General features: G+C 41.9%; 6 protein-coding genes and 1 long non-coding RNA gene across 12 annotated transcripts; 4 read left to right on the top strand and 3 right to left on the bottom strand.

Moving 5' to 3' along the window:
• Positions 1-25815: 25815 nt before the first annotated feature.
• LOC129601419 (uncharacterized) lies at positions 25816-29528 on the top strand. The gene is made up of 3 exons (XM_055500215.1): positions 25816-26221; positions 26542-26859; positions 29012-29528. Exons 1-3 carry the CDS (start codon positions 26016-26018, stop codon positions 29181-29183), a joined length of 696 nt encoding a protein of 231 aa, XP_055356190.1. The 5' UTR covers positions 25816-26015; the 3' UTR covers positions 29184-29528.
• An 11154-nt stretch (positions 29529-40682) lies between these two features.
• LOC129601420 (uncharacterized) lies at positions 40683-42965 on the bottom strand. Of its 2 annotated transcripts, XR_008692223.1 has the most exons (3): positions 42476-42965; positions 41261-41965; positions 40683-41022 (listed from the first exon to the last, which is right to left on the bottom strand). XR_008692223.1 is itself a non-coding variant. In XM_055500216.1 (2 exons), exons 1-2 carry the CDS (start codon positions 42786-42788, stop codon positions 41547-41549), a joined length of 732 nt encoding a protein of 243 aa, XP_055356191.1. In that variant the 5' UTR covers positions 42789-42965; the 3' UTR covers positions 41189-41546. The 2 variants fall into 2 exon arrangements, 1 of the variants encoding a protein (XP_055356191.1); XM_055500216.1 differs by lacking the exon at positions 40683-41022 and having other exon boundaries at positions 41189-41965.
• Positions 42966-44363: 1398 nt separating this feature from the next.
• Positions 44364-47933, top strand: LOC129601416 (uncharacterized). Of its 3 annotated transcripts, XM_055500210.1 has the most exons (3): positions 44364-44768; positions 46061-46292; positions 46440-47933. In XM_055500210.1, exons 1-3 carry the CDS (start codon positions 44597-44599, stop codon positions 46867-46869), a joined length of 834 nt encoding a protein of 277 aa, XP_055356185.1. In that variant the 5' UTR covers positions 44364-44596; the 3' UTR covers positions 46870-47933. The 3 variants fall into 3 exon arrangements, 1 of the variants encoding a protein (XP_055356185.1); XR_008692221.1 differs by having other exon boundaries at positions 44364-44715; positions 46061-47933; XR_008692220.1 differs by having other exon boundaries at positions 44364-44818; positions 46061-47933.
• A 146-nt stretch (positions 47934-48079) lies between these two features.
• Positions 48080-50280, bottom strand: LOC129601417 (uncharacterized). Of its 3 annotated transcripts, none has more exons than XM_055500213.1 (3): positions 49206-49578; positions 48772-49085; positions 48080-48610 (listed from the first exon to the last, which is right to left on the bottom strand). In XM_055500213.1, the coding sequence occupies exons 1-3, from the start codon at positions 49545-49547 to the stop codon at positions 48082-48084; spliced, it is 1185 nt and encodes a 394-aa protein (XP_055356188.1). In that variant the 5' UTR covers positions 49548-49578; the 3' UTR covers positions 48080-48081. The 3 variants fall into 3 exon arrangements, 2 of the variants coding, with proteins under 2 accessions (XP_055356188.1, XP_055356187.1); XR_008692222.1 differs by lacking the exons at positions 48772-49085; positions 49206-49578 and adding exons at positions 49667-49790; positions 50168-50280 and having other exon boundaries at positions 48601-48610; XM_055500212.1 differs by having other exon boundaries at positions 48772-49578.
• A 2442-nt stretch (positions 50281-52722) lies between these two features.
• LOC129601418 (uncharacterized) lies at positions 52723-57473 on the top strand. Its single transcript, XM_055500214.1, has 5 exons — positions 52723-53423; positions 54748-55123; positions 55757-55813; positions 56626-56901; positions 57056-57473. The coding sequence occupies exons 1-5, from the start codon at positions 53049-53051 to the stop codon at positions 57208-57210; spliced, it is 1239 nt and encodes a 412-aa protein (XP_055356189.1). The 5' UTR covers positions 52723-53048; the 3' UTR covers positions 57211-57473.
• A 915-nt stretch (positions 57474-58388) lies between these two features.
• LOC129601414 (uncharacterized) lies at positions 58389-59259 on the top strand. The gene is made up of 2 exons (XM_055500209.1): positions 58389-58677; positions 58790-59259. Exons 1-2 carry the CDS (start codon positions 58467-58469, stop codon positions 59032-59034), a joined length of 456 nt encoding a protein of 151 aa, XP_055356184.1. The 5' UTR covers positions 58389-58466; the 3' UTR covers positions 59035-59259.
• Positions 59260-60432: 1173 nt separating this feature from the next.
• On the bottom strand, positions 60433-63079 carry LOC129601415 (uncharacterized). The gene is made up of 2 exons (XR_008692219.1): positions 62982-63079; positions 60433-62801 (listed from the first exon to the last, which is right to left on the bottom strand). It is a non-coding gene; the product is annotated as an uncharacterized LOC129601415 (long non-coding RNA).
• Between the last annotated feature and the right edge of the window lie 7044 nt (positions 63080-70123).

Raw genomic sequence — 70123 nt, 5'->3', positions numbered from 1 at the left:
TTGAAGAGAGCTGAGCAAAGTTTACAGGTTGAATGACAATTTGAAAGGCGCCTGACAAATTGACAGACAGGTGACAAATTGACAAGGAAAATAAATAACTTTGTTTTTGTTCTAAATGATAAGCTGATTAAATTTGACGATCTTTTGTTTAATCCGTCAGCAGTTGCTGCCCTGATATTCAAAAAATCGAGTGGCGGCAACAGTCTTTTGAAACCTCCGGATGTTTCGCGACAGATGTCAGAAATCCTTTTTTAGCATAAAGGAACCTACTGGTTTTTGTTTCAAAACACTAAATACTTCAAAGGAATCTACGAACGTAATCCTTGAAGAGAGCTGAGCAAAGTTTACAGGTTGAATGACAATTTGAAAGGCGCCTGACAAATTGACAGACAGGTGACAAACTGACAAGGGAAATAAATAATTCTGTTTTGTTCTAAATGATAAGCTGATTAAATTTGACGATCTTTTGTTTAATCCGTCAGCAGTTGCTGCCCTGATATTCCAAAAATCGAGTGGCGGCAACAGTCTTTTGAAACCTCCGGATGTTTCGCGACAGATGTCAGAAATCCTTTTAGCATAAAGGAACCTACTGGTTTTGTTTCAAAACAATAAATACGTCAAAGGAATCTACGAACGTAATCCTTGAAGAGAGCTGAGCAAAGTTTACAGGTTGAATGACAATTTGAAAGGCGCCTGACAAATTGACAGACAGGTGACAAATTGACAAGGAAAATAAATAATTTTGTTTTTGTTCTAAATGATAAGCTGATTAAATTTGACGATTTTTGCTTAATCCGTCAGCAGTTGCTGCCCTGATATTCAAAAAAATCGAGTGGCGACAACAGCCTTTTGAAACCTCCGGATGTTTCGCGACAGATTTCAGAAATCCTTTTCAGCATAAAGGAACCTACTGGTTTTTGTTTCAAAACACTAAATACGTCAAAGGAATCTACGAACGTAATCCTTGAAGAGAGCTGAGCAAAGTTTACAGGTTGAATGACAATTTGAAAGGCGCCTGACAAATTGACAGACAGGTGACAAATTGACAAGGAAAATAAATAATTCTGTTTTTGTTCTAAATGATAAGCTGATTAAATTTGACGATTTTTGCTTAATCCGTCAGCAGTTGCTGCCCTGATATTCCAAAAAATCGAGTGGCGACAACAGCCTTTTGAAACCTCCGGATGTTTCGCGACAGATTTCAGAAATCCTTTTCAGCATAAAGGAACCTACTGGTTTTTGTTTCAAAACACTAAATACGTCAAAGGAATCTACGAACGTAATCCTTGAAGAGAGCTGAGCAAAGTTTACAGGTTGAATGACAATTTGAAAGGCGCCTGACAAATTGACAGACAGGTGACAAATTGACAAGGAAAATAAATAACTTTGTTTTTGTTCTAAATGATAAGCTGATTAAATTTGACGATCTTTTGTTTAATCCGTCAGCAGTTGCTGCCCTGATATTCCAAAAAAATCGAGTGGCGGCAACAGTCTTTTAAAACCTCCGGATGTTTCGCGACAGATGTCAGAAATCCTTTTAGCATAAAGGAACCTACTGGTTTTGTTTCAAAACACTAAATACGTCAAAGGAATCTACGAACGTAATCCTTGAAGAGAGCTGAGCAAAGTTTACAGGTTGAATGACAATTTGAAAGGCGCCTGACAAATTGACAGACAGGTGACAAATTGACAAGGAAAATAAATAATTTTGTTTTTGTTCTAAATGATAAGCTGATTAAATTTGACGATCTTTTGTTTAATCCGTCAGCAGTTGCTGCCCTGATATTCCAAAAAAATCGAGTGGCGGCAACAGTCTTTTGAAACCTCCGGATGTTTCGCGACAGATGTCAGAAATCCTTTTAGCATAAAGGAACCTACTGGTTTTGTTTCAAAACACTAAATACGTCAAAGGAATCTACGAACGTAATCCTTGAAGAGAGCTGAGCAAGGTTTACAGGTTGAATGACAATTTGAAAGGCGCCTGACAAATTGACAGACAGGTGACAAATTGACAAGGAAAATAAATAATTTTGTTTTTGTTCTAAATGATAAGCTGATTAAATTTGACGATCTTTTGTTTAATCCGTCAGCAGTTGCTGCCCTGATATTCCAAAAAAATCGAGTGGCGGCAACAGTCTTTTGAAACCTCCGGATGTTTCGCGACAGATGTCAGAAATCCTTTTAGCATAAAGGAACCTACTGGTTTTGTTTCAAAACACTAAATACGTCAAAGGAATCTACGAACGTAATCCTTGAAGAGAGCTGAGCAAAGTTTACAGGTTGAATGACAATTTGAAAGGCGCCTGACAAATTGACAGACAGGTGACAAACTGACAAGGGAAATAAATAATTCTGTTTTTGTTCTAAATGATAAGCTGATTAAATTTGACGATCTTTTGTTTAATCCGTCAGCAGTTGCTGCCCTGATATTCCAAAAAATCGAGTGGCGGCAACAGTCTTTTTGAAACCTCCGGATGTTTCGCGACAGATGTCAGAAATCCTTTTAGCATAAAGGAACCTACTGGTTTTGTTTCAAAACACTAAATACGTCAAAGGAATCTACGAACGTAATCCTTGAAGAGAGCTGAGCAAAGTTTACAGGTTGAATGACAATTTGAAAGGCGCCTGACAAATTGACAGACAGGTGACAAACTGACAAGGAAAATAAATAATTCTGTTTTTGTTCTAAATGATAAGCTGATTAAATTTGACGATCTTATGTTTAATCCGTCAGCAGTTGCTGCCCTGATATTCCAAAAAATCGAGTGGCGGCAACAGTCTTTTTGAAACCTCCGGATGTTTCGCGACAGATGTCAGAAATCCTTTTTAGCATAAAGGAACCTACTGGTTTTTGTTTCAAAACACTAAATACGTCAAAGGAATCTACGAACGTAATCCTTGAAGAGAGCTGAGCAAAGTTTACAGGTTGAATGACAATTTGAAAGGCGCCTGACAAATTGACAGACAGGTGACAAATTGACAAGGAAAATAAATAACTTTGTTTTTGTTCTAAATGATAAGCTGATTAAATTTGACGATCTTATGTTTAATCCGTCAGCAGTTGCTGCCCTGATATTCCAAAAAATCGAGTGGCGGCAACAGTCTTTTTGAAACCTCCGGATGTTTCGCGACAGATGTCAGAAATCCTTTTTAGCATAAAGGAACCTACTGGTTTTTGTTTCAAAACACTAAATACGTCAAAGGAATCTACGAACGTAATCCTTGAAGAGAGCTGAGCAAAGTTTACAGGTTGAATGACAATTTGAAAGGCGCCTGACAAATTGACAGACAGGTGACAAATTGACAAGGAAAATAAATAATTTTGTTTTTGTTCTAAATGATAAGCTGATTAAATTTGACGATCTTTTGTTTAATCCGTCAGCAGTTGCTGCCCTGATATTCCAAAAAATCGAGTGGCGACAACAGTCTTTTTGAAACCTCCGGATGTTTCGCGACAGATTTCAGAAATCCTTTTAGCATAAAGGAACCTACTGGTTTTGTTTCAAAACACTAAATACGTCAAAGGAATCTACAAACGTAATCCTTGAAGAGAGCTGAGCAAAGTTTACAGGTTGAATGACAATTTGAAAGGCGCCTGACAAATTGACAGACAGGTGACAAACTGACAAGGAAAATAAATAATTCTGTTTTTGTTCTAAATGATAAGCTGATTAAATTTGACGATCTTTTGTTTAATCCGTCAGCAGTTGCTGCCCTGATATTCCAAAAAATCGAGTGGCGGCAACAGTCTTTTTGAAACCTCCGGATGTTTCGCGACAGATGTCAGAAATCCTTTTTAGCATAAAGGAACCTACTGGTTTTTGTTTCAAAACACTAAATAAGTCAAAGGAATCTACGAACGTAATCCTTGAAGAGAGCTGAGCAAAGTTTACAGGTTGAATGACAATTTGAAAGGCGCCTGACAAATTGACAGACAGGTGACAAATTGACAAGGAAAATAAATAACTTTGTTTTTGTTCAAAATGATAAGCTGATTAAATTTGACGATCTTTTGTTTAATCCGTCAGCAGTTGCTGCCCTGATATTCCAAAAAATCGAGTGGCGGCAACAGTCTTTTTAAAACCTCCGGATGTTTCGCGACAGATGTCAGAAATCCTTTTTAGCATAAAGGAACCTACTGGTTTTTGTTTCAAAACACTAAATACGTCAGAGGAATCTACGAACGTAATCCTTGAAGAGAGCTGAGCAAAGTTTACAGGTTGAATGACAATTTGAAAGGCGCCTGACAAATTGACAGACAGGTGACAAACTGACAAGAAAAATAAATAATTCTGTTTTTGTTCTAAATGATAAGCTGATTAAATTTGACGATCTTTTGTTTAATCCGTCAGCAGTTGCTGCCCTGATATTCCAAAAAATCGAGTGGCGGCAACAGTCTTTTTGAAACCTCCGGATGTTTCGCGACAGATGTCAGAAATCCTTTTTAGCATAAAGGAACCTACTGGTTTTTGTTTCAAAACACTAAATACGTCAGAGGAATCTACGAACGTAATCCTTGAAGAGAGCTGAGCAAAGTTTACAGGTTGAATGAAAATTTGAAAGGCGCCTGACAAATTGACAGACAGGTGACAAACTGACAAGGAAAACAAATAATTCTGTTTTTGTTCTAAATGATAAGCTGATTAAATTTGACGATCTTTTGTTTAATCCGTCAGCAGTTGCTGCCCTGATATTCCAAAACTGGTTTTTGTTTCAAAATTCAAAACACTAAATACGTCAAAGGAATCTACAAACGTAATCCTTGAAGAGAGCTGAGCAAGTTTACAGGTTGAATGACAATTTGAAAGGCGCCTGACAAATTGACAGACAGGTGACAAACTGACAAGGAAAATAAATAATTCTGTTTTTGTTCTAAATGATAACCTGATTAAATTTGACGATCTTTTGTTTAATCCGTCAGCAGTTGCTGCCCTGATATTCCAAAAAATCGAGTGGCGGCAACAGTCTTTTTGAAACCTCCGGATGTTTCGCGACAGATGTCAGAAATTCTTTTAGCATAAAGGAACCTACTGGTTTTGTTTCAAAACACTAAATACGTCAAAGGAATCTACGAACGTAATCCTTGAAGAGAGCTGAGCAAAGTTTACAGGTTGAATGACAATTTGAAAGGCGCCTGACAAATTGACAGACAGGTGACAAATTGACAAGGAAAACAAATAATTCTGTTTTTGTTCTAAATGATAAGCTGATTAAATTTGACGATTTTTGTTTAATCCGTCAGCAGTTGCTGCCCTGATATTCCAAAAAATCGAGTGGCGACAACAGCCTTTTGAAACCTCCGGATGTTTCGCGACAGATTTCAGAAATCCTTTTAGCATAAAGGAACCTACTGGTTTTGTTTCAAAACACTAAATACGTCAAAGGAATCTACGAACGTAATCCTTGAAGAGAGCTGAGCAAAGTTTACAGGTTGAATGACAATTTGAAAGGCGCCTGACAAATTGACAGACAGGTGACAAATTGACAAGGAAAATAAATAATTTTGTTTTTGTTCTAAATGATAAGCTGATTAAATTTGACGATCTTTTGTTTAATCCGTCAGCAGTTGCTGCCCTGATATTCCAAAAAATCGAGTGGCGGCAACAGTCTTTTTGAAACCTCCGGATGTTTCGCGACAGATGTCAGAAATCCTTTTTAGCATAAAGGAACCTACTGGTTTTCGTTTCAAAACAATAAATACGTCAAAGGAATCTACGAACGTAATCCTTGAAGAGAGCTGAGCAAAGTTTACAGGTTGAATGACAATTTGAAAGGCGCCTGACAAATTGACAGACAGGTGACAAATTGACAAGGAAAATAAATAATTTTGTTTTTGTTCTAAATGATAAGCTGATTAAATTTGACGATCTTTTGTTTAATCCGTCAGCAGTTGCTGCCCTGATATTCCAAAAAATCGAGTGGCGGCAACAGTCTTTTTGAAACCTCCGGATGTTTCGCGACAGATGTCAGAAATCCTTTTTAGCATAAAGGAACCTACTGGTTTTGTTTCAAAACACTAAATACGTCAAAGGAATCTACGAACGTAATCCTTGAAGAGAGCTGAGCAAAGTTTACAGGTTGAATGACAATTTGAAAGGCGCCTGACAAATTGACAGACAGGTGACAAATTGACAAGGAAAATAAATAATTCTGTTTTGTTCTAAATGATAAGCTGATTAAATTTGACGATTTTTGCTTAATCCGTCAGCAGTTGCTGCCCTGATATTCCAAAAAATCGAGTGGCGACAACAGCCTTTTGAAACCTCCGGATGTTTCGCGACAGATGTCAGAAATCTTTTTAGCATAAAGGAACCTACTGGTTTTGTTTCAAAACACTAAATACGTCAAAGGAATCTACGAACGTAATCCTTGAAGAGAGCTGAGCAAAGTTTACAGGTTGAACGACAATTTGAAAGGCGCCTGACAAATTGACAGACAGGTGACAAACTGACAAGGAAAATAAATAATTCTGTTTTTGTTCTAAATGATAAGCTGATTAAATTTGACGATCTTTTGTTTAATCCGTCAGCAGTAGCTGCCCTGATATTCCAAAAATCGAGTGGCGACAACAGCCTTTTGAAACCTCCGGATGTTTCGCGACAGATTTCAGAAATCCTTTTTAGCATAAAGGAACCTACTGGTTTTTGTTTCAAAACAATAAATACGTCAAAGGAATCTACGAACGTAATCCTTGAAGAGAGCTGAGCAAAGTTTACAGGTTGAATGACAATTTGAAAGGCGCCTGACAAATTGACAGACAGGTGACAAATTGACAAGGAAAATAAATAACTTTGTTTTTGTTCTAAATGATAAGCTGGTTAAATTTGACGATCTTTTCTTTAATCCGTCAGCAGTTGCTGCCTGATATTCCAAAAAATCGAGTGGCGACAACAGTCTTTTTGAAACATCCGGATGTTTCGCGAAAGATTTCAAAATCCTTTTTGGCTTAAGAGCTAACTGATTTTCTTTAATCCTTTTTAGCTTAAGAGCCTACGGAATTTAAAATATACGTCAAAGGAATCTAGGAACGTAATCCTTGAAGAGAGCTGAGCAAAGTTTACAGGTTGAATGACAATTTGAAAGGCGCCTGACAAATTGACAGACAGGTGACAAATTGACAAGGAAAATAAATAACTTTGTTTTTGTTCTAAATGATAAGCTGATTAAATTTGACGATCTTTTGTTTAATCCGTCAGCAGTTGCTGCCTGATATTCCAAAAAATCGAGTGGCGACAACATTCTTTTTGAAACATCCGGATGTTTCGCGACAGATTTCAAAATCTTTTTGGCTTAAGAGCTTACTGATTTTCTTAAATCCTTTTTAGCTTAAGAGCTTACGGAATCTAATAACTACGTCAAAGGAATCTAGGGACGTAATCTTTGAAGGGAGCTGAGCAAAGTTTACAGGTAGAATGACAATTTGAAAGGCGCCTGACAAATTGACAGACAGGTGACAAATTGACAAGGAAAATAAATAACTTTGTTTTTGTTCTAAATGATAAGCTGGTTAAATTTGACGATCTTATGTTTAATCCGTCAGCAGTTGCTGCCTGATATTCCAAAAAATCGAGTGGCGACGACAGCCCTTTTTGAAACCTCCGGATGTTTTGCGACAGATTTCAGAAATCCTTTTTAGCATAAAGGAACCTACTGGTTTTTATTTCAAAACACTAAATACGTCAAAGGAATCTACGAACGTAATCTGTGAAGAGAGCTGAGCGAAGTTTATAGGTTGAACGACAATTTGAAAGGCGCTTGACAAATTGACAGACGGGTGACAAATTGACAAGGAAAATAAATAATTTTGTTTTTGTTCTAAATGATAAGCTAACTATATTTGACGAGTTTTAATTTATTCCGTCAGCAGTTTCTTCAATGATATTCCTAAAAATCGAGTGGCAACAACAGTCTTTTTGAAACATCCGGATGTTTCGCGACAGATTTCAAAATCCTTTCTGGCTTAAGAGCTTACTGATTTTCTTAAATCCTTTTTAGCTTAAGAGCTTACGGAATCTAATAACTACGTCAAAGGAATCTAGGGACGTAATCTTTGAGGAGAGCTGAGCAAAGTTTACAGGTTGAAAGACAATTTGAAAGGCGCCTGACAAATTGACAGACAGGTGACAAAATGACAAGGAAAATAAGTAACTTTGTTTTTGTTCTAACTGATAAGCTGGTTAAATTTGACGATCTTATGTTTAATCCGTCAGCAGTTGCTGCCTGATATTCCAAAAAATCGAGTGGCGACGACAGCCCTTTTTGAAACCTCCGGATGTTTCGCGACAGATTTCAGAAATCCTTTTAGCATAAAGGAATCTACTGGTTTTGTTTCAAAACACTAAATACGTCAAAGGAATCTACGAACGTAATCTGTGAGGAGAGCTGAGCAAAGTTTACAGGTTGAAAGACAATTTGAAAGGCGCCTGACAAATTGACAGACAGGTGACAAATTGACAAGGAAAATAAATAATTTTGTTTTTGTTCTAAATGATAAGCTAATCATATTTGACGAGTTTTTATTTAATCCGTCAGCAGTTTCTTCAATGATATTCCTAAAAATCGAGTGGCAACAACAGTCTTTTTGAAACATCCGGATGTTTCGCGACAGATTTCAAAATCCTTTCTGGCTTAAGAGCTTACTGATTTTCTTAAATCCTTTTTAGCTTAAGAGCTTACGGAATCTAATAAATACGTCAAAGGAATCTAGGAACGTAATCTTTGAGAGAGCTGAGCAAAGTTTACAGGTTGAATGACAATTTGAAAGGCGCCTGACAAATTGACAGACAGGTGACAAATGACAAGGAAAATAAATAATTTTGTTTTTGTTCTAAATGATAAGCTGGTTAAATTTGACGATCTTTTGTTTAATCCGTCAGCAGTTGCTGCCTGATATTCCAAAAAATCGAGTGGCGACGACAGTCTTTTGAAACCTCCGGATGTTTCGCGACAGATTTCAGAAATCCCTTTAGCATAAAGGAATCTATTGGTTTTGTTTCAAAACACTAAATACGTCAAAGGAATCTACGAACGTAATCTTTGAAGAGAGCTGAGCAAAGTTTACAGGTTGAATGACAATTTAAAAGGCGCTTGACAAATTGACAGACGGGTGACAAATTGACAAGGAAAATAAATAATTTTGTTTTTGTTCTAAATGATAAGCTAATTAAATTTGACGATCTTTTGTTTAATCCGTCAGCAGTTGCTGCCCTGATATTCCAAAAAATCGAGTGGCGACAACAGTCTTTTTGAAACATCCGGATGTTTCGCGACATATTTCAAAATCCTTTTTGGCTTAAGAGCTTACTGATTCTCTTTAATCCTTTTTAGCTTAAGAGCTTATGGAATCCAATAAATACATCAAAGGAATCTAGGAACGTAATCTTTGAAGAGAGCTGAGCAGAGTTTACAGGTTGAATGACAATTTGAAAGGCGCCTGACAAATTGACAGACAGGTGACAAATTGACAAGGAAAATAAATAACTTTGTTTTTGTTCTAAATGATAAGCTGGTTAAATTTGACGATCTTTTCTTTAATCCGTCAGCAGTTGCTGCCTGATATTCCAAAAAATCGAGTGGCGACAACAGCCTTTTTGAAACATCCGGATGTTTCGCGACAGATTTCAAAATCCTTTTTGGCTTAAGAGCTTACTGATTTTCTTTAATCCTTTTTAGCTTAAGAGCTTACGGAATCTAATAAATACGTCAAAGGAATCTAGGAACGTAATCTTTGAAGAGAGCTGAGCAAAGTTTACAGGTTGAATGACAACTTGAAAGGCGCTTGGCAAATTGACAGACGGGTGACAAATTGACAAAGAAAATAAATAATTTTGTTTTTGTTCTAAATGATAAGCTAGTTAAATTTGACGATCTTTTCTTTAATCCGTCAGCAGTTGCTGCCTGATATTCCAAAAAATCGAGTGGCGACAACATTCTTTTTGAAACCTCCGGATGTTTTGCGACAGATTTCAGAAATCCTTTTTAGCATAAAGGAACCTACTGGTATTTGTTTCAAAACACTAAATACGTCAAAGGAATCTACGAACGTAATCTGTGAAGAGAGCTGAGCGAAGTTTACAGGTTGAATGACAATTTAAAAGGCGCTTGACAAATTGACAGACAGGTGACAAATTGACAAGGAAAATAAATAATTTTGTTTCTGTTCTAAATGATAAGCTAATTATATTCGACGAGTTTTAATTTATTCCGTCAGCAGTTTCTTCAATGATATTCCTAAAAATCGAGTGGCAACAACAGTCTTTTTGAAACATCCGGATGTTTCGCGACAGATTTCAAAATCCTTTTTGGCTTAAGAGCTTACTGATTTTCTTTAATCCTTTTTAGCTTAAGAGCTTACGGAATCTAATAAATACGTCAAAGGAATCTAGGAACGTAATCTTTGAAGAGAGCTGAGCAAAGTTTACAGGTTGAATGACAATTTGAAAGGCGCCTGACAAATTGACAGACAGGTGACAAATTGACAAGGAAAATAAATAATTTTGTTTTTGTTCTAAATGATAAGCTAATTAAATTTGACGATCTTTTGTTTAATCCGTCAGCAGTTGCTGCCTGATATTCCAAAAAATCGAGTGGCGACAATATTCTTTGAAACATCCGGATGTTTCGCGACAGATTTCAAAATCCTTTTGGCTTAAGAGCTTGCTGATTTTCTTTAACCCTTTTTAGCTTAAGAGCTTACGGAATCTAATAAATACGTCAAAGGAATCTAGGAACGTAATCTTTGAAGAGAGCTGAGCAAAGTTTACAGGTTGAATGACAATTTGAAAGGCGCCTGACAAATTGACAGACAGGTGACAAATTGACAAGGAAAATAAATAACTTTGTTTTTGTTCTAAATGATAAGCTGGTTAAATTTGACGATCTTTTCTTTAATCCGTCAGCAGTTGCTGCCTGATATTCCAAAAAATCGAGTGGCGACAACATTCTTTTTGAAACATCCGGATGTTTCGCGACAGATTACAAAATCTTTTTTGGCTTAAGAGCTTACTGATTTTCTTTAATCCTTTTTAGCTTAAGAGCTTACGGAATCTAATAAATACGTCAAAGGAATCTAGGAACGTAATCTTTGAAGAGAGCTGAGCAAAGTTTACAGGTTGAATGACAATTTGAAAGGCGCTTGACAAATTGACAGACGGGTGACAAATTGACAAGAAAAATAAATAATTTTGTTTTTGTTCTAAATGATAAGCTAATTAAATTTGACGATCTTTTCTTTAATCCGTCAGCAGTTGCTGCCTGATATTCCAAAAAATCGAGTGGCGACAACATTCTTTTGAAACCTCCGGATGTTTCGCGACAGATTTCAGAAATCCTTTTTAGCATAAAAGAACCTACTGGTTTTTGTTTCAAAACACTGAATACGTCAAAGGAATCTACGAACGTAATCTGTGAAGAGAGCTGAGCGAAGTTTATAGGTTGAATGACAATTTGAAAGGCGCTTGACAAATTGACAGACAGGTGACAAATTGACAAGAAAAATAAATTATTTTGTTTCTGTTCTAAATGATAAGCTAATCATATTTGACGATTTTTATTTAATCCGTCAGCAGTTTCTGCCTGATATTCCCAAAAATCGAGTGGCAACAACAGTCTTTTGAAACATCCGGATATTTCGCGACAGATTTCAAAATCCTTTTGGCCTAAGAGCTTACTGATGTTCTTTAATCCTTTTTAGCTTAAGAGCTTACTGAATCTAATAAATACGTCAAAAGAAGCTAGGAACGTAATCTTTGAAGGGAGCTGAGCAAAGTTTACAGGTAGAATGACAATTTGAAAGGCGCCTGACAAATTGACAGACAGGTGACAAATTGACAAGGAAAATAAATAACTTTGTTTTTGTTCTAAATGATAAGCTGGTTAAATTTGACGATCTTATGTTTAATCCGTCAGCAGTTGCTGCCTGATATTCCAAAAAATCGAGTGGCGACGACAGCCCTTTTTTGAAACCTCCGGATGTTTTGCGACAGATTTCAGAAATCCTTTTTAGGCTTAAGAGCTTACTGATTTTCTTTAATCCTTTTTAGTTTAAGAGCTTACGGAATCTAATAAATACGTCAAAGGAATCTAGGAACGTAATCTTTGAAGAGAGCTGAGCAAAGTTTACAGGTTGAATGACAACTTGAAAGGCGCTTGGCAAATTGACAGACGGGTGACAAATTGACAAAGAAAATAAATAATTTTGTTTTTGTTCTAAATGATAAGCTAGTTAAATTTGACGATCTTTTCTTTAATCCGTCAGCAGTTGCTGCCTGATATTCCAAAAAATCGAGTGGCGACAACAGTCTTTTTGAAACCTCCGGATGTTTTGCGACAGATTTCAGAAATCCTTTTTAGCATAAAGGAACCTACTGGTTTTTATTTCAAAACACTAAATACGTCAAAGGAATCTACGAACGTAATCTGTGAAGAGAGCTGAGCGAAGTTTATAGGTTGAATGACAATTTGAAAGGCGCTTGACAAATTGACAGACGGGTGACAAATTGACAAGGAAAATAAATAATTTTGTTTTTGTTCTAAATGATAAGCTAATCATATTTGACGAGTTTTTATTTAATCCGTCAGCAGTTTCTTCAATGATATTCCCAAAAATCGAGTGGCAACAACAGTCTTTTTGAAACATCCGGATGTTTCGCGACAGATTTCAAAATCCTTTTTGGCTTAAGAGCTTACTGATTTTCTTTAATCCTTTTAGCTTAAGAACTTACGGAATCTAATAAATACGTCAAAAGAATCTAGGAACGTAATCTTTGAAGAGAGCTGAGCAAAGTTTACAGGTTGAATGACAATTTGAAAGGCGCCTGACAAATTGACAGACAGGTGACAAAATGACAAGGAAAATAAGTAACTTTGTTTTTGTTCTAAATGATAAGCTGGTTAAATTTGACGATCTTATGTTTAATCCGTCAGCAGTTGCTGCCTGATATTCCAAAAAATCGAGTGGCGACGACAGCCCTTTTTGAAACCTCCGGATGTTTTGCGACAGATTTCAGAAATCCTTTTTAGCATAAAGGAACCTACTGGTTTTTGTTTCAAAACACTAAATACGTCAAAGGAATCTACGAACGTAATCTGTGAAGAAAGCTGAGCGAAGTTTATAGGTTGAATGACAATTTAAAAGGCGCTTGACAAATTGACAGACAGGTGACAAATTGACAAGGAAAATAAATAATTTTGTTTCTGTTCTAAATGATAAGCTAATCATATTTGACGATCTTTTGTTTAATCTGTCAGCAGTTTCTTCAATGATGTTCCCAATAATCGAGTGGCAACAACAGTCTTTTGAAACATCCGGATGTTTCGCGACAGATTTCAAAATCCTTTTGGCCTAAGAGCTTACTGATGTTCTTTAATCCTTTTAGCTTAAGAGCTTACCGGAATCTAATAAATACGTCAAAAGGAAGCTAGGAACGTAATCTTTGAAGGGAGCTGAGCAAAGTTTACAGGTAGAATGACAATTTGAAAGGCGCCTGACAAATTGACAGACAGGTGACAAATTGACAAGGAAAATAAATAATTTTGTTTTTGTTCTAAATGATAAGCTAGTTAAATTTGACGATCTTTTCTTTAATCCGTCAGCAGTTGCTGCCCTGATATTCCAAAAAATCGAGTGGCGACAACATTCTTTTTGAAACATCCGGATGTTTCGCGACATATTTCAAAATCCTTTTTGGCTTAAGAGCTTACTGATTCTCTTTAATCCTTTTTAGCTTAAGAGCTTACGGAATCCAATAAATACATCAAAGGAATCTAGGAACGTAATCTTTGAAGAGAGCTGAGCAGAGTTTACAGGTTGAATGACAATTTGAAAGGCGCCTGACAAATTGACAGACGGGTGACAAATTGACAAGAAAAATAAATAATTTTGTTTTTGTTCTAAATGATAAGCTAGTTAAATTTGACGATCTTTTCTTTAATCCGTCAGCAGTTGCTGCCTGATATTCCAAAAAATCGAGTGGCGACAACATTCTTTTTGAAACATCCGGATGTTTCGCGACAGATTACAAAATCTTTTTTGGCTTAAGAGCTTACTGATTTTCTTTAATCCTTTTTAGTTTAAGAGCTTACGGAATCTAATAAATACGTCAAAGGAATCTAGGAACGTAATCTTTGAAGAGAGCTGAGCAAAGTTTACAGGTTGAATGACAATTTGAAAGGCGCTTGACAAATTGACAGACGGGTGACAAATTGACAAAGAAAATAAATAATTTTGTTTTTGTTCTAAATGATAAGCTAGTTAAATTTGACGATCTTTTCTTTAATCCGTCAGCAGTTGCTGCCTGATATTCCAAAAAATCGAGTGGCGACAACATTCTTTTTGAAACCTCCGGATGTTTTGCGACAGATTTCAGAAATCCTTTTTAGCATAAAGGAACCTACTGGTTTTTGTTTCAAAACACTAAATACGTCAAAGGAATCTACGAACGTAATCTGTGAAGAAAGCTGAGCGAAGTTTATAGGTTGAATGACAATTTAAAAGGCGCTTGCCAAATTGACAGACAGGTGACAAATTGACAAGGAAAATAAATAATTTTGTTTCTGTTCTAAATGATAAGCTAATCATATTTGACGAGTTTTTATTTAATCCGTCAGCAGTTTCTTCAATGATATTCCCAAAAATCGAGTGGCAACAACAGTCTTTTTGAAACATCCGGATGTTTCGCGACAGATTTCAAAATCCTTTTGGCCTAAGAGCTTACTGATGTTCTTTAATCCTTTTAGCTTAAGAGCTTACTGAATCTAATAACTACGTCAAAGGAGTCTAGGAACGTAATCTTTGAAGGGAGCTGAGCAAAGTTTACAGGTAGAATGACAATTTGAAAGGCGCCTGACAAATTGACAGACAGGTGACAAATTGACAAGGAAAATAAATAACTTTGTTTTTGTTCTAAATGATAAGCTGGTTAAGTTTGACGATCTTATGTTTAATCCGTCAGCAGTTGCTGCCTGATATTCCAAAAAATCGAGTGGCGACGACAGCCCTTTTTTGAAACCTCCGGATGTTTTGCGACAGATTTCAGAAATCCTTTTTAGGCTTAAGAGCTTACTGATTTTCTTTAATCCTTTTTAGTTTAAGAGCTTACGGAATCTAATAAATACGTCAAAGGAATCTAGGAACGTAATCTTTGAAGAGAGCTGAGCAAAGTTTACAGGTTGAATGACAACTTGAAAGGCGCTTGGCAAATTGACAGACGGGTGACAAATTGACAAAGAAAATAAATAATTTTGTTTTTGTTCTAAATGATAAGCTAGTTAAATTTGACGATCTTTTCTTTATTCCGTCAGCAGTTGCTGCCTGATATTCCAAAAAATCGAGTGGCGACAACATTCTTTTTGAAACCTCCGGATGTTTTGCGACAGATTTCAGAAATCCTTTTTAGCATAAAGGAACCTACTGGTTTTTGTTTCAAAACACTAAATACGTCAAAGGAATCTACGAACGTAATCTGTGAAGAAAGCTGAGCGAAGTTTATAGGTTGAATGACAATTTAAAAGGCGCTTGACAAATTGACAGACAGGTGACAAATTGACAAGGAAAATAAATAATTTTGTTTCTGTTCTAAATGATAAGCTAATCATATTTGACGAGTTTTTATTTAATCCGTCAGCAGTTTCTTCAATGATATTCCCAGAAATCGAGTGGCAACAACAGTCTTTTTGAAACATCCGGATATTTCGCGACAGATTTCAAAATCCTTTTTGGCCTAAGAGCTTACTGATGTTCTTTAATCCTTTTTAGCTTAAGAGCTTACTGAATCTAATAAATACGTCAAAAGAAGCTAGGAACGTAATCTTTGAAGGGAGCTGAGCAAAGTTTACAGGTAGAATGACAATTTGAAAGGCGCCTGACAAATTGACAGACAGGTGACAAAATGACAAGGAAAATAAATAACTTTGTTTTTGTTCTAAATGATAAGCTGGTTAAATTTGACGATCTTATGTTTAATCCGTCAGCAGTTGCTGCCTGATATTCCAAAAAATCGAGTGGCGACGACAGCCCTTTTTTGAAACCTCCGGATGTTTTGCGACAGATTTCAGAAATCCTTTTTAGCATAAAGGAACCTACTGGTTTTTGTTTCAAAACACTAAATACGTCAAAGGAATCTACGAACGTAATCTGTGAAGAAAGCTGAGCGAAGTTTATAGGTTGAATGACAATTTAAAAGGCGCTTGACAAATTGACAGACAGGTGACAAATTGACAAGGAAAATAAATAATTTTGTTTCTGTTCTAAATGATAAGCTAATCATATTTGACGAGTTTTTATTTAATCCGTCAGCAGTTTCTTCAATGATATTCCCAAAAATCGAGTGGCAACAACAGTCTTTTTGAAACATCCGGATATTTCGCGACAGATTTCAAAATCTTTTTTGGCTTAAGAGCTTACTGATTTTCTTTAATCCTTTCTAGCTTAAAAGCTTACGGAATCCAATAAATACGTCAAAGGAATCTGGGAACGTAATCTTTAAAGAGAGCTGAGCGGAGTTTACAGGTTGAATCAGGAAAGCGCCTGACCAATTGACAGACAGGTGACAAATTGACAAGAAAAATAAATTATTTTGTTTTTCTTCTAAATGATAAGCTAAACATATTTGACGAGTTTTTATTTATTCCGTCAGCAGTTTCTTTAATGATATTCCAAAAAATCGAGTGGCAACAACAGTCTTTTTGAAACATCCGGATGTTTCGCGACAGATTTCACAATCCTTTTTGGCTTAAGAGCTTACAGATTTTCTTTAATCCTTTTTAGCTTAAGAGCTTACGGAATCTAATACATACGTCAAAGGAATCTAGAAACGTAATTCTTGAAGAGAGCTGAACAAAGTTTACAGGTTGAATGACAATTTGAAAAGCGCCTGACAAATTGACAGACAGGTGACAAATTGACAAGGAAAATAAATAATTTTGTTTTTGTTCTAAATGATAAGCTAATTAAATTTGACGATCTTTTCTTAAATCCGTCAGCAGTTGCTGCCCTGATATTCCAAAAAATTGAGTGGCGACAACAGCCTTTTTGAAACCTTCGGATGTTTCGCGACAGATTTCAGAAATCCTTTTTGGCTTAAGAGCTTACTGATTTTCTTTCATCCTTTTTAGCTTAAGAGCTAACGGAATCTAATAAATACGTCAAAGGAATCTACGAACGTAATCTGTGAAGAGAGCTGAGCGAAGTTTATAAGTTGAATGACAATTTGAAAGGCGCTTGACAAATTGACAGACGGGTGACAAATTGACAAGAAAAATAAATTATTTTGTTTTTGTTCTAAATGATAAGCTAATCATATTTGACGAGTTTAAATTTAATCCGTCAGCAGTTTCTTCAATGATATTCCTAAAAATCGAGTGGCAACAACAGTCTTTTTGAAACATCAGGATGTTTTGCGACAGAATTCAAAATCCTTTTTGGCTTAGGAGCTTGCTGATATTCTTTAATCCTTTTTAGCTTAAGAGCTTACGGAATCTAATAAATACGTCAAAGAAATCTAGGAACGTAATTCTTGAAGAGAGCTGAACAAAGTTTACAGGTTGAATGACAATTTGAAAGGCGCCTGACAAATTGACAGACAGGTGACAAATTGACAAGGAAAAAAAATAATTTTGTTTCTGTTCTAAATGATAAGCTAATCATATTTGACGAGTTTTTATTTAATCCGTCAGCAGTTTCTTCAATGATATTCCCAAGAATCGAGTGCCAACAACAGTCTTTTTGAAACATCCGGATGTTTCGCGACAGATTTTACAATCCTTTTTGGCTTAAGAGCTTACAGATTTTCTTTAATCCTTTTTAGCTTAAGAGCTTACGGAATCTAATACATACGTCAAAGGAATCTAGAAACGTAATTCTTGAAGAGAGCTGAACAAAGTTTACAGGTTGAATGACAATTTGAAAGGCGCCTGACAAATTGACAGACAGGTGACAAATTGACAAGGAAAATAAATAATTTTGTTTTGTTCTAAATGATAAGCTAATCATATTTGACGAGTTTTTATTTAATCCGTCAGCAGTTTCTTCAATGATATTCCCAAAAATCGAGTGCCAACAACAGTCTTTTGAAACATCCGGATGTTTCGCGACAGATTTCACAATCCTTTTGGCTTAAGAGCTTACAGATTTTCTTTAATCCTTTTAGCTTAAGAGCTTACGGAATCTAATACATACGTCAAAGGAATCTAGAAACGTAATTCTTGGAGAGAGCTGAACAAAGTTTACAGGTTGAATGACAATTTGAAAGGCGCCTGACAAATTGACAGACAGGTGACAAATTGACAAGGAAAATAAATAATTTTGTTTTTGTTCTAAATGATAAGCTAATCATATTTGACGAGTTTTTATTTAATCCGTCAGCAGTTTCTTCAATGATATTCCCAAAAATCGAGTGCCAACAACAGTCTTTTTGAAACATCCGGATGTTTCGCGACAGATTTTACAATCCTTTTTGGCTTAAGAGCTTACAGATTTTCTTTAATCCTTTTTAGCTTAAGAGCTTACGGAATCTAATACATACGTCAAAGGAATCTAGAAACGTAATTCTTGAAGAGAGCTGAACAAAGTTTACAGGTTGAATGACAATTTGAAAGGCGCCTGACAAATTGACAGACAGGTGACAAATTGACAAGGAAAATAAATAATTTTGTTTTTGTTCTAAATGATAAGCTAATCATATTTGACGAGTTTTTATTTAATCCGTCAGCAGTTTCTTCAATGATATTCCCAAAAATCGAGTGCCAACAACAGTCTTTTTGAAACATCCGGATGTTTCGCGACAGATTTCACAATCCTTTTTGGCTTAAGAGCTTACAGATTTTCTTTAATCCTTTTTAGCTTAAGAGCTTACGGAATCTAATACATACGTCAAAGGAATCTAGAAACGTAATTCTTGAAGAGAGCTGAACAAAGTTTACAGGTTGAATGACAATTTGAAAGGCGCCTGACAAATTGACAGACAGGTGACAAATTGACAAGGAAAATAAATAATTTTGTTTTTGTTCTAAATGATGAGCTAACTATATCTGACGACATTTTGTTTAATCCGTCAGCAGTTTCTTCCCTGATATTCCCAAAAATCGAATAGCAACAACAATATTTTTGAAACATCCGGATGTTTCGCTCCAGATTTCGAAATCTTCTTTGGCCCTAAAGAACAAGCTGGTGTTCATTTCAAATCATTAGAGGGGTCAGGGAAATCTAGAAACGTAATCTTTGAAGAGAGCTGAGTGAAATATTTAGTATCATCCGCGTATTCTCATTTACTAGTAGAACCCTGTATAACAATGGTGGCTTTTTAACGTTGCATGGAATACAGGACGTGAGGTGACGGGATACGGATTCAATTATTCCAGGCCAGTAATAACGATTTCGTAAATTGTAGTATGTCTTTTCTTGACCAAAATGGCCGGAAAAGTCATGCGCGTTCTTAAATACTTCGGCGTGCATAGTCTTCGGTACTACCAGTAGAAAAGTCATTTTGTCGTTGCGGTAGGCGATTCGGTAGAGAAGATCCGAGATGAGGGTAAATCGCACACGGCGATAACGATATGTTTGAGTGTGGGTAGGTCCTTTGAGGATGTTGATTATTTTTTGGCAGAATGGGTCATTGATTTGCTCTTTCTTGAGATTAGTCGTGGTAATGTTGAATAGTGGCGTTGAGAATTGTTGACATTTAGGAGTAACTTGACAGTTAAAAGGATATCTAGAGAGGCAGTCCGCAACTACATTTTCTTTTCCGGGTATGTAGCCGATCGTAAAATTGTACTGGCGTAGCCGCAGAATTCATCTGGCATGTCGTCCGGTAGGGTTTTTGGCGTTTAACGGGCCTTTCAAAGCATTGTGGTCTGTGACGATCTCGAACGGTCGGTTAGGGTCGCCGGTGTAGGGGCGAAATTTGTCCAAGGCCCACACAACGGCCAGGAGCTCTTGTTCTGTTGCACTGTAATTTTTTTTGGACAAGGATTGACTCGCATGGGCGACAACGCATTTCGATCCGCCGGGTTCAATCTGATGGAGTACGGCGCCCATTCCCAGTCCGGAAGCGTCCGTTTCGACTACATGAGGTAAGTCGCGGTCGAGGTGAGCTAGTAACGGGTTGGACGTGAGGCAGGTCTTCGGTTCCTGGAAAATTTTCTCGTGCTCGGAGGTCCATAAGTACGGCATTTCTTTGCATGTCAGGACGTGCAGAGGAGCGGAACGTGTTGCAAGGTCACGGATGAATTCGCCATAGTAACCGCCAGTTCCAGTCTGCTTGGACAGCAGTGCAGCACACCAGGACAGCGACCCGCATGATGGAGAAGGCCGACGTAATTACCTCAGCTCGTTTGTTGGCTGCATCTTCATCGGAATCGCGGGCATGGCTTGCTGCATTACCAGTCTCAATTTTTGGTAACTTATTGGAAGATGCCCATTTACGCATAGCCGTGGCTCGACGATTGGGAGCCCTAGTATGCCAGCAACACGTATGTCGCTGCGGAGTCACAGTAGACAGTCTCGGTCATCATGGGCTTGTATGTAAGCTGGCCAAAGGAAGACACGGTACTCATGCCGTGCTGAACGCCGCGACAAAACGGGCCCTAAATTCCGCCAGAGTGCCGTCGACGCTTGAACCACCGGGACTGGATAGAGGAGATGGCAAACGGCCGGACGGCGTAACCGCTTTTCCTTGGCGCAATGGGAAACCGCTGGTTTGAGACGTTACTGTTGCCGGCACGTTTGCCCAAACCTACATTGGCCAGACATCACGTGTTCCAGGAAGTGCAGCGGAAAAAAGAGAGAATCGGAAGCTTGAGAAATACGATGGACTGGCGGATCGATACATAGTGCAACCCTTGGCATTTGAAACTACGGGAACTTTCGGACCGCGCACAAAGAAATTTTTCAAGGCATTGTCCAGAAAGATTTGCGAATGTAGTCGTAACCCTCGGTCGGGAGAGTTTTTGCGTCAGAGAATCAGTATTGAGATACAACGTGGAAGTGCAGTGTCTGTCCTCGGAACATTTAGTGACATGAGAGACAGCGAAGATGTTTTTTTAGCTTTTAGATTGGCTGATCGGGAATGATTTGTACCCGATGTTGTTTTTCTTGGCAGCTTTGCTGTGGTCTTGTTTATATGATTAAAACATATTGGTAAGTACACTGATTCCATTAGTAATTTGTCGCACTCTAATAAATTTGAAATTGCCTACAATGGTTAATCAATTTGTAACAACCGGCTTACAACTGCAAATCAAATTAATAAAGTTTAAAAAACGTAAATTTTATTAATTAAAATCTTGAAAAACATCGGACAGACAGGAGATAAGTTCAAAGATTGCTCCATTACTTTCAGTCTGCTCTCCGAGAAGATGTCTGGACGGTCTTCACTATTACAGACACAGCTCAACTGCCACCGCAACGGGAGTTATCGCACAGTACATTATACACTGTCTTGCATTCGTGTCAGCCGGTTCACACCCACTCAGACGGAATGAGCTAAAAATGGCTGCAGATCCGAGCAATCTGTCGCGGATCGCTAATTTTCCCTACTCTAGACTGCCGCATACGGAGTCTGAGAGGGCCGGCACGCTGTGGAGCGTTAATGTTATGAGCTCAGCAGTACAGAATGGTCGTCCGGCGAAACTGTTTCCTCCACCGTAAAAAAAGCGGACGCCCTACCTTTCCGTAATCTCTTCCATTATTCGATCCGCCAGTTAATCAGAGCAACCTGCGATCCATTTACGAGTATGATCCACAAAACTAGCCGGTTGCCAGGGACAGACGTTCCAGTGAGTGTGCTCCGCTGATTAAACTAACCGTTAGGGAAGTGAACTGGACCCTTTAATTTATGCCGTTATGGGTTACTGGGAAAGAGGGACAACAGTGGAGCAGTCAAGCGGACAACGGCGAGACTGGCTACTGGCAGTTGTGGACTACAATCTGCAGAGTGCAGAGCGTATGCCGGGAAAGTGCGTATATTATGGCTATGGGAGAAATATGTATTCGTAACGCTAACGAAAATCGGCAAGTGTACAAATGAATTCTCTCGCCCTTCACCAGCTGGCCAGCGATCGCGATGGCTTACCGCACTACCGTTTATACATATCTCCGAGCTTCCCGAGAACAGCATTATTCTGAGCAGTGAGTGCTTTGCGTACCGGCAGTTTGCCGAGCTTTTATTGTTCATTTTATCTGGATATATGTATCTTGACACCAAACGCTGGATTACGTCGCGCACCGGAATAATACCCTCACAAAATAGTGAGGACAATATTAATAAAATAGTGAGGGTATAGTGAGGATAATAATAGTTGTTTATGTGCATCAGCGATACTGAATGTCCGTTGTTCAAAAACGGAGAGAGATGCTTTCTTATTGTATCTGTACTTAACTACGTCTGTATGTATAGCACGAAGGGATGGCAATTAAATCGTTGTTCAACCAGTACGGCGACACCTTCCGCTTCCGTCCGGCTGCTGTCCTGGATTTCATCCGCGGATGCCGTAATATGTCCTGTATACGACCTCGGCCAACGTGCCGGGCGGCGACACGGCGTTCTGTACAGATAAGGCGTGAAGTGAAGGCATTGACACCGTGCGAACGGCGATTCCTCAGTTGCCCTCCCGGCTGGCCAGGTGGACGGCGTTATACTGTATAACGGCATCCACCTTGGTGGACGGCGTGCCTCTGACAACTGCCGGGCTGCACGACGCATAAGTAGAAGCTGCATCTCCAACCGGAAGTATTTGGTTACCATGTGAAGGTCATTGAACAACGGAGACCTCCGAAACGCAGACGCTAACCACTGCTAAACAACTCCCATAACTCCTGCTTTGTAAACACTGACATGTAACGCGTAGTCGTAAGAATGTCTAGAGGTCCAAGACCGAGCCAACTGCCGCGACTGCCGTACGTAAATCTGCGTGAATCCGGCGATCTCAGAAGCACCCTCGACGACCTAGGCGACCTCCGACGATCCCTGGACGACACCAGGGGCGCCGGAAACCTGTCACCCACCGGAGGTGGCTACGATCACCTGCGCCCGGAGGAACGTGACCACCGGTGTCAACATGGTGTGCTGGTCGGTCTTCGTCAAGTTCTTCAAGACATTTCCACAAACAACCTGGCGGCATGAGCAACGGCCCGCGTTAATTAAGGCACACGCTGTGACCTTTACCTCTTTTTTTCATCTGTCTGTGTGCGACAGGATATTGCATTGGGCTGTCCATTAAAATTGGGTATGTTTCCCGTGAGAAGCTATACAGATAGTTAGTTTCCGTGTCGGAGACCATAGCAGTGACTACGTGTACAAACTATTCAAATTAAAGCAGCGAACGATAGCACTCATTTCTAGAACAGAGGCTAGAGTGCGATCATTACTGTAGATGTTGATATACAGTAAAACCTCTAAAATACGTTAACCTCCGTATGGAGGTTTACGTATTTTACAAACCGTCACTTTTTCATTCTTCATGCCCAGTATCGCCTGGTTGATGGATTCTACTGACGCTTCTGCTACCATCTAGCGTGAAGATAGGTAAGTATAAATGCACCTTCTTATAATTTATATTCCTCGTGTTTGCAGAGGAATTCCTGAGTTCCAACAGTTCTAGTCTTGTTGCTGATCTACTTCGTAGCTAGTTATGCCATCCCCATATTCCCAACAGTTTGAGATAGAGTGCTAAACCGATAGTGTCGTAGTTGGTATCGCGCCATAGCATTTCTGAGAAAGACAGAAAGACCGACGCTGTCTGGCCGCGTTGTAAAACAGGGGCTTCTCGAATATAGCAGCGGCTGTAGTTTGTTCGATGTGGGCTGGACTGCCACCGTGCCGGCATCGGCGTATCGATCCACTTTCCTTGATTAGTGGTTAAATCTGGATGCAATGCTACAATGTAATCGGCTAAACTTTGGTGCGAAATTATACTGTAGATGGGAGAGAAAGATTTCTCTTACTTCTGCCCATAATGGTAGAAGGTAAAATGTGCCAACATGAAACGATAGAGAAGTCGTGCGCGCGCGAGTAGTGCACCAAGCGAAGGATTGTGCAGTGTGCACAATCTTGGGAAGCGAGTGAGAGGTTGTGAACACAGTTGTCTGGACGACGACAACCGGAAGTCGTCATGCACGCGGCAGCCATGACTATTGCCGGTGCCACGCTGTGGATGTACCTAAAGGTCGCATGCACCTTGCGGCTGTACATTGTCAGATTTATGGCTCTGTTAATATTTGCAATATGATAATGCCGCAACGAAAACATTTTTGCAGTAGAAGTTTGACATCTGAATGTGTAGTATTTGAAATAATAAAGATGTATGGGGAAGAACGCGATCCGGAGGTCTTTCTGCAAAAGATCAGAATTTTCTGAATTTACATGCGGTAACGGGGCCCTGGTTAATATAAACGTGTTGCAACAATTCTAGAAAGTTTCGGTAACTTTCACGATGACAAGAAAACATGAGAACAAATCCCTTACATTGTCAAGCGTTCTGGCCAAAGCCGTAACGTGCTCATCCATGCACACACACACACAGTTAAACAAGCCGTAATGCAACGCATCACATGCACCAACACGTTTAGCAATAAAGCTCATAAACATAATCGCCTACCAAATGACCGCTGTGCGCATGCCGGCGTAACAACAGCGAAGTATTATCACAATACATGATTACTTACTTTACTAATACTCGTATTAATAATTTTTTATTTGTTCTTCATTATTTATTATTGTCCAACTTGGTTGGGTCGGCTGGCGCCGGTACGGTGCCGTACAACGGTTGCATCGGCTGCTGTATTAATGTTTACGCCTGTGGGACCTTGAACGCCGCTGGTGCTATTTGCCTAAACAGCACCAGCAGTCTCGTTTGCCGATAAAAACAGTCACCACACGGAATGCTAACGACGCGCCTATTGCCACAGAGAACAACTGCGGCGAGCTGCGTCGGACAAGGAAATAATTACGTTTTAACCACACACAAAAAATGCCTAATTGAACTTTTGGTGTAATCGAACCATGCGAAACAGTTAGCGACATTTAGATCATGGTGCTTGAATTTGCAGCACCTATAACACATACTGCACGAAATATCAGTACGAAGACGGCTCAAGTCATAAATTCCCATTATTGTGAATAATCCAGCAGTTTAGTTAATTCATTTATGCACTGTATCGTCTGTCATGTTTAATTTCGTGGCACGCGTGAAAAATGTTTGGTCAAGTGACGGGCGACTTCGGCGTGAAGGCTGACTTTGTGGCACACTTGTTGAATGCCGACGTTTTCTTCTGAATAACCATTTTCCCGTAAAACTTCCTTGGTCACCTGTGTATTTTTGTTCAGGAATGTTCATGACCAAATTCTATGTGTTAGGAAACGAAACGCAGCAGAAAGATTACAGCATGATTACTTTCAACATGCAGTAAGTCCAGTCAACAGTCTCGTTAATTTCCATCGTGTCAGCAGAAAGTACGAGTATAACTCGAGCATATCGCAGACAGGGTCTGCATCGAGGCGAGAATCGACGAGAAACTGCATATACATTATGCAGAGTGATCATTGCACCGCAACGGATAAAAATTGCGAATAGGTTCTCAATTTTTCCAGCACAACGAGTGCATCAATGTCAACCAAATTCCTCGTCCTAGTCGAAAAGCCACAAAACCGGTCCCTTTGACCCTACCGCCGAATAAATCGAGCATATCCTGACTGTTAACATAGCACAGCATCGTACTGTATCGTGGCATACTACAGTAATGCTGCGTTAGACGATCGATAACTGGTTGGGAATGAATTATGTTCAAGAATGATTAGTTCTTTTCCGGTTGTGCCAAGCATTTTTATCGCCTGGCTGTAGCCAAGCCTGCCACCATACACGGTTCAGACCTGCGTACCTACAGAGCAGAAGGAAAGAGTCTGGTGAGCATGCGTTCACCGTGACACCCGTAATTCAACCGCACACTTTCAACAACCTAACCATTCTTATGCCAGCCAGGATATTATGGTATACTCATAAAGGCGTAAACTCTAGATCGTGAAATGTTTAGACAAATAACGTTGTTGGCCTGGGCGTTGTGTGCCCGCATCGTCTGTAGTCTGGACTGCGAGGAACTAGCCGCCCATTGTCAAGAGTACGAAAAGCAGGAGCATCTAACCGTGGATCGCTTAATGAGTTTGAGCATCCCGTGGCCGCTGACCGCAGAGATCCTGCGAGAATACCAGCCTGTGGGCGAAGCCTTTTGCCGGTTGGTTAACATTACTTTTTTTATCGGCCGTATTTTCTGTTACTTATGTTAATCTAGCTGTCCGTGGCCTGTGGTGGTAGTACGGCTGGATTTAAGATTGTGTCTTGGCTTCGATTCTTTAGTTGGGTAACTTTCATCTCATGATATCCAGTCAAACACAAGGATACAATTTTCAAAATAACCAAATAACAGTTTCCACTAGCCTGGTTACTGGTGAGTTCGGCTGCTGTTGTTCGGCAATAATAATAGTAATAATAATAATAATAATTCAATGGCAATGTTTCCTCAGCTTCCTGATAGGACACGCGCGTGCTTTGCAGATACTCCAACAACACCGGATACTGCGTCCGTGACCTGCTGGCCAGCTGCCCGGAATTCCTCCCTGACAATCCCAGTGGATGGTACGACTCCGAGAAGAAAATCGCCATGGCCCGTCTCTGCGCGACCACCATCGCGCCGGTCCGGTACTTTCGCGCGGTCAGTCACTGCCGCCAGCACGACCCCAAGTTGCAGCAGTCCTTCCGCCGGGCCGCGGAAGCGGCGGCTAGGGACGAGGTGGACGACGTCCCGGTAAACAGTTATCCAGACGACATCCCGGTCAACAGCCATCCGGTGTGCGGTCGCGTGGAATACTGCCAGTAGGTTGCGCCGGCCAACCGTAACCAATATCCGAATATAAATACATACGTATACCGATTCGGCTGTTGGTAGTCTTTTTAAATGCTGGTCAGACTGGAGAAATTGCACGATCATACGTTGGCACTTTGCATATACAATACGACTAGAAAAATGCACGTTGGCGTGCATTGGAAGACCGGAGCGTAGCAGCTCTTCGCTTGGGCGAGTGATAACTAATTAATGTTTAATGTTCTTTAACGTCCGCACACAATCTGGGTCAAAACCCAATTCGAGGCAGCAGACTCGTCATAAGCAGACAGAAGTAAAGCACAAATAGCCACAACAGAAAGAACAGGAAAAGAAAAGTTCACTTCTACATTTGGATTAAAGACACATGGTCAGCATGGTAAAACTTTTTTAGTGATGGTACGCACTTCCAGTCGACATCATTTAAAGCTGTCGCAAATCTACCGAGGCTTTGATAAGCTTCAGCTGGAATCCGCAGATCGTTCCAAATCCTTGCCATCCGATATGTGAATGATCTGTCCGAGGGTGGCAGTTTGTGACCGCAAAATGTTGATCCAGTGGCTATAATCCGGCAGGGGTGTTTAGCCATCCTCCTTTGGTGACGCGTTCCACCTGCAACACCAGAACGCACAGCAGTATCTTTACAAAACAATTTGTGGCCATAAGGAATTAGGTTGTAGACAAATTTATAGGTCAGCCGTAGGCTACGCTTCAGATTCCGCCGTACAATCGGTTCCCATGATAGTTCTTTCAGTCTGTCAATGTAGTGGTTGCTGCCGCTTTTAAGCTGTAGTGATTTAACAAACCTCTTTTGCACGCTTTCTACATCATCGATTAAACTTTTTTGAGTAGAAAACGTTACGGACGCACAGTAATCAGACACGGAGAGAACAAGACTGGTATATAAAACACAACGTGCCGACACATCTCGAGCACGAAATAATGTATTTAGATACCTCAACCGCTTCAGCATTCTGCTAGACACGTTCTCACATTGCAACTTCCATTTATGACTGCGTTCAAGATAAATGCCCAAATACTTCGTTGAATCAACTATCGGTATGCTCTCTCCATTTACCTGATACGACTGCGGTGACTTCGAACGAGACAAAAACTTAACACATACCGATTTCTTTGCATTAAAAGTCAAACGATGGATGCCAGCCCATTCGGTAACGGCATCCAGATCCTTCTGAAACGCTATCTCATCTAGGTCAGATTCAATAATTTTGTACGCCATCACGTCATCCGCAAATATCAGAATTTCACTGCCATGAATACACACAGCAGGAAGGTCATTGAGCAAACTGATAAACGCTACAGGACCAAGGCGCGATCCCTGTGGAACTCCACTGGTTGCCGGTAGGAAAGCTGACTTATGGTTATTCACAACAACAGACTGAAATCTATTACACAGGTAGCTGCCAATCAGTTCTACAATATCGGACGAAACTTTAAGCTTAGATAGTTTTTCTAACAAAGTTGAGTGGTCAACTTTGTCGAAAGCCTTGCTACAGTCCAGAAAAACGACATCGACACGCTTACCGCGAGCTACTGCATCAGCTAAGTTCTGACAAAATAAAATTAAAAGCAGCTCAGTTGAATGCTTCGGGCGGTAAGCAAACTGTCTTTCGGTAAAACCACCAATTTGAGATTCCAGAATTTTGCAGATGCATTTCTCAAACAATTTCGACAAAGGATGTAGCATCGCAACGGGCCGCCAGTTTGCAGGATTAGTCTGATCAGTAGCCTGTTTTGCAATCGGGGTTATAAAATACTTTTTCCAGACACTGGGGAATACACTATTTTTCAAACAGTCGTTAAACAAAATTTTAAGCAAAATAATTAATTTTTAACGGCCTACCAGTAGCGCCCTTAACATTAAAATTATCCTCAATTTTAACATAGCAACATAACCAGCCAGCAATATTTTTGAAATGACCTTTCGTAACGGACACAGAGACAATTTTGCATTGGCGCTGAATTAGAGGACCTTCGCTACGCTCCGGTCGAGTTATACGTTACTGAAAACTGGGTTCTAAGCAAACTGGAGAACTCGAATAAAACTAACTAGCGTTAAGTTAAATAGTTAAAAATAACTGCACAGGTCTAATTTATGCTGATATTCCCGCGTTTCTACTGCAGCGTTAACGCGGCGGGAATCGAAGATGTGAGCGGTCCAGCCGGCGCCAAAATGGCGGCATACTGTGGCGCGGAGGCCGTGGAGACCATCCGGGAATCGGCGCGGCAGATTTATGCCGCTCACTGCCAGAACGACACCGACAGTCATAACGTCAGAGTTTTAGCTCAGCGATAGCGTCAACTCTTAATTAGCTTGCATTCCTTGCCTGTCTCCAGAAATTCTGTTATTCAGTGAATAGTCGACGATATGCACACGTGTGTATCTATAGAACTAGAAACTGGAAGCGGGAAATTGAGCGAAATGATTCAACGCTGGCGAATAGTACCGATACAAGTGCGCACTAATATAAATTCTTTTGAAGTTCCAATCTGAACATTTGCCTGATTTTCCCACCCGGACTTTGTACACAGTCAGTTGACGTCTTGTAATACATCGTATTAATGTCTTGTAATTGGTGTCTCAGATTCAAGTGTAAATGGCGTTTAGCTTGTGCAACGGGTCAATAAAATACTTATACAATACATCTTGTATTACATATACTTTATTTGCAGTATGTACGGAGACGAGCATCGCTAACAGAAATACATTCAAATGAGCACGAGAAGGGACCGTACATAACACACTCATGGCATTCCCACGCATTATTTCCAAACTTAATATTGTTATTATTGCACGCATTCGTATTCACGTGCTGTCTTGTATTGTAATTCGTAAAATAGTGCGGAATGTTGTTTATGGGTTGCCAACCCATAAACAACATTCCGCACAGTGTGCCGGCACTTCTACAGATAGCTGTACCTCTCAGCAACGCGTTAGAATCATACACAGTAAGGAAATATGCGCTGCATTGAACCAGTACGTTTAAAATACAATTCCAGTTTTTACCACATTTAAATTTTTCACCCTTGTGATTGCGGAACCACACCGGCGAACTGTACAAAAAGCAGTGGAGCAGTCAAGCGGAGAATCGTTGCCGCTGTGAACGGCAAGTAGCAGATGAATGTTGAACGGACCGCCCAGCAGCTAATAGACGACACCCTATCCATCCATTAACTGACTACTGGTGTGCCGGTGTTGGTCTATACACTCTACACTTACCGGAGCCTCTCATGCCGCCGTCGTACATCAGGGCACCGACACGGCGACCAAGTGCACCCGCCGGAACGCTGTCGTCCTCTTTCAGGGCTGGGCTGCATTTCCCCGTCGGTCCGTGCGTCTACCGCGGTAGACCTACTGATTGACGGGACAACGCAGTACAGCGCGGGATAATTCCAGCTATACACTAATCATCCGCCATCATGGTAAAACGCCTTGTTTCCAGTAGGGTAGACCGGCTCATTCGGGATGTACATATGGTTGGCATACGTATGTGATATGTCCGTTCTGTGAAAAAACAGTTGTGCGAATATGGAGTTAAAACAGAGTACGAGTAGATACACGTGTACGCATTAATAAAGAGCACACGCCGCCAAAGTCATTCTGGCTGCTCCTCTTCCGCCGCTCTTCAGGACTGCTTGACAACGCCGGTCTACACGTCATAATTACATATCAGGTAGCACTGGTACGTGATTGATCGATTGTTTATTGAGTAGCCAAGCCGGGCACGATTCGGCACTATCACTTATCCTTATTCACGAAGAACATCAAATATTCCACGGCTTGTCACAACAGTAGAACTCCTATATCTGGGCGCCCCGTGTCCATGCAGTCCCCGATTGGCCTTCGCCTGGGCTGGCAATACCGCATTGCTTGATGGAGGAGTCTGGCACAACGCACTGCTGAGATGTCCGGCCGACATCGACGACGACACCATTCCTTTCGATACGCTGGTTTTTGAGTTTTCTCACGTTAATAGCGCTTTTTCTTAAGCTTAGGTTTTTCAAGTCAACAAAATGTCGTCAGCAACTTGTCGGTGTTCGGCAGACGGTCGTTCAGGGATTTGTCGTTACAACAAATCGTCGGGTCCACATTTAGTCGGTCAGCAAAAGTCGTCATTAAGCTGTCGGTGTGCAACACCGGCAATATCGTGTGCCGGTTTACAATACCGGTTCAAACGAATTCCAGTTCCTCGCAATTCTTCGAAATTCTAATCGATTTTTGAGAGCTTACTTCCGAAACGCCGATGAATGCTGTATAATTGTGGCACGGCGCCGGATTGATTTCAATAACAATCTTGGTTATACTGTATTATCAGATGTACTCAGTAACTAAGCTAAGTAGTTCGTAGCTATTCGGTTAACTTATATAAGCTAACCATATATGGTTAGCAATGGAGTGATGTTAAGTTACATAATATGTGCTATATTGTTAACATATGTGACCGGCAAAAGTAAAAGTAAAACTGTGCACAATGCGCATTGCGCCCCTCTGTCGAACCATCGACTGGAATAGTTGTCAGCTGTAAAAATTATTCTTTTGTGGCCTTTGTGTTGCACTGCCCTTGTACATAACTGTGCCTGCCATGTTTCGCTTTTGGATGCGATTACTTTTTTTTCACTGTGGAAATTTTTATTCAGGCAATAGCCAATTAACATAACAAACAAGCCCGCGCTGATAGGCTGCAATTACTTGATGGTATGAGACGGTCCGCGATGCAAGATCTGCCGAAAACGACATCTTGTTGGCATATATATACTGTACCTTTCAAATCCGTCAGAGGACTGCTGTCCATACAAGAAAATCGCTTTCTAACACTAATGAGCAACGAGAACGGAGTCAACATACATAATATACAGTGCATCAAACTCAGCACAAGAAGATACAAATAAAAGAGGTCTCAGTGTCACGAATAATAAAGGGTGCGTCGATCTGCTTCGCACCGGATGTGGAAGGGCCATGGTTACTTCCCGCACAAGTGTGTGGAGATACAGTACATTCTTTCGCCGGTCCGTTCCGCTTGCGCCCCGCCGCGTGGTTGGACGCAAGCGGAACGGACCGGCGTGTTCATCGCGGAACGCGGCGAAGGCTGGCCTGCTGCGGGGCTCTTCTTAATGCTGATCGGACAAGAACTATAGCGGACATTCAAAACAGAATTATACCCGAATAGCATACCAGATTTGGATATACATATACACCGGAAATACGGTAGCAGTGTAGTTGGAAAATGGCGAATGTTGCAGCACTCATCATTCTCTACCTGCACGGCTACCGTACTTACTCTGCTGGCTGATGGACGGGCTGCTAATTAACAGCCGTCGGAATGCTGGGAACCATCATTCCGAATTCATTTGCTGCTGCAACATGAAGAACAAGCACTGGCTCGAATAACAGACGAATAACTACTGACTACTTCGGCATTTAGTAGAATTTGACATGCTTCTACTACATGAATTCGTAGTAGACTCAGTCTACTAGACTGGACTACTTCTACCTGATAACTGCTAGCTTCTATTAATTTCATAACTTAACTGATACAACGGTATAAACCGTAATATACTGTGCATAGTCATAAACGGAAATTCATTCATCCGCTTCGTCCACGGTCCCCAGTGAGGGAAACAGGACAGTAGGATGACATGTTAATCAGCGAAAGCATAAATATGCAGTTTATTCGTAGCATTATTTTGTTGGTATCACTAATGCAATTATACGCCAAGAACTCGGTAGATTATAATACTGAAGCTATTGGGCATGTATATATTTTTACAACCACGAATACATTTGCTTGCATTTTACAGGAGACGTTCCGGCTCATATTAATCCCGACACCATCGTGTATTTCGTGCCTAACCATCCTAAAATCCGGAAGATCTTGGCAGCGGCGAGTGTAGCATTGGTTTTTGCAGTATAATACTGTATTATGTCTCCCTGAGATTAGTGATGCTATTATGGGGAATCCGTTTGGAAATGGAGCAGTTATTGTGATTATTTCACTGCACTTCAGTACGATACCCTACAAAAGGAGCAGGCGTGCGTCGTTCGGGACTCCCTCCCAAGTCTAAAACGACACATGCCTTCTCCTTTGGGTTCTCACTGTGCGCATTATAAATGCGTAGCTCAGGGGGCTATGCGTTCTTAAGGAGGAAAGTTGGAAGCCTTCCACATCAGTACGTTTCGTCCTTCGAGCGTCATTCTTCAATTCGTCTTGATGCAGAAGGAATCCACAGTACAAGGTCAACCTGTTATGTCCGCCAGCTTTTGAAGCTGAGTCAGCTTCGAGATTTCGCGGACGTAAGTAATAGGCTTACCAGTGGAAATGCATAATATGCAGCTCACCTTCAATTCGTCTGCCTAATATCCCCATGTGAAGCGAGAAGCGGCTCACGTACAGCGACAAAATCTTTCGAAGGGTTTCAACGTATTGCGCCGTGGTGCAGTGGTACTGCCTACGCGGATCTAACGACATAGCCGGGACTAGATTCCCCCATCGGCGCCTTTTTCAGCCGTTTCTCGGTTTCCCTCGGATTGCGCCCTGCTTAGACCTAGAAGCAGTTCCACACAGCGGACGACGGTGTATTGTACAGCGGAATATTACGCACCGTGTTTCTCCTGCAGTGAATTCCAGCCAAGTTGAAGTAAGGTGGAAACTCCAGGGAAAATGCTGTACAGCATCAGTATTCGACTTGATTTCACGATTCTTCATTTAACACCAATTTATGTACACTCCAGTAATAAATATTAATTACTGGACGTTAATGCTTTCAAGCAAATAGATTCCTGTGGTTGTGTGATTCTTGGGTACAATTTGTTGGGATTCTACGTATCTCGCCGGTTGGTCATTATAAATGGTAGCGTGGGCGTCGGCTCGTCAACATCGGTCGCTACTCACTAGGAAACGCGCACGCAAATGAATGTGCATTCTGCAGTCTGTTAAATTTAAATTACCGTAATTATCGAATTTGCCGCACTGGGCGGCAAATAGTTCGAATACCATGGAGCAGGTGCGCTTATTTCGGGGAGGTGCGCTTATTTCGGGGGGTGCCTTTATTTCTCGAACAATAAATTTTAAAAGGGGCGCTTATTTTTCAAAAACAGTAAATTTCGGAGGGTCCCATGATTTTTCGAAACAATAGCGCATCGTGCTCTATTGAAAATAAGCGCCTCAGTTATCGAGTATATGGCTAGCTAGCAATATGAGTATGATACCTATAAAGTGCTTCCACAGTAGTAACTGGGTAGTTTTTATTGCTACATCTTTGATTGTACTCGAACATATGGCCCGTTAAAGTTTCGATCATGACCCAGCTACGAGTACATATGATTAAGTAAATACGTTTTAAAACACAAAATGCGGTGTAATTACCGGTTTATTGGACTTAACATTTAATTACCGCACCGGGTGCGGTAATTTCGGGGGGTGCGGTTATTTTTCGAACATGAATGCGGCGGTGCGCTTATTACGGGGGGTGCGCTTATTGCGGGGGGTGCCACAAATTCGGTAATTACGGTATGTTCAAAATTGACTAATGTGCCCTTTTCCGTGTGATGCAGGTGTTTTTCTCTGGTCTTTATAGGAAGTCATAGAACAATATGTATAATCTTATCACTGTCTCTTGCGGTTTGTGCTGCAAGCTCGCTGATGATCCTTCTACTGCTTGGACTTTTGGTTGGTGTAGCTCTCGCGAAGAGCCAGAAGAATAATCTGCTTGATAAAGTCGCGAGCTCCTACGATTCTTCTAACGAGGCAATGAGCTATACAGAGCTGGCAATCCGCAGCCAGCATGAAGGAACCGTTTCCGCCTCCCTGGCATATCTGAGTCATGCGTGCGCAGCGAGTACGACCATAAGAAGCAAGACAAGACTCCGAGCTTGACTTTTTTTATAGTGTGCGCTCGTACTTGGCTACTGAGTCTACTTTATTAGCGCAAGCCAGTTCCACTGATACAGAATATAAAGAGAACAGAAATAATTACAACAAAAGTATTTCCTTAAATTTCTCGGCTCCATCCATGGTGCCGAGTATGGAGACTGCGTTGCCTCTGTGGATTTCAATCGACAAACGCTGACGGAGAAATTCGAATGAGCGAACCTCACCAGTATGCTGTAATCGTTTGCCAATTTCTTTCATTAAAAATGATGCCGACTTTCCCCAAGGTCCAAAAGTTTCGAAGGCGCAAAGATGTATCGGGCCTCCTAGATAATTATGCATACAACTTGGTTTTTTTATCTTCCGTCTGCGCTGCTGCGGATCCGGCGCAGGTAGCCGAAGTAGACTTTATATGGGACACGGCGACAGTATCCACGCAGGTCACGTCCCAGGCCAAGCACATGCCGCGTTTCCAGGCAAACGCAGTGCGTCCGTCTGGGCGGCGACCGGACGTATGGGACGTACCACGCAGTTCCAGTTTTGCTGGGACGCCCGCTGAAACCAACGATCGGCACACAATGCTGCTAAGTCCACCGTGTCGAGGATGACATCCAGCGGAAAATGAGCATGACAGTCCGTGGTGGCCATATACATCTACGGGCTTGTGACATTTCGCGCAGGGATGTGATTCGCAAATGCCAGCGCCTAGCCTGAGCCCAACTGATATCTTCAGGGTGTCGTCGTCCAGGAGGTTGCCGACGTGAGTGTGATACAGATACAGCATACGCTGTATCTACACACAATGTGTTGTATACCGCATGTGCATGACGATGCTATGTGAGACCTTGCCTGGTGACGCTTTGTCAGCTAGTGGTTTGGAGTGTTTGCCGCGAGCATCGTGTAGTCTTCTAGATTGTTCTAGCTGCTATGCTGTCATGCTGTGTGTTGTGAAGTATAAAATGCGCGGTAGGCGCTATGTGTAAGGAGAGAGATCTGGCATAAAGGTTTAGCGTGCAGTTCGGTCGGCATGTATATCTGTGTAGCGTATATCATGAGGCAGGTCGCCCACATGAGCGGAAGGCAAAGCATTCAACCAAATACCAGCTTCCGGTTTGTGATTGTGCGAGGAGTCTGGCCCGATTGTTTTCATTGCCATGAAAGATCTCATGACGATGAAATCAACACTGAGTTAGCTTCACGCAGCTCCACATCATATCATACAAAATTGACAAGAACGAAAGGACAACAGTCCACGGAGTCAAATGGGGAGACGGAGGTGCTGATACTGTACAGCATTTCCGGTTCTCATCGACTTTTTTATTGGCATCGTACTTTTATGCAGTGTACATAATGCGTTTTGATTCCGTTCTTGTTGCTCCTTAGTGTCAGGAAGCGTTCTTCTTATATCGGCAGCAGTTTCGTGCAGTTTCCTGACGGATTTCGTGAAATGCTGTGGTACGTATGCAACCGTCCAGAACGACCGGTCGTCAGAGACGTTAAACCGTTTTGTGACAGTCGATTTTTGATGGACCGTATTGCACTAATTCCAGTAAAGTTCTCATGGTAAAATGTAAATCTCACAGGTGATTCAAATCATTTTTTTCCGATTTTGAAATGAATTTCAGAAATTTTAAAATTCTTTCTTTTAAATATGGGAAAATGCTATGAATTTGAAATCTGTGCACTTTCGACTTTATGGCCATATGCCTTTTGCAGCAAAGTCGTGTGATAACCAGACTTTTGGTACACAACAATGCATTTAAACTCTTCGTCCATTTTAGTTCGCCATATCTCAGCAACCGGATGCTGCGCGCGCAAAAGGTTTTGTGAGCCATGTACATATACAAATAATTTAGTTTTAAACGGACGTAAAGTATTACAAAAAAGTGAATCGGAGTGCGCGAAACCTTTCGTTTTCGTGTATGTATAATGTATCCCATTTTTGACACCATTCCTTCATTCTGCAGCAGAAAATGTGGCTCTGGTGGAGCCTCAAGACGTTGCTGGGTGGGTAGTTTCCCCGCACCGTCAGATTCGGAGTTAGCCGGGAAGAAACCTTTGCAACGCCCTTTGCATTTAATGCACAGAAAGTTGTTGTTAAGGTCATCCCACGATGCCTTGGCAAGAGATGCGCTCCGGTCTGTCAATGAGCCAATCGGGGCATTTTCCAAGTTTATGACATGCTGCTGAACTTATTGGATCCTGTGCAGATCAAGGTTCACTACACGCATGCAACGCTCATCGAGCAGCGTGTGTACATCCAGCATCTGCTGTACACCGTACTCTGTGCTGCAACTGTGCTGCCGGATGTAGTACCGTAGTATTCACTAATTGTTATCCTTTACGAGAAGCAAGCACCACTCAGTCACACTGCGCTTCAATCCGCAGAACCCTCTGCGATTTGCAGGTCTTGGTTGTGTAACTTGTGTTATCTTGTTACTTTCATTTCCATCCAGATTCAAGGTTAACGTCAATAACGTGACTGCGCGAGTGACGTGGCCGAAGCACCTTCTGGCACCTGAGCGCTCTTTTGCGGGCCGATTGACGTTCTTCGAATTTACCAAGGAAAACTGCGGAGAACTCCATTCGGCGGTATATACAGTATAAAGCGCTATGCAATAACAATCTATCGACGAAGGCTTATAGTCGCAAGATGTTCGCGCCAGTCGTCGGGGAATTATTATTTCTTATTTTGATATCCTTCTCGGAATCTCTGTTCTTATCCGTGCTGTACGACAGCACAGCGTGGATTTCCTAATGCATAGACTTCAAGCCGTTTCCTTTCTGGTGCTGCACACGGGAACGTCATCGGCCTGTCTCCAGCTATAGGAAGCCAATCTCATTCACGTCTCCGGAACTGTGCAGCGTGCGTGCTTGTCCATCGCAAAAGTTGATTTGCGCAGTTACTAGTGATTTACTACAGTGGAATGTTTGTTCCGAATTATCCGTGTGCGCTCTGAACAGAGTCAACAGATACAGACCCTGATCTGTATCATCTGTTCAAACTTCAAAGCTTGTTCGGATCCGTAGCTTATGGGAGACATGGTAGACTCACGTGGCTTCTAGAAGCTACACATCCGATGGCGAGATTTCTTATGGAAGAAGTAAGCTGGACTACTGTGCGCTTCTGCCGAGGAGACGCGCCGTATAATCATGCGTCATAGATCTTTTTGATTAATTTTAGTAGTTAGCTAACACTAATACCGCATTAATCGCATTACACCGTACGAAGTATACAAGTGGCAGCGTTGTTTTACGCTCCTTCACGTCCGTGTCGTTTCGCTTGTGGAAAGATATGCGGGTCGCTAATATTGTATACCGTATTTCGGTATATTTTGTCCCCATCTGGAACAATGTTGCTTAAGTAGACATGACTTGCATCGGATAATACGAGTACCTGGTAAGTGGCGGCAGTAATCTTTACCTTACAGATGCGAAATGACCCGCAACGCGCCTTGGTCCCAACAACTTTTCACTGAAAACCACTGAAAAATTTGTTTAAAATAAACTTGTGCAATGCAGGGTTATATTAAGCGAGCTGACCGTGCTGATACATTGTTTTGTCGATACACTGGTTAAGGGAAGTGGGCCGGTACATGGTACCAAATTCGTGTCCATGCGCGAAATCTTTCGCTTTCGCGCACTCCCAAACACATTTTTGTTTCGTTTTATGCCATTCTGTAGCCAGATGATTGGTATTCACGGGCGTGAAAACCGTTTGTGCGCGCAATATCCGGTTCGGATGTTATGGCTGTTAGAAAATTCCAAAAAGTTTAAATGCATTCCCGTGTACCAAAAGTCTCATTATGGACCGATCTATTTCAAATTTCGCACGCAAATACACCTGGCCATGAACATCGTTTTTACACCGATCCACTGTTCTAGCATGTTTTTCGAATTTGTAAAATGAATTTCAAACATTTTAAAATTAATTTTAAAATTTGAAAAAAATCATGGAAGTCTGGATTGGTGTTAAAACACGAGGCGAGGCGGGATTCCATAACCGATCAATGCAGCGGAAACGGCGCTGGAAAATTCCTTGTGCCAGCGCACACTGAAGCTATCGGATTTTCCCTCTCCGTACGAGCGCAAGAAGAAACGTTTCAGTAGGCTTTCCGAGATTCTTTGTGTTTGATGGAAACACTTTTTCCGGTGATTTATCGAGCCCGTTATGGTTTCTTCATTCCAAAAATGGAAATGAAATCTTTCGGGTTTGGTCGAACCACGCTTTCACCGATTGCAAACCCGCATTATTTTATCTTCAGCTTGGAAATAATCGGAATAAATAATCAATAATTTTAGAATCAACAAAATAAATTAGAGATAATTTTCAAGTAATAAAATAATTATTACATGGTTGTGCATGATTGCAGCGTGGACTGTATTAGCGTGTGCGGCTGCCTGTTGGGGTTTACTGAAAAAGGGACTACTTGTGGCTTCTCAGCTGGAGAAAGAACAAAAACATAAGAAAGCATACGAAACATACGAGAGCCTCGAACGGCCAAACAGCAGCTCGGGTTGGGTTTGAATGGTACCGTAAACGACGGAAACGGTACTCATGGAGTGGTGCACATGACTGGATTCGCACTGCACGGAAGTATGCTTTACTCTAGTTTGTACTTCTGCGCTTCTCCACAACGTGTTTCTCTTTTTTCGCATGATAAAAAATTTGAATAAAATCCAAAGGCTGAAAAATCGCTCCACTGTTCATGTCTTTGGTATCGAGTTGATGAACTACTCGTACAATATATCGAAATAAGTTATAAAAAATAATACTCCTTTATGATGACCTTAAATAAGGAGATAGACGTCAGTGTGCTAGACGCAGTGTAGTGGCAATCGTTCATGGCACACACTTCGCCCGAATTCCTACTACATATACACAGATTTACAGTACGTATGTGCGTGTGTACCGCAAAATATTCTGTACAGTGATAGAATTACTCTACAGTACGTGGCGAAGTACTGTATTAGCACCTGCAACGACACGCCTTGCACTTACTCTTTCATCCGGCCGACAGGGTTGCCGTCCTCATATTTCAATGAGAAAGGGAAATCAGCATCACTGCCGTGTATCTGTACCTCACGAAATGCAGGCATTTTCGCTGTTGGTGTACAGGGAATGGGAAACAAAATTCGGACCGAAAACCAAGATAAGCGACGGAAAACCAAAAGGCATCATCTTGGACTTCGCTTTGAATTTTGTTTCCAGTGAAGGAGGAGATGCTCTTAAGGGAAGTGGCCCGGTACATGGTACCAAATTCGTGTACATGTACCAAAATTTTCACATTCGCCCACTCCCATACACGTTTTTGTTTCGTTTTATGCCATTCTGTAGTCAGATGATTCGTCCACACTGTCGTGAAAACCGTTTGTGCGCGCAACATCCGCTTTGGGAGTTATGGCTGTTAGAAATTCCAAAAAGTTTAAAGGCATTTTGGTGTGCCAAAAGTCTCATTATGGACCGATCACCTTCAGATTGTGCCTATAAATGCACTCGGTCCTGAAGATCGTTTTCATACCGAGCCAGACTTCCATGACTTTTTTCAAATTTTAAATGAATTTTAAAATGTTTGAAATTCATTTTACAAATTCGAAAAACATGCTAGAACAGTGGATCGGTGTAAAAACGATCTTCATGGCCAGGTGCATTTGCGTGCAAAATTTGAAATAGATCGGTCCATAATGAGACTTTTGGTACACGGGAATGCATTTAAACTTTTTGGAATTTTCTAACAGCCATAACTTCCGAACCGGATACTGCGCGCACAAACGGTTTTCACGCCCGTGTATACCAATCATCTGGCTACAGAATGACATAAAACGAAACAAAAATGTGTTTGGGAGTGCGCGAAAGTGACCTTTTCGTGCATGTACACGAATTTGGTACCATGCACCGGCCCACTTCCCTTAATATATAAGCAGGAGATGACCATGTCGGACTCACACGCATGGTAACCGTTTTGCACTCCCATGTTAACCATTGCCGCTTATAACAGCTGAGAGAAAAATTGTACAGAATATGCCAACTGCTCAAACGATCAATCTCAACAAGTATTTGAGCAATGATGTATTGTGATGGTCATCAAAACGACGAGTGGTCAAAGAGAATTAAAATACGAAAACAACAATAAAACGTCTTTTTACCGCATTTACTGCAAAAATGGTAATAAATGCAGCGTTTGGGTCACCAGTTTTCGCTGAGGCGACTCTGTCATAATGGCCGTCTGGATGTCAGAAATGGTATCGGGAGGCGGACTGTTCCACCTGCAGGCAGTTTAACAACCACGTTTAATACCGTTCAGCCCGTTGCTGCGTACGTAAAACAGTTCATTTTGTACAAAGAGTTAAATACAAGTGTTATGTCGCGAGATTATAACAATTACTATGTTCATTGTTGATCGTTACGTCACTGATTACGTTTTTGGCGGGAGTAACCGTGGTTGCGGACGAAATGTAAAAAAGACGCAGAAAGAACGGCAGCGGATCAGCACTGACTACTTACAGCATAAAAGAGACGCTCAGAAACGCCCAGATGTAATTCCTCCGGCAGATGCTCGGGGACTGTGAAAGCGTTTAAGCCATACAGCAGACGATGCAGCTGTGTGCCCTCCAGTTCCGGACAGCACACTTCGAACATTCGGCGAACGGAAGCCGAGTAATCCGCTGTCGTTGTGCCGGCAACACTGAACGACCAACGAGGCACGTTGAGAAAGAAGGTGTCTGTGTATCGGGTGTACAGATCGCGGTCCACGCCCTCCGTCCCCCCGTTACGACATACTACAGGCAAGTTAATTGACTTCTTCGCATCGAAGGCACACTGTCGCAGCAGGAGATGAACGGAGGTACCATTCGGTCTCCGCCCAGCGAATGCTGTCCACCAAGCGAGCCGGCGTCCACGCCGCCACGCCGCTGTCCTGGAGGTCGATGCGAACTTCGATATCGCCCGAGTTCAGGTCCGTCGTGGATTCATCGAAATCGGGATCTTTAACACTCCACACATCACCATACGCGGCATGCTGCACCGTGTGGGCGTCCAGCCTAACGGACACGTCGTGCTCGTCCACATCACAGACATACCCACGCATCAGTGCACCGGACGCTCCCAGTATATCCACTACAAACGGATCATACAGACCACTGTCCGATTCTAAGGAGTATTCCGGCCTGTGTATAGGGAGAAGAAGAAGTTTTCCCAAAGGCATGGTACCTGCAATGGAATATACAGTTGAACCTGGTACTTGTAAGATACAAATTACAAACTATTAGGATTTCATTAATCGACCGGAGCGCAGCAAAGGCCCTCTAATTCAGACAAAATTAAAATCGTCGGTCCGCTACGGAAGTAAGAAATGACGTCATACAAGGAAGTAAACGTCGCCATATGAGGAAGTAACGGGACAGCATAAGGAAGTACAATATATGTTTGTACATCCAGTGTTAAAATGTTAAATACGGCACGGTTAGTAAATTTTTCCGCCATAGGTACTGTGCTAAAACACATATAGCGGCTCCCAACGTTTTGAAATTTAAGGCCGCGCCTTTCTATTAAATAAAACAAAACATATTTGGAAAACTACTAAAATGCTTCTGTTTTCCATCAAAGCGCGTAATACTGCATAAAGTCCACAGTGCGACTCACTTGCCAGGAAACAGGTAGACAAAGCCAGGACGAGCGCTCCACGAACAGTTTAATATTATTCTTAAACTAATTACTTACCGATTCGGAAACCAGCATAATCAGTTAGCCAACAACTCTCCAGGCCCACTAGTGGATGAAGAACGCTTAAACAAGGAAAAAGGTTGGGAAAATAAACTGGGAATCGGCTTAACTGGAATTTAAAGGGATAGTGCGGAGAAACGGCATATGTGCCAGTACAGAAAGAATTGCTCGTCGGATAAGCAGCGAGAAACGCCGACGGATCGATACTACTGCTGGTTAATTCGGCGAAAACGTCGTAGCGCGCAGCACGTGCTGAATAAAATCTTGTTGCGAGTGAACAGCCGCAGTTGGCGGTCCGGGGGATACGCATCGCGAAGACGGATGGCCGGGATGATGGGGGATGTAGCTGAGCGAATGATCCGACTGCAAGGCTGAACTATACCGGCATCGCCGGAGATCATTTCCGCCTTTATAGTCACAGTTCTTGTTCAGGAGGCCCATCAATGCAGGTGTCAAGAGATTCTTATTGCGGTGATCCGAACACCGCTACCAGTTATACATTAAAGCGAATAAGTACCACGTCTCGTTGTTCGTAAAACACGATGATGTTGCGCGTGGACGCCACGTGGTGCTTGGGGCATTTTACGCTGGCGGGACCCTTGAACGCCGCTCGGGCGGTTTGCCTAGACTGCACCGCAGTCTCGTCACTCGTGCGCCGATACAAACATGCGTCATCGTGCACGGAATGTTAAATAAGCTGTAAATAAGCTATAACTTTGGTACTCAGTCTTGTACCAACATTGTGATACTTAAGGAAAATGGCCCGGTACATAGCGTCAAAAATGCGATACATGCACTAAAACTTTCGCTTTCGCGCACTCCGAATCACTATTTTGTAACACTATATGTGTAACATTTTGTAACACTTTATATGTTATGTCATTCGAAAGCTGAATGATTTGTACACATTGTTCTGAAACCGTTTACGCGCGCAACATCCGGTTGCCGAGATATGAGGAATTAAAATGGGCGAAAAGTTTAAATGCATTGTCGCGTACCAAAAGCCTGGTTATTACCCGTTATTTTTGAAACTTTGCTGTAAAAGACACATGGCCACAAAGTCGAAAGTGAACCAATTTCAGGTTTTAAGACGAATTTTAGAATTTTTGAAATTCATTTTAAAATCGGAAACAAATGCTATATATATGGATATGATATTGGTTCACGTTCGACTTTATGTCCATGTGTCTTTTACAGCAAAGTTTCAAGAAGATCGGGTAATAACCAGACTTTTGGTACACGACAATGCATTTAAACTTTTCTCCCAGTTTAGTACGGCATATCTCGGCAACCGGATGTTGCGCGTGTAAACGGTTTTCAGAGCAATGTATACAAATAGTTTTCCGAACAATGTGTTGCTTTGAATTATTGTTTTGAAACTGTGATGTTACCGCATTTTGTGAAATAAAAACTTATATATGTATACAAATCATTTAGCTTTTGAAGGATATAAAGTATTACAAAAAAGTGATTCGGAGTACGCGAAAGCGAAAGTTTTAGTGCATGTATCCCATTTATGACACCATGTACCGGGCCATTTTCCTTAATAATGTACTGAGCGCTCTAGTGTGGCCATAGCCGAATTATGGAAATGTACGGAAGAAATTTTATTATACATTTCTTTCACTAGTAAAGCGTTCTTGTAAAAACTACAACTGTCTGGCCAGGTCATCGAACAGGGCGTTTCCGAAGTCAGGAGAAAAAAGACATGTATGGAAACATTATGGCTACTCCGGATCACCGCCCGGATGTGTCATTTTTCGCCATTTCCGGTGGCGCTGCAGACGCCCTGTGAGCTGGCCATACCCACACCGACGTTCTATGACAGCTTAGCAGCGGTATGGCCTGGGGCCCTGGTTCAGTTGATATGCACGGTGTTTGGTAAGCAAGTTTCCAGTTTCAAGTGATTTGACCGTGTAGTTATCGAGATCTAAAGAACTTTTACAACGTTTTACAACGTTAATGGTTTCTGATTGTTGCTGGGCAGTATATATTGATCTGCAGTTGTTTTGGCATTAGTTCCCAGTTGATGTCGAATGTTGATGTACCTCGTACCGTAGTTGTTCATTAGATGTAGTGCCGTTGCTTATTCTAGCATGGCTGGATTCCCGGTTAGTAATGTCGCCATTGCGGCGGCTGTTGGTTGCGAGTGAGTGCAGTTCCATAATACGGTCGCCGTGCGGATGGAGAGGGATGCGGGCTGGCTGGAATACATTCAGGACTCTGACGGCGACAAGGTGTGGAGTGACGTTGATTCCTCCAGAGAACCTTGTCTGCACGATGGCGAAGAGTACTGTACAATCTGTACTGAATATCCTCTGACATATACTACAGGATAAAGTACACGAAATTTTTCTGTTGTAGTTTTGTGATTCTTTCGCTAACTGTTATGTACGAGGGTTACTCGGAAAGTAATGATAACTATCGCACGATTTTTTATTGCATCAGCGCTTTCCTCGTATTTTCTCAAAACAATGTCCCTTAATCTCTATACAACGCAAACAGCTAAACAGCCACTCATCAAACGTTTTCGAAAAGAAATTAGGCGGTATCTTAGAGATCGGTGTACTGATATTTTCTTCCAGTTATTCATAATTTCAAACTTTTGCCCCGCAACAATTTTTCAAGCCAGGAAATATTTGGAACAGATAAAGGACTAAGGTAAACTAAGAAAAATAATGTGGAACGATAATTTTACTCCAGGCCGAGAAAAAAAATAAATCAGGGACGGGGTGCTTATCTGTGGATTTTCGCGATATTGCACCACACGGATGATACCGTGCCAGAAACCATTTTCTTCTGCGTTATCAGTAAGCAGCTGCAGCACACTCTCGACACCTTTCCTTCCATAATGATTAGACCCTCTGCTATTGCTTCGGGGTCGGAAAAGGATCCTTCTCGATCAGGGTTTTGACTATGATTACTTTTCGAAAGTGGAAACTCAAAAAAATATTCCAAAATTTGAGCACCGTTGTCAAAACGGAGTGCTCGGTGGGAGTTCGCTGGAACCAACTGGCAACATCAGCAAAGAATGGTCCTTATTAAGGCGACAGAACAGGCAATACAGCATGAAAAATTCTACACTTCTCTCTGCAAATCAATTTTTCAAAATAATATCATGAAAACTGGCCAGTAATTAAGGCAACGCTTTCAGTGATCAGTGAAAAATCAGCGCTACCCAGCCATGTTCAGAGCCTTGCTAGCCGCCAACCTTAGGCGGTATGGCCACGGCCATTGCCCTATGATCTAGTTATGAATGCTACAGTTTTTAAAAAATCAGTGCATAATTTTATGATTATTAACTGATACTGATTATCATTACTTTCCGAGTAACCCTCGTATCTGTACTGAGTATGCTTGACCAATAAAACCAGTTATAAGTTATAATATCAGAAAACAGAAATCCTATGTACGTAACCCTAAGAAACCTACAGTACGAAGGCATATGGAAACAAAGAAATTATGAAATTTATTTCAGAACTTCAAAAGAATGTCTCCAAATAACACTCTTAAGAAGTGATACTTCTATGGTTTTCTTAGCGGACGCAGAACGTTGACAAATGCGCCTGTTTCTGATTTCAGAGTGGCACTTCTTGAAGATGGCAGACTCCTTTCTTGTTATGTCCGCGTTTGTGAAAACTGTCATGTTTTACCGCTTGCCAGTGGCGAAATGGCGCCTGCCGTTGCCGGTGGCACGTCACTGTGTACACCCTGCCGTCTCAACGTGCCGAGAAGGCCATCCACAAGTGCAGTGCTCTCTCATCTGCGCGACGGCTTTGATGAGCGCATCCGTGCATGGGCATCCTAATAACACGTAAAGGACGTGGTCGTGTTGTCAGGATGTCAGTACACGGATGCGGATCCTAACAACACGTCTACGTCCTTGGCCCTTCTCGCTGGTCTTGAATTTTCGGCGCCCCTTCACATAAGCCAAGTACGTGAAGGGTCGTCGATATTACAGGATTCTGCAACATGAAGTCCGGCAGATTACCCTGGATGTTCCCGTCGGTAATGAGCCATCGTGCCATGGAAATAATTCAATTTATAATTATTTTAAAGCCCGCTGCTGCCGAGTTCACGGTTCGCAGACAGCGACGCTCGCCACGGAGGACAGCGGTCGTTTCCACGTGCGATTCGGCTGGGATAAATGCACATTCATTGTGCACCGCCGGGGGGACTCCGACACCATGAACTGGACAGTGGAAACTCTGATGAGGATGCTGGATGAGCTGACAACGTGTCCAGTCAGGCTGCCAACAGCTGGCAAAGAGCAGACAGGAAAATGTCCCGGTACATGGTGTCAAAAATGGGATACATACACTAAAACTTTCGCTTTCGCGCACTGCGAATCAATTTTCTGTACTACTGCATGTCATTCGAAAGCTAAATAGTTTATATATATTGTTCTGAAAACCGTTTGCCCGCGCAACGTCCGGTTGCCGAGATATGGCGTACTAAAATGGGCGAAAAGTTCAAATGCATTGTTGTGTACCAAAAGTCGGGTTATTACCCGCTCTTCTTGAAACCTTGCTGTAAAAGACACATGGCCATAAAGTCGAAAGTGAACCAATTTCAGGTTCATAGCATTTTCCCATCATTTTAGAATGAATTTTAAAATTTTTGAAATTCATTTTAAAATTGCCCATTAAAACGTTTCGCCCATTTTAGTAAGCCATATCTCAGCAACCGAATGTTGCGCGCGCAAACGGTTTTATGAACAATCTGTACAACTCCTTTAGCTTTAGAACGATATATAGTATCACAAAAAATTGAACTGGAGTCGCGAAAGCGAAAGTTTTAGTGTATACATCCCATTTTTAACACCATGTACCGGGCCATTTCCCTTAAACGCCAACAAACAGAGACAGCACGGAGACCGACGGTCGTCGTAATACGACGTGCTACAAGCAGTACGAAGTACGAAGATGGCTGAATTAAGACCGGCTCTCCAAGTCATCAGTTCCCCGTTACCGTGAATATTCCCCATGCATTCAAGTAATACTTTGATCGACCGTATATAATTTTTAATTTTAGTCGCACGCTTGAAAAATGTGTGTTCAAGTAACCGGCTACTTCTTCCTGAAAGCCAATTTTATTGCAGACTTGTGTAATGTCGACTTTTTCTTCTGAATAACCACTTCTTAGGTCACATGTGTATCTTGTTTAAGAATATTCATGGCTTATAATTCCATACGTTAAGAATCGCACCAGAAAGAGAATGCTTAGCCCTATCAATAGTTTCTGTGTTATCAGACATACTTATGCGTTCTGGCTGAGTGAGTCACGAAAAAACTGATGTGGCAGATACTTTTGCATAACGTTTCACAAAAGTCACGTTCCATGCGGACATCCTAACGTGTACACAGTACTTCTTTATCTGGACCAGATTAAACATTTGTGTTTTAACGACAAATTCATCGGCAGTACACAAAAAAAGATACGCACAAGAAAATAATGTCGGATATCGGCAATTCTTGAGCAGAATAATAATCAGCGTAATTACCGAAGATAACAAGACATTGCCGTTAAGCGCGCTTGATGATGCACGACGACGAGACGATGCACTGTATTAATTTCCAAATTTCAGACTGCGCATATTCTAATCACGATAATCTAAACTGATTTGATGGCGGGCTAAGTATGTACATTCCATCTTTAGGTGGGCGTAGCAATACCATCTGTTTACTGATGAACTTCGTCTCGAAAAGCACTAGGTCTGATTGTTCATCCAACGTGGCTGGGAAAATGTGGTCAATTTTCGCTTCCCGTGTGCCGGCTACAGGACCGTAATTATCATTACGTAATAGCAAATGACCGGATACGAATGAATCGGTTATGATCACGCAGCGGTCGTCTACAACAGCAATCACGTGATCCACTGCGATAACAATTCCGTCGTCCGTACACACTATGCACTCGTTCCGCAAATAACCTTCGTTTCTTTCTCTTGTTCGGACAAAAATACCATTCTCCACTTTACAACGCTGGAATGTAAACATTTGCGGCGCTGAGCGATGTAAACGCTCTTGCAGTAGGCGATAAACCGTATGATGAACTGGCAGGGGAGTGGCCTTGCCGATAAATGTGCAGCGAGCGCCGGATACTCCAGCTTCCGGCAAAAATTCGGCTTCTCTAAAACATCCAAGACAGCCTCGTTGTAGGTTAGAAATAGAATTTTAAATTACGACTTTTAGCCTGTAATGCAGTCATAAAAATTATAAATATGAAGTTGGATCAGCTAAAAATTTAATCAGCGATTTCGCAGCATGATAAAATATGATAAATGGTTTAACCTTGACAGTCCGAGTACGGCGGAAACCGCATGATGCGTCGCACTAATAGCTGTGCTGTTATTCCGTGCTTCATTTAATTTGAGAGCGCAGGTGGTTAACATATTGAAGTTGTTCATGATATGCTTAGCGGTGTTATTCATTGCGAGGACGCGTCGAGAAATCTTGCCAATATTGTGTTCCGGTCCGTAGCACGATAGTATATGCAGCGGTCCAAACAGTTCAACCGCGTATGGAATATGCTGCATCAAGTGGACAGAATATTTCATCTCGCCAATTCCAAAGTAATGTTGAAATGACTTTAAGAAATCATGGCACTGAGTTTGAAGTTCGTTGATATCAGTTGTCGTGATAGATTCTTTCGTGCACAGCCAAATAACACGGGAAGCATGGCAAAAAACTTTGTAAACGTTTTCCGGTAAGATGTTTTTTAACACAAATGGCGCGGCATGCTGCATAAAAAATCTTAATTCATGCGCTTTCATTCTTTTATACTCAAGAATATCTCGTGGTGGTCGGTTGTGATGACCAGGAATCACAACGGACAGCCATTGCTCGTTAATTTGTTGAATTTTTGATTTGGGAAGCCGTAAGACAGAGTCGTGTTCACATAACTGTCCCAGTAAGTACTTGGTAACGCCTTCATCGAACTGGTGCATTATATCCAACACAAATCCTTCGACAAGGTCAAAACCTTCAATCTGCGATAGCACTGTAGGGCGTTTCATGCCGAATGTCAGATGCTCTTTAAGTGCAATCTGTCTTTGTTTGGTAGTCATTGTTTCCCAAATTGACGCCGCTTCTTGCAACTTTTCGTGAGTTTTTAGAACCGCATTGGGTTCGAAAGCGAAGCATATTCTGTGGTTAATGCAAACTCCTATCTGCAAGCAGTACATACACGACTGTTTAGCACTATGCGATAGCTGTCCCGATACCGCTGACCGTTCAGGAGTATCAGCGACATACGAGTGTAGCAATATTTGGGACTCGTGGGGAACATTTTCGTAGTCACTCCAACAAACCTAAATTAAAATTCTACACTTTAGTGCAGTATGTGTCTTCAACGTTATTTGCAAACATAACCCCCTGTTTTCAGCATTACATTGGTTTTTCGAAAGTCGAGTACGAGTAGCACACCAGTAGCACACCAGAAAGTCAGCGTACAAGTTCGGTATGTAAGTAGCAGGCCAATTTGTACTTAATATTATGTCGGGATATTTAGTTAGGATACAAATAATTTATGTAGAAGTACAGTGAAATAGAATATACACACGTATTCGCAATATATGCAGATCTACCTATTTTGCAGTCTAATAAAACACGCCGGTTAAAGTCTAAGTGTATACTTTTTAAATGTTTTTGCTAAGATGTATGTAGAGGCAGGCTTTACTGCGCTTACCGGTGTGAAATTTTCATTTTCTCTTTGAGATAATTGGATCTGTCGCACGAGCTCAATCAAAAACGGCTCACGGTCTTTCGGAAGTTCACTACCAGCCCAGATGGTATGCAAAACCATATCGGCAGCCGAAGCCAGTACATTCAGACACTAGGTGAACATGAGATATAATTTTTTTGCTGGTATACTTTTGCTCAAAACTGCGCCGTCACTACGCATAACAATCACGAGGTCGTCGTATCTTGCTTGGAGTTTTTTTTGGTTAGTAAGTTGTTTGAAGTGAGAATTTTGGCATCCGGGCTTGTATACATACGTTTGGTCAAATGCAGTCTGTCATATCTCTTCAACCGGATATTGAGCGCATAAAAATGCCGTAAACCGGGAAACCACAATACAAAAAAATAAAAAATCTAACATTGGCCACTGTACTACGGTAATTATTCTACGTTACTTTACACAGCCCATTTATCTCGCGGGTACACTTGTTTATGCTCTTGCTTCCGGGTGAACTTATACGTTCTATTAGAAGACTGTTAAATACGCGCCCCAGCAACGCGAAGACGTGTATCATGCATAAAGTTATACTGTATGCGCCGAAATACGTTTGGACCACAAAGTGCGTAAAACGATAGATGCACACACATTGCTCGCTGTTCCATGTAGCGTGTCCAATGCCCAGCAGGGGCAAAACAGCGGTCGGACTGTGCAGATGTCTACATTACTCCAGACTAAGTTCCTTTTAGGAAATACTTGCGGTAAGTACATAGTCAGCGCTCTGCTGGCATCATAAGGGGCGACTGATAAGAAATTATAAACTGACCAAAACAAGTACTTGTACGCACGTAGTCTGCAGTCATAATACGCGTGTTTCTTGTCTGTTTTAATCACAAAATCAGTTCCATGTCTGGAGATATTCATGTCTGGAGACGTTCAGGCCACGAGGGCACAACTATTTTACACATTTAACGATCACAAGTATACGCAATGTCTGACACTGTGCAACCTGTGACCGGCTCATCCGTCGAGCAACCTGTTCCCGGCTCATCCGCCGATCAACCTGTGCCCGGCTCATCCGTCGAGCAACCTGTTCCCGGCTCATCCGCCGATCAACCTGTGCCCGGCTCATCCGGGGAGCAATCTGTGCCCGGCTCATCGGCTTCCATGGAATCTAAGCCGGCAGTTAAAAGGATTACAAAGAGGCATAAAAATGCCGGAATGTCGGTTGTTATTCCGTGGTCCCGGATTGTTATGCCAGCGAGGGGTGTGGTTTACTCCGATGAAGAGGAGCAGGACAAGTAGGCGCATTGTGCTAACTTTTAATATAAAATTTCAAAAATACTTTTTGATTGCATCCAGTTTTGCTGTACGAAAACCAATTTGATGACTTGCAGGAAAATGCTTGCTTATCTACAATAATCAACACGATCGTAAATTCGTAATAGCTAAAAATTGTACCTAAATTATAGAAAAAAGCCAGATAAAAAGACTGAAACCAAGACAGATGAAGTGGCTACCGAAGCTACCGACAACAAAGACAAAGGCGGCAAAGAAACACCTAATACGAAATGCAGCCCAAAGCCAATGCCACCAATTTCACTTAAAAGAAAGAAGCGTGGAATTTACTAGCCACTTATGATACGTAAGCACGGTCTTCGCGAAAAATTATTTGCGGTTGCATTTAAGCATTTTAATTACGCTAGTAATACTACTGTATAAGTCTTTGCAAGGCATTTATCGATGCGTTAATAGGTTAATATCGGTTGGTTTTTTTGGTCTGGCACTATGCTGCGGAAAGCTTTTTATAATCTTTTGTTATATTTCCTTTTTTCCATGCTGGTGTATCGCTTGATTTTAACTTTTTACAATATCTCGAAAAATAAACTTTTACCATGCTGGCAGCTTGCAAGGGTAGTATTAAGCAAAAAGCACAAGCGATTCGACAATATACGAGTAGTTATGCAAAACGTGTAGACATATGACACTAAAACCTTTCACTTTCGCGCACTCTCAAACAAAATGTTTACTGCGTTACGGCGTATAATACCAAAATTAGTAGCTCTATATTTACGTGCAATTGAGCAATAATTATGCGCGTAGCACCGGGTTAGTTGAAGAAATGTGTACATACTGCATATGACCCTGAATTTACACTTATATGCCGGTTTCGTCTTGCACTAAGGAGCAAATAACATGCTTACATGATGTGTATTCTTCGCAATCTTCAGGGCAGTCATCCGAAGAGCATGAAGTTGTGTCATCACTTGCGGAATCAGAACCGTAGTCACGCACAGAACCATTTGATGTGTCATTATTATTATCCGATAATACGACGTTGCGGTTGACCGTAACTGCCGCTTCGTTATAGTTTGCAGGCGATGAACTAATTTCTGAATCTGTTGCATGCACATTACGGGCATGAGATAGTAGCCGGTTAGCATTAGCTTTAGAAAGTCTGATCCGTTTCATTGCGGTGCAAATCAGGAGGTCAAGAAAAATCAACGATAATTGTCCACATTAAATATACTGGGAATAAAATAAGTACCACAGCATAGTCCATACGAAGACGCCCCGCACTCTTCGAAAGAATACGTACTCGACTACGGTAACTTGTACGATAAAAAAATAGAGTATTAGCGTCTTATCTGGGGTAACAGTGAGTCACGTAGTAAGATATCTTGCCTGCGCGCCAAAATGGCGAAGGCATCAGTTGTTTGCTGCACTGTTCAGTTGGGAATCGTCATTTACAAAATAAGTTGATGTGGTTTATCGAACAAAGCAAGCTTCTCTAGTGGGTTAACTGTGGGCATTGATTGCTGCCGATTTATTACTGCAATTAAGGTATAAATAGATTCGCTCTGCTCCTTATCTTCTCCGTAAGAGAATAATGTCGAAAAAGAAAGCCGGAGACGCCACATCCGATGTGGACAGCGACAAAGAGTGCCCGGACGCTTTTACTGAGTGTGTAGCGGGATCTGCAGGAAAAGACCACGTCGTCATTGTATACGAGGAGGACAAGATGGCTCGCTTGTTACTGCCCAGAGAGGTTGGACGGGATGGGATGCTCAGGCCAAGGAAGACGGATGAAATTGTCGCCGAGTATGTGGGGAAAAAGAAGCTTTTTCCGGGCATGTTACTCCGTGCAAAGTGGGATAATCGTAAACGGTTCCGGCAGTGCAAGGCGACGGTTATGTGCGTTTCGGACGATCCGGAAGAAGCCGCTACAGCGTTCCGCCTGTATGATGAGCAGCACCGAGCAGCGGTAAGTGAACGCAGTTAAGAGTTGATCCGTTAATTGCATCCGTCCGTTACTGCATTAATCCATTAATTATTATAGATGTTTTTCTTGTCGTTACTGTACTATTATTTTCTCTATTATTTTCTTTATTCACCTGTGATACAACGTGTTATGCGATAATGAAAAACGTCACAATTATGCAATTATGTGTCTTATGCGATTATTAAAAACGTCATAAAACTGTTCTTATATCATTTCAATGTTGCCGTTTTACTGTTAGTTAAGCGCTTTAAAAATAGCATCTAGTAAATAGTTAATTTAATTAACAAAGAATTACTGCGGTTTCCGTTGACAACGGCTCAGAAGTCTGCAGTAGACAAATACATACAGTACTCGTACTCGTATTTGCGTTACTCATAGGCACCATCGTCGTGACATTACTGTACGCTTGCACTGTCCTTGACTATCTGCTTGAACTGGAACCTGCGTATTTTGCGGCCTCTTTCTGCCAAACAGGGACATAACCGGTAAATACTACAGAATGATGAATGAATCGTTGGTTTTAAGTTTCGATGCAGTGTGAAAATACTCGCGAGGAAGATGCGTTAACAGAGGACAGTATCACTCAACCGAACCATGTACTCATGTAAACGCATGTTGCGATACTTACACATGCTGTCCTCTATTAATAAAACTTCCTTAACCGCGGAAATTTACGCTGCTGCAAGACCGACCAGCGAGGATTCACACAATACAAATCAATAATGCAATCCTTACGGCATTGTATCATTGGAGCAGAAAGACGCCGCTCAATATGCAGCTGCCAGTTCAAGCGGATTGTAAACGACTTTGCAAGTCACCCGTCACACTGATGGATTAGAAATTAATACATTAACAATGTACCTAATGATACAATGTTATTAATATTAATGTCAGAAATTGTACAGCGATAACTGTCGTTAACGTGCGATCAAAAGTTTACCGTATTGCTATGCACAGCCATTTGCGGAACCCCATTTTCGTCATTAATATTATTAACTCATTATTAATTACAATAATAATGTTTTGTGCCGTTCTTAATTAATTCATATCGGCCGCCGGCGCCAGTGGTTCTGAACTGCGCGTTAGGTATTTGCAGATGTTCAATATTTGTAATTTTCAATCTCACAGAGGTTACTGTACTTTCAGTATAATCGTACTTAAATTTGCACATTGCAAAATAATATGAGAAGGTTGAAGTAGTTGTAAATAAGTCACTATTCATTCAAGCAAATATTAATATCAATGATAATTACTCATTAAGTACAGTACATACGTACAGTGAGGATGATATGAATAACTGTTGTAGCTTCGCAATAACAACGGCGCAAATTCTCAAAATGGAAAGCCGACGGCAGAGAGTGGGAAGAGCGTGACTCCAAGCACACCAATTCACGAAAGAAATGACCGGAAGTCACCTGAACCACCCATTTCGCGCAGCGTTTCCTTGGAAGCTGGACAACAGGAGAACAATCCAGCAGTCGACGCAGAGCATGTGCCTGTGGATCAGCATCCGGACGACTTATCTGGCGCCAATTCAGCGGCGCCAATCGCGGAAAGGCAGAACCAAGTGCATGAAGCAGTCCCGCCGAGCAATGGAAAGCAGTTCACGGAAGTGCAACAACTGGTAGCCCTCAAGCAAAATCTGCGCGACAAAGCATTACGGCTCCAAAGGTCCAGGAAAGGTACAGTTGCACAGTACTTAAAATGCAACTTGCTGATCTTTCAACGCTTCATAATACTGCATACATAAAAATTAATTATAACTAGGAAAAATGCATGTTGGGGTGCATTTGGCAGACTGGAACGGAGCAGCGCGTGTCACTCGTACGAGTGTTAATCAATTTTTAACGTCCTACCTGTAGCACTTTTAACGATTTCTTAACATAATTATTATTAATTTATACTAAAAATAAAACTAGCCAGCAACAGTTTCGTAACAACCTTTCGTAGCGACCTCCGTAACGAACATAAATCAACCAAAGCATTAGTCTTGAATACATAGTACCTTCGCTGCGCTCCTGTCAAAAATTCCGCTGGACATTGTACATGAGAATAACCTATAAATTTTTATTAATTTTTGATGATAAATTCCATTCATTTTCGTATACAAATGTACTTATTTACGGAAGGCTGCCGGTATGTTTGTACTTTGTCAACTACAGTACTTTGCACATTGTCTAGAAAAGCTAGCAAGCTAAAGCTGTTGTACAAGTGTACATATTTTGCGCCATGCACCGGCTGTCTTCCTTTGAGTGAGTTATTGTAGCACGGCTGAAGAATCTTTTATTACTAATAATTATTTTTCCTTTTTTTAGAGGTGAACGAGAAGCTAGCGCTGCTGCTGCCGGCTCACAAGAACAAACCGAAAATGGGTAATTTTACTTCTTAAATAGCTGATAGTACTTAAGAGGAAATGCCCCGGTACATAGCTTTCAAAAATGGGATACATGCACTAAAACTTTTGCTTGCGCGCACTTCAAAATTGTTTTTTTTTAACTCTATGTCATTCTAAAGCTAAATGCTTTGTGTACATTGTTCTGAAAATCGTTTGCGCGTGCAACATCTGGTTGCCGAGATATGAGGTACTAAAATAGCGGAAAGGTTTAAATTCATTTTTATGAACCAAAAATCTGGTAATTAGGAGATCTTCGAGAAACTTTGCTGTAAAGGCACAAGGCCATGAAGTCGAAAGAAAACCAAATTTCAGATTCATAGCACTTTCCCGTAACTTTCAAATAAATTTCAAAATATTCTAATTTAATTTTAAAATCAGAAACAAATGCTATGGATCTTAAATTTTTTCACTTTCGACTTCAGGGCAATGTGCTTTTAGTAGCATAGTTTCGAAAAGATCAGATAATAACCAGACTAACAACAATGCATTTAATCTTTTCCGCCATTTTAGTACGTCATTTCTCGGCAACCAAATGCTGCACGCGCAAAAACGATTTTCAGAACAATGTATACGAATCATGTAGCTTTAGAATGGCATTAAGTTTAAAAACAAAGGGTTTCGGAGTGCGCGCAAGCGAAAGTTTTGGTGTATGTATCCCATTTTTGAAGCTATGTACCGGGGCATTTTCCTTAAAAAGGTTTTCGTATAAAATGTATTTATATAAAACATGGATTTAGACTTGTCCCATGCACTGGATACTTCCGTTGATAATTATTTAATCTTTTCCAGTTGTCAAGAGCGTTCCTTTTACTTTCCTAATGGCCGAGCAGGAGGCGAAGAACAACGGTTGCGTAAAGCTCGATGAAGCCGGCGACATCTTCATCAGTTTGGACAAGCTGAATGAGCTGAAATTGGATCCCAAGATTACGCGCGCTTCCAAATATGCCAAATCTTTAATGAAGGCCATTATGGACCATGAGAACCTTGCCATTGCGTACAATCACAAGCAGAAGGGTGTCGGTCTGGCTAAGGTGCTGGGAAAAAACAACTGGCTTGCATTCTGGAGTAAGTACAAAGCCTGCACAAATATATATAAATCATAATAAAAAAACTTGACATTGTACAGCACTGAATATTGTAACGAGTGCGAAAATTTGGCTGATTTTGCATTTATCAAGCTAGATATTCTGTTTATTTAACCGTGTACTGCTTTTTATAGATCACGTGAAATTGCATCAGCGTCGAATGATCAAAAAAGACCCGGCATCCCGATGGACTGAGACCCTGGACGTGGAAAAGATCCAGGGAAAGCTGCGGAAAAGCTATAGCGACCGCATTCGCACTTTTGCGGAAATGGAGAAGCTGTTTTCTTAAGGTTTTAGATTTTCGGGTTTTGGACACGCTTTTTTCAATATACAGCCGACTGCGACATTTCATTTATTTTAATTTGATTGTATCATAATGTGCTGCGTGGTTTTATTTTGGCATTTCAGTGGAGTGGTTGTGTTCTTGTTTGAGAAGGGTGAATTATTTTCTTTTTACAGTGTACTTGTATTCAGTATGCAGCGTTAATTTTTAATTTTGTTTCGGTTAAGGTTGTTATTTGTCAGTTGATTCAATACTGCTCTTGATTAACAAAATTCGAGCCAACTAATTTTGCGCTGATAACTATGCAACGTTCAAAATTGTGTATAATAACATGATTCGCTACAGCAACCGATTATTATAAAAATATATTCTAAAGAATTCACCGTAATTATTGGCATTGAACTGATATACGAAACACACATTTCACCGTTAAAGAGTACATTTTTGCACCAGTACAAAATATGTCCAAAAAAGCAAAAAAATGTCGTTGAGCGGACAAATTTGTGTCTTACAGGATAAAAACGTAACGATTTAAGGGGTATTGTGCATCACACGTATCACGTGTCACCAAACGTACGAAAAAAAGTGCTGAAAAAACTATCGTTGACACAAAAACTTTTAATAGGGTAGCGTGATTACTTTCCGTGGAATTCCAGTCAACAGCGTCGTAAATTTCCGTCTTGTCGGCAGAAAGTATGTACAGATATCGAACTTATCGCAGCTGGGTCTAAAAATCGAGATGTAAATCGACGAGGAAGCGCATACATTTAATTAGGTACATTAGACATAGATGAATCATTGCATCGCAGCGGATAAAAATCGCCAATAGGTACTCAGTTTTCCAGCACAACGAGTGCATATGTCAACCAAATTCCACGTCCATCTTTCCTTATCACCGAATAAATCGATCATAATATCCTGAATGTTAGCAGAGCATAGCACCGTACCGTACTGTACCGTACGTCGTATTACTTATGCTGCGTTATTCGATCGATAACTTGATGGGGAAAAGCAATTTCTTCAAGATTGGTCAGTTCTTTGACCGCGCATTTGTATAGGCTGGCTGTGCCAAGTCGTACAAGTTGAGAGATAAGTACTTACAAAATAGAACGAAACAGGATGAGAGCAACATTGTAAACTAAATATAGAGAGGCTGGTCCGTATTTAACGCCGTAATTCCGTAATTCTACGATCTATAGTTGACGGTTTTACCATAATATTCTGGCTGACATAAGAATGGTTAGATTGTCGAAAGTGTGCGAATGTTTCGACAAATACTGATGCTTGCCTGGGCGCTGTGTGCCCGCATCGTCGTCAGTCTGGACTGCGAGGAACTAGCCGCTCAGTGCCGGGAGTATGGCAAGCAAGAGCATCTAACCTTGGAGCGCTTAATGAGCTTGAGTATACCCTGGCCGTTGACCGGGAGATTCTGCAGGAATTATCATATCAGCCTGTGGGCGAAGCCTTTTGCCGGTTGGTTAACGTTGCTTCCTTTATTATTATTTCGTCATTCTGTCATTAATAATTAAACGTTATTGCTCCTGTTAATCTACTCGTAATAATAATAATAATGATTCCTTGGCAGTGTTTCTATGCGCCCTGATCGTGAACGCGGGTGCTTCGCAGATACTCCAACCAGAGCGGGCACTGCGTACGCGACCTGCTCTGACCCGCTGCCCGGAATTCCTCGCTGACAATCCCAGCGGATGGTACGACTCCGAGATGCTCGTCGCCATGGGCCGTCTCTGCGCGACCAGCATCGCCCCGGTCAAATACTTTCGCGCGGACACCCTTCCGCTCAGCGCTGGGCCATTCGAAGATAACTACTGACCTCTTCCGCTATCCAGCAAATATGACGACCATAAACGCCGAAATCTACCTGTCGCCGAATAATCGTCGCCGACCCGGTTGTATCATAACCTCAACTGTGTTTGTGCGAATGCTTGGTTGTACATTATGAGCAGTAACTCGCGCTTTTGCGCTTCTCATCCTTTCTCATCCTAAAACTACAGTCTGTGGACTACAGCCGGCAGATTGCAGAACGTATGCCGGGAAAGTATATTATGGCTATTGGAGATATATGCACGCGTAACGCTGACGAAAATCGGTATACGTAAGTGTAAAAATGAATTCTCTCGCCCTTCACCAGCTTACCAACGATCGCTATGGCTTACCGCAGTACCGATAATACATATCTCCGAGCTTCCCGAGAACATCATTATTCTAAGCAGTGAGTGCTTTGGGTACCGGCAGCGTGCCGAGTTTTACTGCTCATTTTACCTGAATATAATATATCGACGTCAGACGCTGGATTACGTCGGGCACCGGAACATCGCACTGATCACATTTCCTTCTCATACTTCCCCAGTTCCTCAGAAGGTGAGCAGAACGACCACAGCTTTTCCTTGAAGACATCTACCGTAGCCAGCTGAAATTAGATTTCCTTGCGGTGATTTTTAGCATGGTGGTTAATTTGCAGTCCACGCTCTGTGTCTCGAAAACTTCTTATAATTCTTATAATGTTTTCTTGTGGGTTAGACTATGACCAAAATAGTGAGGATAATTATTAGCTTCTGTAGCTTCCGTCCCTGTGGAAACATTTCCTTTTCAACTGGTTTCAAGGATACATCGTCTGCTAATATTTATTCTGGATTTCATTCGTGAATGCGATAATATGTTCTTTAGAGGTTCTCGGTCAACGTGCGGGGCAGCGACACGGCGTTCGGTACCGATATGGGTGCAGTGGTGGGCAGTGCATCGGTGACAGTTAGTTAACCGGTTGCTGTTGCGGTTAAGCACCTACAGTCTCCACGGCATCCGGCTAATTTACTGGCGCTGGCACAAACCAGCGGAGTGCTGCACAGAGACAGTAGACAAGAATGAAGAACCCCTTCTTCCTCCCACTCCGGACTGGGTCTTTGACACCGCAATGGACGCACGGCAGGAGCCGGCATGCAGTTCTCCGCCGCCGTCGAACAGCCTTTCACGGACAAGATGGGTAAATAACCCACTTACCAAAACTTAACATAACACTTTTTTAGATATATAAGAAGTATCCAGTGACCTTTCGACGGTTTTCTTCATTACAGTACCAGTAACGCGTATATGTCAGATGAAGCAAGTGACCTTTTCACGCTTTTGGTTATAACGACTTGCATAATATAAGAGCGGTGTTACTGCCTCATATCGCGTTGTAAAGCAGGACAAGACATCTGGACGTAAAATGTGAAACACATGCAGCTTTATATATTACACCAAAAAGGTAGTAGAAACTATAAACCAGTTCACAATATAAACATTATTTATCATACGTAAAAATTAATGAAGACACACGCCGCCGCATTTCACCAATGTTGAACCAGTTGGAACTGCGCTAAATAGACAGTCAGGTACAAATACTATCATAATTCAAGTATGTTAAAACACCCCGTAAAATGAAGAATAGTAAACTGTTGTTAACGTACAAATCAGTAACAGCCCGAATCATTCGCAGTGTCCGGCATCGTGACGCATGGTCCGTACCGGCATCGACACACACTGCGTTGCGCTATGGTCCACGAGATTTTCCTGGAACACCCTCGCCACCTTTTCCCGGAATTCATCACTGACCGGGACGCATTCCGCATTTACGGCCGCCATCAAACTGGAGGAAAGACTTGCTGGATCCGTTCCACATTCCAGAATAAGATTACAAATAACCACCGGAAGTTGAATCTGGCGGGCCGAACGCGGCGGTGCGGATCCGAATACATGTTCGAAACTGAAGACATTGCTGATCTGGTACTGAATTATTTGTAGCCGCCGACAACGCTGGCTGCTGCAGAGAACAGATTAGTTGTTATGATGATCGTAACACGAGAGGTCGTGGTATTGCAGCTGGTTCACGTTTTCAGGCCAATACAGCCACGGCTTCCTCGTGGGTCACCTGGCTGTTTTCTAGACGCAGCAGTACAACGTCACATCGTTGGATTTCAGTACCCACAACAGCCGACGGATCCAGTGATTAGTCGAACGGAAATTGTGGAGCGTCAGGACTTTTGTGGCACTGCTGGTAGCTCGCAGTAACATAAAGTATGTACAATGCACCATCGCTTGGCTCGGAGAAAGGCACTCTCCGGTCAACCGTTGGATGGCAGCGGACTGCGACACAGTAACGTGGCAATCTTTGCGAAATGACGTCGTTCCACAGTGTACACACCCTGTGGGATAAAGAATCCATTTTACCGGCCTAGACTCCAACTCTGACTCTGACTCTGATTCTGACCACTCAAACTCTGACTCTGACTACTCAAAGTCTGACTCTGACCGCTCAAAGTCTGACTCTGACTCTGAGGGTTTCTTAGGTTTCTTAATAGGTTTCTTAGGTTTCTTAGGTTTCTTAGGTTTCTTAGGTTTCTTAGGTTTCTTAGGTTTCTTAGGTTTCTTAGGTTTCTTAGGTTTCTTAGGTTTCTTAGGTTTCTTAGGTTTCTCAGGTTTCTTAGGTTTCTTAGGTTTCTTAGGTTTCTCAGGTTTCTTAGGTTTCTTAGATTTCTTAGATTTCTTAGGTTTCTTTTCTCAGGTTTCTTAGGTTTCTTAAGTTATTCTTAGGTTATTCAGTCAGAGTCAGAGTCAGAGTTTAGACAGTCAGAGTCAGACTTTGAGTAGTCAGAGTCAGAGTTTGAGCGGTCAGAGTCTGAGTCAGAGTCAGAGCTTGAGCGCGGGCCCATTTTACCACTACAAGCTACGTTCCTAACAGTTGCTTCCGGCGAACGTTGTAAATAGAAATTGCTACAAATTCTATAAAAATATGTAAAATACAGGAATGTATAGTAATTAAAGTTTTTCTGCAGCGGAAGTTATACGGCAAAACAACAGCGCGATATCATATACAGAGTCCACAAACAAGGTAAATTCGCGCGGAGCGCGAAGTCGACGCACGATTACTGACAGATTCCACACCCGAAATAAAGTCTTTCAGTTAAACTACAGATACACGAATTTGGTACCATGTACCAGGCCAAATCTCTTTATACGGTGTTATCGAGTCAGTTGATTGCTATTTGCGAGCAGACTGCAATCTGAAGAAGCACCAAGCGGGACGAGGAGAAAAATTAAAGCGAGACAAGTTCAGATAATTACCGAGCAGAATTTTGAGCGCAATTTGCTTGATGACTGATCAAAGGACTGATCAAAGGCACTTTGCTTTACACGCAAGCTGAACCAGTTTAATTGCCTGTAAAAAATCTCAACGGGATTTTCGCAGTAGAATAGCTCATCGTCTTTTGGGTTCCCGGGTTCTCAGTGCCCCTCCTGCCCAAGCGAGGTAAATTCGCCTATGGATCTCCTGGTTATTCTTTTTCTGGACAGATGAACCCAGTTTTTTGAAAATTGTTTTTTCATTCTTATGATAATCCTGCAGCATTGTATTTAAAGTTAAAAGTGCAAATCAGTACAACAAAGTTGAGTCAACTGCAAAAATAGATTTCAATCAGGATAACAGTTTAAAACAATCCCCGAACCTTTGAGCACGAGCTAGGCAATGCACATCCAAGTACGTAAAAATCTGGATGAGGAGCTCCGGTAAAATGTCGCCCATTTTTTATTGCGATTCCGGAAGTCTGAGGCAAAAACTGTTAAAATTAACTTAGTAACCTGCTGAATGTTCTATGATTATCAAGACGAAGGAAAACCCCTGACGGTGCTCTGATATCCTCTTGCAGTTTACATGCAATGAAACATTTTTGATGGAGTGCCGTTCTGGGACTAAGATAACGTAAGCTATGACTACTGTTTTTTACCTGCAGACTGCAACAAAAATGAATAATATTATTTACAGGTAAGTTAGCTGCATTAGGACATAGGAGTGCAAAATGGTGCATAATTCGTCTCATAAACTAACTATAGCCTATAGCCTATAGTGCACTAAGTGCAGGCAACAGTGAGTTATCAAACTGGGTACAGCACGCGATTTTGCAAACAGTGGTTGTGAACTATCAACTGTACATGTACTGAGTCACTGACACACCGTACGAGGATGGGGTGTTGATTTTAATGAGTCAGCTCTGTCTCCCTGTTAGAGATCGAAAAGAGTGTACTAACGCCATTATATACCGAGAACTCGGTAGATTATTTGGAAGCTATTGGGAATATATTTTTACAACCACGAATACGTTTCCATGCATTTTACAGGAGACTTCTATATTAACTGGACGTAAACGTGCATTTGGTGCCCAACCATCCGTAAACGGAAAATCTTGGCAGTTGCGAGTGTAGCATTTGTTTTTGCAGTATGCTATGTCCGTGAGATTAGTGATACCTTTGGTGATACTGTTATGGGGAATCCACTTGGAAATGGAGCAGTTATTGTGATTATGTCACTGCACTGCCACCGATCAGCCCAGAAAGCCTTCAAAGCCATGCAAATGTGTGATGCTTCTTCTATACCCGATTATGCCAGAAACAGTCTAGAAATTCCCCCGGGAACATTAATTTTTGAAGGACGTTAACGGAGCGTGTATTCCGGAAACTTGAGGCGTAGTATCGTAATCGCTGTGCCATGAGCCAGTGTCACAGGTAAGAAAGAACTTGTGTGGAAAAGAAATCTCCAGCAACCTTATAGGATATGCGAAGAAGAATATTCGCGCGATTTGCAAACACTTGTCAACACCCATCTTTACGGAGTTTCGGCGAAACTGCATGAAGATGGGCAACCTGGTTTGCAAGGTTGTACCGTATGCAGGGAAGCTGGCAGTCCAGCGCACCAGTGCCAACGGGATCGGGGACGAAGCCAGCGGATGAGAAGGCGTGCGTCGTTCGGGAGGGTTCTCACTGTGCGCATCATAAAATAATGCGTATCTCAGTGGAGCTGACTGAGCTATGCGTCCATAAGGAGCAAAGCTGGAAACCTTCAGCATTCCTTCGAGCGCCATTTTTCTGGATGCAAACGGAATCCCTACCTGTTACGGGGTTAATCCGCTCAATCTTGGAGCTGGCCGAATGTACTACATGTACAGACTGTACTACATTCAGTCAGCTTGGAGATTTAGTGGACGTAACCGGTTGACCAGGGGAAATACATAATATGCAGATCACCTTCAATTCGTCGGCCTACTGTACTCTGTAATATCCCCAGAAGCAGTTACCCAGTCGGTATACAGCGGAATCTTACGCACTATCTGTCTCCTGCAGTGAATTCCAGCCAAGTTGACGTAAGGCGGAAACGCGAGGGAAAATGCTGTACAGCATCGGTACTTCTATTCGACTTGATTTCATGATTCCTCATTGAACACCAATTTATGTCCATGCAAATAGACTTGACGTAATAATGCTTTCAAGCGAACAGATTCTTGTGGTTGTGATTCTTGGGTACGATTTTATTGGGATTCTTCCTCGCCGGTTGGTCCTTATAAATGGTAGCGTAACTGTTACGCCATCATTTTCTCTTATAAGAGCAGCTGCACCGAGATTGTCCCTTTCGAAGGCTCGGCTGGCCGGTGACCTCCGTCGGCGGGACGAGGATGCAGCGCAGCGAGTGGCGCGTCGGTACAACGCTGCACTCTGTCCCCGGCGGCCGTTGACCGTTGTCAAGGGGATTCGGACGAAGATACACGGCAGCTAATGTGCCTCCGTGAGGCAGTCTAGCTGCACTGTGCCTTCGCCGCCTCACCATCGTAGTTAGTGCGGAATGTGTAACACGAGGGATAGCCACCGCTGTCATTCCGGAACGCGTAACGCTTTTTGCTGCATTGGCTACCAGTCGAGATGCAACAGAGAAGCGCAGTCTGCGCAGTGCGCACGATTCAGTCCCACGAAAGAGGTACAGACTGCAGTCCTGAGTCTGTACACGAAAGTACTAAAACTTGATTAAGCTCTTTCTCCTCCTACATACGAACGCATAGTACAATAGTACGCATAGTACATCTTCAACACTCATAGAGCCCTGCGTAATAGGCGGAAGGATTTCATTCTTCGGTCTTATGCACACGACACCACAAATGGAGTGGGGCGGCTTAAATAACCCAGAATATTCCATGTTATTAGCGGGTAAGCATGTATGAGAGTGTCCGTTTATGGGCGTCGGCGCGTCAACATCAGTCACTACTCACAAGGAAACGCACAGTGGTTTGCACAGCATCCAATACGTTCAGCAGCAAATAAATAACTTGGAAAATGTCCGGATAAGTTCATTGACAGACCGGAGCGCATCTCTTGCAAGTTGCCAATGCATCGTGGGAAGGCTGTGCGGGAAGACCTTAACCATTAATACAAAGGGCGTTCCAACGGTTTTCCCGGCAAACTCCGAATCTGTCGACAGGGGAAATCTACCCACCCAGTGACCCAGCAACGTCTTGAGGCTACTCGTTTAGCTGCGGAATTAAGGAAAATGGCCCGGTATATGGGATACATGCACTAAAACTTTCGCTTTCGCGCACTCCAGTTCGCTTTTTTGTAATACTTTCTGTCATTCTAAAGCAAATTATTTGTATACATTGTTCAGAAAACCGTGCGCGCGCGCAAAATCCGGTTCCTGAGATATGGCGTACTAAAATGGGTGAAAAGTTTAAATGCAGTGTTGAGCACCAAACGTCTGGTTATTGCTGGATCTTCTTGAAACTTTGCTGAATTGCTATCAATGACACATGGCCATAAAGTCGAAAGTTCACAAATTTCAGGTTCATAGCACTTTGCCATAATTTTAAAAGAATGAATTTTAAAATTTTTGAAATTCCTTTTAACATTTGCACACATTAATGGCTGTGATATCGCAAGGGGCGCCTGTAGCGCTGCGTTTAAAGAAGAAAAAAATTTATTTCTGGGCGTGTGTGTTGCAGTGTTATTGCACATACTTCGCCTGTCATGTGTTGCTTTTGGATGCGATTTGCTTTTATGGTATTTGCCATTCCACATTTGCGCGATCCAGGTTCACCGAGAACGGCATCTTGTTCCGTTGTTCGCGTATGTATCTCGAAATCCGTCAGGGAACCGCTGCCGATATACGAGGAACGCTTCCTGACACTAACGAGCAACGAGAACGGAGTCAAAATATATTATGAACAGTGCATAAAGATAAAAGTAAGACGCAAATAAAAAAGTCGATGAGAACCGAAAATGCTGTACAGTATCAGTAACTCAGTATCCCCATTTGACTCCACAGACTGTTGTCCTTCGTTCTGTTCCATTTTGTCCGATGTGGAGCTGCGTGAAGCTAACTCAGCGTGGCCAAGTACGAGCGCACACTATAAGAAAAAGTCAAGCTCGGAGTCTTGTCTTGCTTCTTATGGTCGTACTCGCTGCGCACGCATGACTCAGATATGCCAGGGAGGCGGAAACGGTTCCTCCATACTGGCTTTTGATCGCAGGCTCCGTGTAGCTCACCGCATCGTTAGAGATTTGTAGGAGCACGCGACTTTATCCAGCAGAATATTCTTCTGGCTCTTCGCGAGAACTACATCGACCAAAAGTCCAAGCATTAGAATGATAATTAACGAGCTTGCAACAGAGGCCGCAAGAGACAGTGATACATCGTTCCACGACCTTCCTAGATAGGCTAACGACAATGCACTTGCATCACACGGAAAAGGGAACACAAGCCAATTTTAAACTTAACTTAAATTTAAATTTAATAGACTGGAGAATGCAGATTCACTTGCAAGTTCATTACACTCATGCAACGCGCATCAAGCAGCGTGTGTACACTCGTACACCGTACTCTGTGCTGCAAGTTGTGCTGCCGGATGCACTACAGTCGTATTCATTGATTGTTATCCTTTACTAGAAGTAAGCACCAGTCAGTCACACTGGGCTTCAATCCGCAGAACTCTCTGCGATTTGCAGGTCGGCCTTGGAGAACTGATTTCATCTTGGTGTTCCTCTCGGAATCTGGGACTCTTACCAACTTGCCATCTGGTGTTACCTTACAGATAGTAATTTCATTTCCGTCCTCATTCAAGGTAGCGTGAGTGACGTGGCAGTCGTGGATGAAGTACCCTCTTGTCCCTGTGCGCTCTGTCGACCTTCTTCGAGTTTGCCAAGGAAATCGGCGGAAAACTCCCTTGGCCTGCAGGCGCGCACAGTATACAGTGCTATCCACTGTGCAATAACAATCTATCGACGAAGGCTTATAGTCGCAAGATGTTCGCGCCAGTCGTCGGGGAATTATTATTTCTTCTTCTGATATCTTCTCGGAATCTCTGTTCTTATCCGTGCTGTACGACAGCACAGCGTGGATTTCCTAATGCATAGACTTCAAGCCGTTTCCTTTCTGGTGCTGCACACGGGAACGTCATCGGCCTGTCTCCAACTATAGGAAGCCAATCTCATTCACGTCTCCGGAACTGTGCAGCGTGCGTGCTTGTCCATCGCAAAAGTTGATTTGCGCAGTTACTATTGATTTACTACAGTGGAATGTTTGTTCCGAATTATCCGTGTGCGCTCTGAACAGAGTCAACAGATACAGACCCTGATCTGTATCATCTGTTCAAACTTCAAAGCTTGTTCGGATCCGTAGCTTATGGGAGACATGGTAGACTCACGTGGCTTCTAGAAGCTACACATCCGATGGCGAGATTTCTTATGGAAGAAGTAAGCTGGACTACTGTGCGCTTCTGCCGAGGAGACGCGCCGTATAATCATGCGTCATAGATCTTTTTGATTAATTTTAGTAGTTAGCTAACACTAATACCGCATTAATCGCATTACACCGTACGAAGTATACAAGTGGCAGCGTTGTTTTACGCTTCTTCACGTCCGTGTCGTTTCGATTGTGGAAAAATATGCGGGTCGCTAATATTGTATACCGTATTTCGGTATATTTTGTCCCCATCTGGAACAATGTTGCTTAAGTAGACATGACTTGCATCGGATAATACGAGTACCTGGTAAGTGGCGGTAGTAATCTTTACCTTACAGATGCGAAATTACAACGCGACTTGGTTACCGACGACTTTTCACTGAAGACCACTGCAAAATTTGTTTAAAATAAACTTGAACCCATTCCTTGAACAATTTCGGTGGGATGATACAGTTACTGGACAGTACTTACAGAGTACCTAAATCTGCAGTTTTTTGGCTTTATAATAGTTACTAATTCCAGCTTTTTAATGGTTAATGACTGTCATGTTCCCAGAAAAATTTCCCAATAACCTCAGAAACGATCACGTTAAGCAACAAATCGACAGAGGCAGCCTAATCACAGAGAAAATTTGGTCTAAATTTGCCCCTTCGGCGCTGTCCCCAAGATCGATGCCGCATTTCCTCGTTGGATTTCGATGCTGATCAGTTGGCGAAGTTATTCCAGCTGGATGTTGAGTAGAAGTCCATCCTACAGTTAAGGCGGTGCGCAAGCGAATGATTCAGTCAGCAGTCAAGTTCGTGCTCCGTTACTCCTGCCGCTGGTTGGAAGTTCTCTTTATCTGCCGTCTCCAATATTTTACGCTCCATACGCAGCCGGCGACATTCCGGTGAGCACAGTGGTGGATCTCCAAGAAGCGGAATTTCGGTGTAACTGGTGTTCATTGTGTACGACACAACTGTTAGTTATTTCCAGTGGAATAATATGTACGGTGTATCTGTACGGCGCTAACAAGCATGCCGAGCTGACTTTTCGTGGTCCTAGTCGCCGGGTCTCACTACCTATCTACGAACGTCGCCGCACGTAAAAATCACAGTCTGCTTATCATTAAGAAAATTTGTAGCCATTCTTTACCGCTCTGGTTTTTTCTCTTCCGCCAAGAACGTTTGTCCGTTCTATGAGTTATCGGATCTAAAAATTTCACATCGCTGAATGCGCTGATATCATATAATCTGGCCGTTCGCTAATTTAAGGTCTAGAAATGTATTGGTTGTCGGATGTGCTAGGTTCCAAGAGCGACGGCGCTTGGCATTTCGAAACGTCCTCGCGGTGACGCGATCGAATTACCTGGATATCTAGCTAATTCCCTACATGCACCAGCCCGACACTTGTAAGATACAAAGCGGTCGCAGTAGTTTCTGGCCGGTAAGAAAACCGATTTTTTCGGCGGACTGCAGAAACACTACAAGCCAAGCACCAGCCACATGCGGGCTTCTGTGTTTAAATACGCTGCTGTATTCTTGTTTAAAGCTTGATCTGAAACACTGTGTATTCCGGAGAATTGTTGTTGTTATGAGTGTCTACTGCTTCCTAACGGGGCTCTTGCCCTGAATGTGTGCGGACAATGACATTAAATCATTCAACCTTAGGGTACGGGATTTTATATGTACGTACGATCTACTTCCGTATTTCCTGTCGTCATCCTGCCAGCAGAGCCACGGAAAGATAATATTTCATCGCATCTTGCCACCGCAGTTGTACATGAGCCCGTCCCGTAAGAAGAAAAGAAAACTGCTGGAATTTACATTGTATAGAGAATATGAGTTACGGGGAGAGAAACCGGAAGCATCGCACACTCTGGTGTCAGTTCTGTTCTTCAACGTTGTACAAGCTGGTGGATTACTGGCTGGAAACGGTATAGCGACTTCCACTGGCCAGAAGCGGGCGAAAGAGTTTTTTAAACAGCGTCCAAGTATCGACGATCGCTTGGTGCATCCATCAACTGTACAGTGTACACCTGCTGGCGCTGGTTTACCTGATATAGTATTCGAAGAAAGAAGTTCAAGTTCCGAACCAGACAAACGTTGAGCAAGTACTTAGTGCCTACAATTTCTGACCAGTCTTGATCTTCATGTCCACGTCCATGTCTGTCATTTCGAATTCGCGTACCTGCCATCACATAGGTCAGTTTGTTCGGACGGAATAACTGGCTTCGATGCAATATCTTGGCGTACTCACCGTCAGTAAAACCGTGGCACTTTTAGCATGATATCTACGAGCCTACAAGGTATAAATATTCACTTTCGTATACCTATTTTCGAGCTACGCTATAATGTAAAATATCGGTAATTTGTATGCGAGCTGCGCTAG

Source organism: Paramacrobiotus metropolitanus, unplaced genomic scaffold (genome assembly GCF_019649055.1).
Source record: "Paramacrobiotus metropolitanus isolate TYO unplaced genomic scaffold, Prichtersi_v1.0 Parri_scaffold0000235, whole genome shotgun sequence".
In the NCBI taxonomy this organism is placed as follows: domain Eukaryota; kingdom Metazoa; phylum Tardigrada; class Eutardigrada; order Parachela; family Macrobiotidae; genus Paramacrobiotus; species Paramacrobiotus metropolitanus.
This window is presented reverse-complemented; position numbering and strand designations above follow the sequence as displayed.

Excerpts from the sequence above, each read along its gene's own strand:
- LOC129601419 (XM_055500215.1), top strand. The coding sequence starts at position 26,016 with ATGTTTAGACAAATAACGTTGTTGGCCTGGGCGTTGTGTGCCCGCATC. Across the intron at positions 26,222-26,541 it reads GTGGGCGAAGCCTTTTGCCG|ATACTCCAACAACACCGGAT; the intron begins GTTGGTTAACAT and ends CGTGCTTTGCAG. Across the intron at positions 26,860-29,011 it reads GGTCGCGTGGAATACTGCCA|CGTTAACGCGGCGGGAATCG; the intron begins GTAGGTTGCGCC and ends TTTCTACTGCAG.
- LOC129601420 (XM_055500216.1), bottom strand. The coding sequence starts at position 42,788 with ATGCGTATCCCCCGGACCGCCAACTGCGGCTGTTCACTCGCAACAAGA. Across the intron at positions 41,966-42,475 it reads TTATGCTGGTTTCCGAATCG|GTACCATGCCTTTGGGAAAA; the intron begins GTAAGTAATTAG and ends ATTCCATTGCAG.
- LOC129601416 (XM_055500210.1), top strand. The coding sequence starts at position 44,597 with ATGTCGCCATTGCGGCGGCTGTTGGTTGCGAGTGAGTGCAGTTCCATA. Across the intron at positions 44,769-46,060 it reads TGTCTGCACGATGGCGAAGA|AGTGGCACTTCTTGAAGATG; the intron begins GTACTGTACAAT and ends TTCTGATTTCAG. Across the intron at positions 46,293-46,439 it reads CATGGGCATCCTAATAACAC|GATTCTGCAACATGAAGTCC; the intron begins GTAAAGGACGTG and ends TCGATATTACAG.
- LOC129601417 (XM_055500212.1), bottom strand. The coding sequence starts at position 49,547 with ATGACTACCAAACAAAGACAGATTGCACTTAAAGAGCATCTGACATTC. Across the intron at positions 48,611-48,771 it reads GCCGTACTCGGACTGTCAAG|AGAAGCCGAATTTTTGCCGG; the intron begins GTTAAACCATTT and ends TGGATGTTTTAG.
- LOC129601418 (XM_055500214.1), top strand. The coding sequence starts at position 53,049 with ATGTCGAAAAAGAAAGCCGGAGACGCCACATCCGATGTGGACAGCGAC. Across the intron at positions 55,124-55,756 it reads GCTCCAAAGGTCCAGGAAAG|AGGTGAACGAGAAGCTAGCG; the intron begins GTACAGTTGCAC and ends TCCTTTTTTTAG. Across the intron at positions 56,902-57,055 it reads CAACTGGCTTGCATTCTGGA|ATCACGTGAAATTGCATCAG; the intron begins GTAAGTACAAAG and ends TGCTTTTTATAG.
- LOC129601414 (XM_055500209.1), top strand. The coding sequence starts at position 58,467 with ATGTTTCGACAAATACTGATGCTTGCCTGGGCGCTGTGTGCCCGCATC. Across the intron at positions 58,678-58,789 it reads GTGGGCGAAGCCTTTTGCCG|TGTTTCTATGCGCCCTGATC; the intron begins GTTGGTTAACGT and ends ATTCCTTGGCAG.